General features: G+C 41.6%; 4 protein-coding genes across 4 annotated transcripts; 2 read left to right on the forward strand and 2 right to left on the reverse strand.

The window, feature by feature from the left end:
- Nucleotides 1-10,390: 10,390 nt before the first annotated feature.
- On the reverse strand, nt 10,391-11,397 carry LOC308305977 (GTPase IMAP family member 9-like; the record flags this gene model as incomplete). Its single annotated transcript, XM_080750876.1, has 2 exons — nt 10,391-11,070; nt 11,376-11,397. The coding sequence occupies 2 exons, from the start codon at nt 11,395-11,397 to the stop codon at nt 10,391-10,393; spliced, it is 702 nt and encodes a 233-aa protein (XP_080607002.1).
- A 16,120-nt stretch (nt 11,398-27,517) lies between these two features.
- LOC308305978 (leucine-rich repeat-containing protein 74A-like) lies at nt 27,518-36,546 on the reverse strand (the record flags this gene model as incomplete). Its single annotated transcript, XM_080750877.1, has 12 exons — nt 36,391-36,546; nt 35,840-35,947; nt 35,175-35,268; nt 35,014-35,063; nt 34,775-34,856; nt 34,339-34,424; nt 33,508-33,702; nt 30,884-30,979; nt 29,869-30,012; nt 29,619-29,723; nt 29,342-29,427; nt 27,518-28,031 (listed from the first exon to the last, which is right to left on the reverse strand). The coding sequence occupies exons 1-12, from the start codon at nt 36,541-36,543 to the stop codon at nt 27,518-27,520; spliced, it is 1,713 nt and encodes a 570-aa protein (XP_080607003.1). The 5' UTR covers nt 36,544-36,546.
- Nucleotides 32,269-33,201, forward strand: LOC308306395 (ketosamine-3-kinase-like; the record flags this gene model as incomplete). The annotated part of the gene is made up of 1 exon (XM_080751371.1): nt 32,269-33,201. One exon carries the CDS (start codon nt 32,269-32,271, stop codon nt 33,199-33,201), a length of 933 nt encoding a protein of 310 aa, XP_080607497.1.
- An 11,755-nt stretch (nt 36,547-48,301) lies between the features above and the next one.
- exd1 (exonuclease 3'-5' domain containing 1) lies at nt 48,302-57,084 on the forward strand (the record flags this gene model as incomplete). Its single annotated transcript, XM_080750878.1, has 11 exons — nt 48,302-48,437; nt 50,737-50,805; nt 51,929-51,956; nt 52,044-52,120; nt 52,238-52,314; nt 52,463-52,543; nt 53,185-53,289; nt 54,724-54,804; nt 55,373-55,516; nt 56,147-56,314; nt 57,031-57,084. 11 exons carry the CDS (start codon nt 48,302-48,304, stop codon nt 57,082-57,084), a joined length of 1,020 nt encoding a protein of 339 aa, XP_080607004.1.
- Nucleotides 57,085-72,089: the final 15,005 nt, after the last annotated feature.

Below are 72,089 nucleotides of genomic sequence, written 5' to 3' on the forward strand. Positions count from 1 at the left end.
ACTCTATTGGCTGAGTGGGGCAGCAGTTGCAGTGGCATCAGTTCAGAACAAGCTAATACTGGTGTCTTAAGACACCAGTCATGTTGCCATACCTTAGCAACAGGCACGATGACAAGTACATTTTTATTATTTCCCCCTGTAGCCAAGGTATGGCAGCTGCATACCCCTGCCATACCCAATTGACGCCCCTGAGCAGTTGCCTGCTCTCATCACCGCACCAGTCTGACACAGGGGGAGAAGGAACGCTAGGCTAGGCTAACTGCTAACCAAACGCCGTGGTCTGTGGAATGTCAGAGTGAATGCGAGGCTAGTGGAGTGTGGATTGATGCATGCACGCACACGCACAGTGTGTGTGCGTGCGTGTGTGTGTGTGTGTGTGTGTGTAAAATGACAGGGAACAGCAACAGTGTGATTGTGAACGTTAGCGTTAGCGTTTAGCTACCGGCGCTAACTAACATGAAGGGAAGAGGAGATGCCTAGTAGTAACAGACCTTTGATAGGCTATCAAGTAGCCTATCAAAAGTAATTAATTAATAGTATTACCGTGATGCGCACGACGGTAAAGCATTTCAAACTAGAAAAGAAAATTTCTAAGAAATTTTAAGTGTGCCTGCAGCTCGCTAAGTGTGTGCAACCTTGTATGTGTTAACATTAGCATATTTGTTAGCATTAGCATTTGTTAGCATTAGCATGTGTTAGCATTAGCATTTGTTAGCATTAGCATTTGTTAGCATTAGCATTAGCGGTTATGTTTTGCGCGTTTGTGGTGCCCCCTATGGGTCGAAGTGGAAATGATTTTGGGTATATGTTCAGTATAGCGCCCCCCACTTGTGGTTAAAATGTTGTGTTGACTGGATGTTTCGTTTGTGATTTATGGCTACTTCTTACAAAACGGGCTCCTCCCGCTAACTTTGGAACCCTGTTACGGAAGAACGGTATGGACTATCAAAATATCGTTTAAATATGTTTATCGCATGAGTCCATAGATCGTGTGTATCGATTTTTGTGACATTTGGAGAAAATATGTAGGAAAAGGAGCAAAAAGTGTTTTGAAGAAAATTCTAAATGGCGGAAAATCGTGGCCTATATGAGGAGATGCGTCATGACCCAAGGAATCCAGGGAAAAAGGAATTTTAATTTTACGACCCACGGTTCAAGAGTTACAGGCCGAAAGGTAAAGTGGACTGTTATAGCGCCTCCATGAGGCCAACTGAATTATTTTTTATTTAATCCTTGATATCATTATAAATCTCCTCTCCAAGTTTTGAAACTGTAGCCCCTATGGTTTGCGAGAAAAAAAATATTGAATGTGAGTTTTTGCGATTCCCATTATAAGTCAATGGGTAAAATTAATTCACTAATAAATTAATATCAATTAAACGATACAACTTTTCTCTTAGAAAAGTAATAGCACCCCATTCCCGGCCAAGCCGCACGTTTTGATGTATATATTGCGGCGGTGGCGTAAATGGTGCGGCAGTTATTACGTGCCGAAATTCTGTCGGAACATATATATATATATACTAGAAAAGAACATTTCTAAGAAATTTTAAGTGTGCCTGCAGCTCGCCAAGTGTGTGCAACCTTGTGTAGCGGTTGGTGTTAGCATTAGCATTTTTAGCATTAAAATTAACATCAGCATTAGCTTTAGAATTTTTAACATTAGCATTGTTAGCCTTAGCTTTAACATTAGCATTTTTACCATTAGCATTTTTAGCATTAGCATTATTTACATTAGCATTAGCATTTTAACTTTTAGCCGTTGGGACTGTGGAATCACCCACCGAGTTTGAGACCAGTAAAGTGTTGGGAAATGGAGTTATGGCTGTTTAAAGCCCAGCCAATAGGAAGGCAGAGGGGGCGGGGCTTAAGAAATTACAGATCATTCCTATTGGCCGTGTAAGTCCAGACACCAAGTTTCAAGACGGTACCATGCTGTGAACTGGAGTTATGTCTGTTTACAGCCCAGCCAATAGGAATACAGAGGGGGCGGGGCTTAATCAATTACAGCTCTTCCCTATTGGCCGGAAAAAGTCCAAAGACTTGTGAGCGTTTTAAAGTTTAAATCACGTTGCTAGGCAAAAGTATGCCAGATTAATGTGACGCCAAAGTTTCTGGTTTTCTTTTTCGGGGGCCCCCATTCAAAGTCAATGGGGTTTTTGGGCGTCGTTTTTTGCGAATAACATCGCCATGGTAATGCGGATCGGCAAGAAAAGTAATAGCACCCCATTCCCGGCCGAGCCGCACGTTTTGATGTATATATTGCGGCGGTGGCGGAAATCGTGCGGCAGTTATTACGTGCCGAAATTTTTTGAAGTGATTATTATTATTATTATATATAAGTATGGCGGATTACAATAAGTGTTTTGCCATTGCATGGCAGGCACACTTAATAATGATTGCCCAGGCATGATTCAAAAACGTCTTATTCCACAATGCTTTAATATAAAGTTCCAATTTTTTTCCCAGGGATTCATAAATTAATATTCTACATGTAGAATGTGTCTATAAAGAAATAGCTTAATTCCCTGAACTGGGTCTTTAAGTAAGTAAGTAAGTAAGTAAGTCATTAATGTTCTTGCAAATTTCGGCACGTAATAACTGTCGCACGATTTACGGCACCCCCGCAATATATACATCAAAACGTGCGGCTCGGCCGGGAATGGGGTGCTATTACTTTTCTTTCCGATCCGCGCTACCATTGCGACGTAATTCGCAAAAAACGACGCTCAAAACCCCCATTGACTTAGAATGGGGGAACTTTCGGCACGTAATAACTGCCACACGATTTACGCCACCCCTACAATATATACATCAAAATGTGCGGCTCGGCCGGGAATGGTGTGCTATTACTTTTCTTTCCGATCCACGTTACCATGGCGACGTAATTCGTAAAAACTACGCTCAAAAACCCCCATTGACTTTGAATGGGGGACTCTGAAAAAAAACCAGAAACTTTGGCCCCACATTACTCTGACATACTTTTGCCTAGCAACGTCACTTAAACTTTAAAATGCACACACAACTTTGGTCTTTTTCCGGGCCAATAGGGATGAGCTGTAATTGATTAAGCCCCGCCCCCTCTGTAACAGGAAGTGCCCTTCGCCAAACAGGAAGTGCCTCTATATCTCATGAACCGTTTGTCGTACAGACGCGTGGGTGGCGTCATATGACTTGATTAAGAGTCCTTAAGCTTAATTGGCATTTCCTTCGCCAAACAGGAAGTTCCCTTCGCCAAACAGGAAGTGCCTCTTTATCTCATGAACCGTTTGTCGTACAGATGCGTGGGTGGTATCATATGACTTGTTTAAGAGTCCTTAACCTTAATTGGGGCCTATTTTGTCAAACAGGAAGTGCCCCTCACCAAACAGGAAGTGACCCTTTATCTCGTGAACCGTTTGTCGTACAGACTTGTGGGTGGCGTCAAATGACTTGATTAAGAGTCCTTAAAGCTATACTGTGTAAGTTGCTCAACTAGTGGTCAGTAGCGTTATAGCAAACCGCGGTCGCGTCTGCTTTTTTCGGCCATTTTTCGGCCGTTTTTCGCCGCGGACCGGGCCTTCAGACCACCGCGTCCGCCTCGCCTCGCCGAGACCTATCCATAGAGGTCTTTCGTGTCCCTCTACGAGCCTCGGTTGGGGAGATACATGCTAGACTCCTAGCCCATTGTAAACACTGCAGTGTATTTCCTGAAGAGCTCGGCAGTGTATGATCTGGGCTTTGATTGGCCGGTAGGGAGACGTGTACAGAATGATGCATATGACGTAATTTTGCCGGGAAAAACAGCCCCGGTCACGGCCACCAGGGCTCAGTAGAACACATATAAAGAAAAGGCTTTGGGAGCTGAAATGAACAGAGTGGGTGTTCTAAAACTTTAGAGATTTAATAATTAGGACAATTTTAAGATTTGTTTTATTAAAAAAGTTACATAGTATAGCTTTAACCTTAATTGGGGCCTATTTCGCCAAACAGGAAGTGCCCCTCACCAAACAGGAAGTGATCCTATATCTCGTGAACCGTTTGTCGTACAGACTTGTGGGTGGCGTCAAATGACTTGATTAAGAGTCCTTAACCTTAATTGGGGCCTATTTGGCCAAACAGGAAGTGCCCCTCACCAAACAGGAAGTGACCCTATATCTCATGAACCGTTTGTCATACAGACGCGTGGGTGGGCGTCATATGACTTGATTAAGAGTCCTTAACCTTAATTGGTGATTCCTTCGCTAGACAGGAAGTGCCCTTCGCCAAACAGGAAGTGCCTTTATATCTCATGAACCATTTGTCGTACAGACATGTGGTGGTGTCATATGACTTGATTAAGAGTCCTTAACCTTATTTGGTTTAACTTAGCCCCGCCCCCTCTTCTGATTGGCCTAAACTTTATTTGGCTTTGGCTCATCAACTGTTTGTCGTACAAACTTATTTGTGGTGTCATTTGACTTGATTAAGAGTCGTTCACCCTAATTGGTTTAACTTAGCCCCGCCCCCTCCTCTGATTGGCTGAAACTTTATTTGGCTTTACTCATCAACCGGTTTTATCGTACAATACTTGTATAACAATACTTTTATGAAAATACCTTTACGACAATACTTTTACGACAATATTTTATGACAATACTTTTACTCTTTTGTATTTTGAGTACTTTTACTCTTTTGTTCTTTGAGTACTTTTACTCAAATATGATTTTACTTCATAATGAGTACTTTTCAATTCTTAACAAGTACTTTTACTTTCGATACTTTAACAATACTTTTACTCTTTGGTATTTTGAGTACTTTCACTCAAATATTTTTTCTTCATAATGAGTACTTCTCAATACAAAATGAATACTTTTACTCTTTATACTTAATTTTACTCTTTGGTATTTTGAGTACTTTAACTTTTTGGTATTTTGAGTTACTTTTACTAAAATATTGTTATACTTCATAATGAGTCATTTTCAATTCTTAATGATTACTTTTACTTCGATACATTAATGATAATGTTTTACTCTTTGGTATTGAGTACTTTTACTCAAATATGTTTTGCTTCATAATGAGTACTTTTCAATTATTAACGAGTACTTTTACTTTTGATACTTTATTGATACTTTGTGCCCTTTGGTATTTTGAGTACTTTTACTCAAATATAATTTTACTTAATTTAGCTTTTTGGGATTTTTAGTGTTTTTACTCTTTTGTATTTTGAGTTATTTTACTCATGCTTTTACTTAATAATGAGTACTTTTCAATTTTCAACGAGTACTTTTACTTTTGATACTTTAAAAATACTTTTACTCTTTTGTATTTTTAGTACTTTTACTCAAATATGATTTTACTTCATAATGAGTACTTTACAATTCTTAACAAGTACTTTTACTTTCGATACTTTAACATTACTTTTACTCTTTGGTATTTTGAGTACTTATACTCAAATACCTTCATAATGAGTACTTTTCCATTTTTAACGTGTACTTTTAACTTTGATACTTTAATTATATGTTTTACTCTTTGGTATTTTGAGTACTTTTACTCAAATTCACAATGAGTACTTTTATGAGTACTTTTTTACATCATAAAATTTGCGGCAGCTTTGAGCGAGCCCACGCAGTTTCTGCAGGAACTGCTTTTCTAGTTGTGGGCTCGCCTGGAAGGCGAGCACACGTATGTTATCTTCATTATTTATAGTCAGTCAGTCAGTCAGTCAGTATCTCCTCAAAACTTTGGCGCGATTCAACTCCTACACACTTACACCTTTCAACACCATTCAAACAGTTATGTGTTCAGCTTACTGAGGACACGTGTGCTTGTATTTTTTGTTTTGAAATGTTTTGTAGTATAAATATAAAAAATAAAAAGATTTAACTTTCAGCACCCAATGCATTTCCAATGGGTTTAGTGAGTCTGGACAGAGTGGAGACAGAGGATAAGAGACCCATGTTTATGTTAAGGCGCTGTGGCTGCAATGTTCACACTTCAGATATGCTATTTATATCATTGAGTTCACACAGGTCTGCTCTCTGATTTGATCCAAATATTTAAGCTGTGTGATGTATATATTCTGAGTTAAAACTATAAATATTTATAAATGTCCCTCTCCACTCTACTGATTGACACAGCAGCGATTAAAGGCCTGTCTGTCATTGGCTGTTCTGTGGTGCTGCAAAGTAACCAAGTACATTTACTCAAATATATACAAGTACTTGTACCTACAGTACAATTTTGAGGTACTTTTACTCTACTTTCCATTTTTGTTACTTATACTCTACTATAAATACAGCATTTGACAGCTTCAGTTACTTGTTACTTTGCAGATTTTATTATTAATAAAAAACATAGATGGACTGGACCACTTAATACTGTAATCCTATGAAGTTGATCTACAATGTGCAGTGTTGTGAGCTTGTAGATGAAAAAGTTATGTTTATGAAAAAGCTTTTCATTGGCTATTTATCTGGTTCTCAAAGTGTGGTTCAGGGAAACCCGCAGGGGGGTTCTCAAAGTGTATTCACTCACGCACTCACTCACGCACACACACACACACACACACACACACACACACACACACACACACACACACACACACACACACACACACACACACACACAAAAGGCTCCCTCCTCTGGTTTTAGAAACCCGGCCTATGGGATTTACAGTATATCCTGGGACACTCAGCCGTATTAGTGGTTGTTGTCAGGGAGATACCACAACCAATGCATTTCCAAATCAGACGATCAGCAGCACCTGCCGTACCACACCCCAAACACAATAAAAGCCATGCATTGCAGCCTGCCTGGATATATACTGTATTATAGTCACAGTAGAGGACAGATGTGCTCTGGGATTGTTAGCCTATGCATTTGGATCTGCATGTCCCATACTGTATATGCCTACTAGCTCTGGTCCATAGCGTTAGTGGAGTTCTCCCTAACGCTATGTTCCGTTTCGCCCCTCATCAAACCAAAGGTATCAGTGGACAGTTGAAAGCTTACTCTACTTAGTGGACGCGGGCTGAGCCCCCCACCACACGATTAAAATACATTTCTAGGGCAATATGAAAAATATTCTACCGGATGGAGACTCCATTTCTTCTCGTTTTTCACTATTTGTCGTCGCCATCAAGGTGCCAACTCACTACTGCCGCGCAGGTCAGAGGACCGAATTACACTGAGCATTAGTTTCACTGGGTGTTATTCAACTCTGCGACGTTGGAAGCGCTGTTTCGTAAAAACCTGGAAGAGCGTCTCCGGTGGAATATTTTTCATTTTGCCCTAGAAATGTATTTTAATCGTGTAGTGGGGGGCTCAGACCTCGTCCACTAAGTAGAGTAAGCTTTCAACTGTCCACCGATACCTTTGGTTTGATGAGGGGCGAAACAGTTTTTGTTATTTTTGGACCAGACGGCGGGGTGTTCCGGTTTTGCCAAGGAATACGGAGGTAGAGGAACATAGCGTTAGGGAGAACTCCACTAACGCTATGGACCAGAGCTAACTGTATACCAACTTTTACTTTACACTTTTGTTACTTATACTCCACTGCAATTGCATTTGGCAGCTTTAGTTACTTGTTACTTTGCAGATTTTATTATTAATACAACATACGGTAGATGAATCACTTACTACTTTGGCTAAGAAGCTGATCTACAATGTGACGTTGCGACATGTTGTGAGCTTGTAGATCTGCTGTTTTTAAGAAGCTTGTCATCTGAGTACTGTTACTTTGAGGGGGTCCATTGCTGGTTTGCAAAGTGTGGTTCAGGGAACCCCGGGGGTCCTTGAGGGGTTTCCAGTGGATCCATTGCTGGTTCCCAAAGTGTGGTTCGAGGACTCCTTAGGGACCGTGATGTGTTTCCAGGGGGTCCATTGTTGGTTCTCAAAGTGCACACACACACACACACACACACACACACACACACACACACACACACACACACACACACACACACACACACACACACAAGGGTCCCCCCTCTGTCTTCCAATTGGCCAGGCTTTAAACAGCCATAACTTCAGTTCCCAACATGCTACTGGTCTCGAACTTGTGTTGTTTGTTTACCCGTCCACATTATGTTTTAATTTAATTTTGATTTAATTGTCCATACCGTTAAGTTCATGTAATAACACTGCTTCTCTACATTGTATTTCCATCACCATTTTACGTCAGTAAAATGAAAGAGAGCATTTGCCTGGGACCTTGACACCTTTAACTATTATTTTTTTGGGTGGAAGCGAGCCCACACTGTTTCGAAGGAACAGTATTTCTAGTTGTAGTGAGGAGTTTTCCATCCACTTGTGTTAGAATGATTTAACTCAGGGGTGCATGGGCAACTTTGATGATGAGGGCCACTATATTTCCACATTTACTACCAGGGCCCCACATTGTATATTGCCGGGCAGAAACCTCCGTATTTCCTTATTTTAACTTCTTTTCCGACACGTTTTGAGCTTGTAGATCAGCTAATTTTGCAATTTAAAAAATGTGAATCCTTTATTATTTTTTTGCAATTTTTGTATTGGAATTCTGAAAAGTAAAATTTCTATTTAATTTCAAATGCATTTAGTTATATTTATGTTAACATTATGAACTTTAAATACAAATACATTGGACAAAAAAAGACAATTTAGTCATTAAGAAGCTACAAATAAGAAAAGTGGGTCATGTGCGTATGCTTGGAATTGAAACAGCTGATATCAGTAATATATAAGTATTCCGGTATGCAGGATGCATGAAGTGAACCCGGGGGCTGCATTTGGCTAATGACATAAAACTACAATAAAGAAGCAGATAAAGAGGCAGGTCAAAGTGCTGCAGAAACAATACGAGCTTATCTAAACATCAAGATCTGTTTGTGGAGGACAAAAACACTATAACCTTCTTTTATCATCTGTCAGACAGCAAGACAGTTGACTAAAAAGATGGTCTTCTTTCCCCACTTCAGGTCATAAAGGTAACAGCTTCTACCGTAAATGTAAGCATTTTCAATATTTCAAATTTGACTAGATCTAGTTATATTATTTGTGTCATCATGAGTACATCCATTCAACACATGTGAATATTACGCGACAATAAAGCGGAACAAGGTAGATCTTTTCCCAGCAAAAAAGTATCAAACTGTATGAATGAGGCATCAACTATATTAATATCTGTGAAAATATATGTGAAATATTGGTTGGGCACATCTTTGTATGATTTATTTGCCACACCCCTGTTGTGTTGCAACCTGTGTAAGGACATTAAGTCAAATGTATTTATTTATTATTTACTTAATCAAAAGAGTTAAAATGTTATTGGCCACTTTCTCCACTTGGGGCTCTTCACGCCCTTACAGCTTCTCCCTCGTGCAGTGTGGGGATACCATTGTCTTTTAACATTACAATCCCACTCACCTCAAACCTCAGACCTTCTGAAGCTGCTTCTATGAAATGAAGCATGGATTGGCACACACATTCACAGTGAAGACAGTTGAGGATTTCAAGGAAACACAATTTTACCACTCAAAAGATTGATGATTATTTATGATTTTTCTTTTTTCCTTTTATTTTATTTGTTACTGTACATTGACTTTCATTCCTGTCTGGGGTAGACCGATGCAAAGTTGGGGTTTTCCCCTTTCATAACGTTTCACAAATCACATATTGGGACATTATTTTTAATCTTGGGATTTTTTTAGGCTTGAATTTGAATTATATTCAACGTGAGTAACTTTATTTTATTTTGAACACAAAAGCACATCCTGCTTTTTTCCTCAAACACATTGTCATTTCATCGCATACATCCATGATTCAAACAGAAATGTCTTCTATTTATAGACCACATCAGTTTAAAAGAAAAGGACAACTCATGTTCTGCATGTGTTTGTCCTCATAAAACCATGGTGGTGTCTTCATCATCCTCTCCCTCTATAAAATAGCACATCTACACAATACATTGATATGATGGTGATTCATGATGACGTATAAAATAGTTTAAGTTGTAAAACAATGAAAGCATCCTTGAATATTTGGAACCTTTTATTAAGTCATAGGATTTTAAGAACAACTTGTCAAAAACAACTTCCAAACAAGAGCTTCATAAGAGTTCCTGTTAAACTGTCTCTTGTGAAGAGTATGTTGATAGAGATTTCCGTTGTCACTGTCAGTGAATTCCAACATGAGAAATACAGTACAAATTCATGTTTTATAAATGAATCAATAAAAATAATTTGTTTTTCAGTTATGAATTTTTGTAGGCACATTTTAGCACAAACACATAAAACTGTCACATACTGTACTTGCTTGAGTAAATGCGTACACATTCCATGATCTTAAGGAGGGAGCATGATGCACTATACTGTATATAGATGAACAGTTTAATACATTTTGTGTTTTAGTGATAGCCCTTCAGGTTGATTATCATTATTGGCCCTGGTGCTTAATCTTCTTTCAGTCTTTTTATAAAAGCTTTGACAAGTTGCAACAAATCCTGAAAGAAGGGCAATTTTTTTTCTGCCTTTTTGTACATCTCATTTGTGTAGTGTGACCCTCCATTTCCTGCAACCATATCATCAATTGTCTTGATCAGCACGGCTACTTGATCTCTGTCCTTGCTCCTGTTGTTGAAGACAAGGAACCTGCCTCCACAGCGCTGGATTACTTGTTTAAGATCTGCATCGCCATCATGCACATAATCTTCAATGGTGGAATCGGCATCTTCAAGATTATCCCCACCGGTGAACAGGACCACCATGAACGTGTTAGCCTCTTCTCCAAACAGCACCTGCAAAGCAGCGACAGAATTCTTCTCTTCATTGGTGAAACGACCAACTTGCATGACAAGCACGAACGCATGAGGACCAGGGCCGGAGTACTGGATACATTGAGCAATTTCTTTAGCGATGTCTTCTGGACGCTTTAGTGTGTCAAGGACTCCTGGTGTGTCCACGACAGTAATCAATCTGTCACCACAGAGCATTTGTTTCTTCTTACACTCCGTAGTCACTGACGTGGGGGAGGGTTTGGAATCAAATAGTTTCTTCTGTCCAAGGATGGTGTTTCCGACAGCACTCTTCCCCACACCAGTTTTTCCAATCAAAACGATTCTCAGTTCCTTTCCTAAAAAGAAATTAATGCCATTTATAATTAAAATAAATAATAAGGGTAATAATAATAATACATAATAATTTATACAGTAGTTACAATTTTAAAATGTGGCATTTAGCAGACACTCTGTCATAATCCAGAGCAATTTACAATAAGCAAGGTCATCAATCATCAATCGCCTACATCAAATGACATTGTAATCTAAGAAAAAACGTAGGTAGACCAAGAACCACTTCAGTAAAACAAATCTAAAAACATAAAAAATATTATCTAAATTACACTAAACATATATATTTTTGTGTGTATTTTTGACTTACCTATAAGTGTTCCAGAAGCCATCTCAACTTAAATCAGTAGTCAAGGCACAGTAAGAAGTGCATGTGCAAAATAATTGTGTTCAGTTTATATATAAAGATGACTTTGGACACTCCTCATAATTAACATATCATTTACATAACAGGCACATATAAAACCGATACAGATCAGTTTCCTGCCCATTTCTCTGGAGGAATACGCTTGCCACAAAGCAGGAAGAAATGACTGAAAGTAAGTACTTTAATCATAACATAAATCAAAATCTATTTTCAAATTGTATGCTGAGAGTAATGATATTGACATGTTGTGCCATTTTAGAAAAGAATATAACTCCAGACAATTTAACCTTTATAAAACATGATATATCAGCAATTTAATACAAAATTACATTTTTAACTGTTTTCACAGAAAAGAGGATTGCTCTTTTGGGAAGTAAAGATGCTCCAAGAAAAACCATTCAAAGACTCATCTTGTGGAACGACCAACCTTCTCAAACAAAATCTGAGAATGACAATTTTGAGATTCAGATAATAGACACATCTGACTCTGATGTTAAAAAGTTTAAAAACTTTAATCCTCACATGTCCTTGATTGTGCCAGAAAATGAAGAGTCAGATGTGGAGATCTCAAAACAAATTGCACATCTAGAAAAGATAACTGGTAAACCTAAAGATGAATTCCTTGTTGTGCTGTCATTGCTCAAATATGATCCCAGTGCTAAATATGAATTCAACTGTTGCTCCCCAAATGAGCTGTCCAGTAAACTGAGAGAGCTGGCTGGTCTGCCCACCACCAAGAGGTAAAGGGGGAAAGGGGATCATATTGATTTTGGATAGTGTTATTGTCTTTGTATGATTATGCAAATCTATGAATGTATTTATAATGCTTTATTATCCATACTGATACACACACGCGCGTATATATTACATTGATTATATGCTTTATTCTTTAGGGAGAAACAAGGCGATGAATACCTGATGGAGTTGGACTCACCACTGCTCTCACGGAGGTCTGTTTGTGTTTATTATTATTATTTGCACACACAATGGTAATATACAGACAAAAAAGAAATTACAAATGTTTTTTAAATGCTATGTGAAGATCAGAAGATATTCTTGTAGAATAGTTGTGTACATGATCATCTGGCAAAAGCAGATCACAGATACATTTAGGGATTAGATTCATTTTGTCAGAAAAACAATTTAACAGTTATGGATCGAATGCATTGATGTCATAAATATTTCAAGATCTAACTATCCTGTTACACTCCTCTGGAAAAAAAATCTCCAGTATTGACTTGATTATGCGTATAGTTCAGTGTGGTATCAGCACCGAAAATAGCCGACTTCCAAGCTCACAAACAAAGGTTATAATGGTTTTGGATTTTTCCATTAGTTTTTATTTTTATTCGTTTTGAGGTTTTGTTTTCAATTACAGTTTAGTTTTAATTAGTTTTTAAAGTGGGGTTGCTAGTTTTGTTTATTTTTTATTTTTTGAAAATGCTTAGTTTTAGTTTAGTTTTTATTAGTTTTAGTGTTAGTTTTAGTCTTTTACGTAATATTGGGTATTTGTCAGGGGTGAGATTAAAAAAGCTCCGGAAAAAGTATTGTCTAATAAAGAAAATCAACAAAACATCATATTGTTGAGTGGCAGGAATGTTGAGGCATACAACTTCTCTCTTTGACCTCACCAACTGGTGCTTTTTATTTTTTATTTCCACAAAAGACAAAAGACGAAAACTAAGGAGATTTTCTCTATAATTTTAGTTTATTTTAGTTAGTTTTGTAAACACACAATACCGTTTTCAGTTAGTTAGTTTTCGTTTTTTTTAAAAAGCTTAGTTTTTATTTTTATTTCAGTTAACTAAAATGTTTTTCCATTCTAGTTTTCGTTTTTTAGTTAGTTTTCGTTTACTATAATAACCTTGCTCACAACGCGTCGCAGCGTGACGTGTTGTGAGTTTGGAGGTCTGCTATTTTCGATATTTTCACCAAAAGCCCATTTTAGAAATTTCAGCCCCTGCCTCTCTAACATTCTGCAGTCCCTCAGTCCCTGGGCGAGACAGTCTCAGGACGGCCATCTTTGTTCTATTCAGGGAGCGGTAGGTTGTCACTGCCCCCCTGGATTCCTACAGAAATAGAGACAGAAGAAGGAAGAGCAAAGGAGGGGGGAGTTTGAGGGGGAGGAGGACGAACTTAAAAGCAATGATTGGCAGAAAGAGCCGATCTACATGTGCAGTAATCACAATCCATGTTTGGTCTGTAGGGGAGCAGAACAAACAAATTGGTAGAGAGAACGCAGGTGTATTTATACTATAGTGATTGCAAAAGGGATTGGCTGTGGTGAGTGGAGGCAGCTCTAGTCGGGTGATTGTGAATGGGGAATGGCCGTGATAAGCAGAGGGTGGTCTCCACTCCTGACTGTACCTTGTATACAACACCCTTATTTTAGTTGAGCTGATATGCATGGGTGGGCTTGGGTGGGCCTATGTAGAAAGCTGGCCCACCCATCGATTTTGTCTCAAAAAATATATACTAGTAAACGGAATATAATAACTGATAATGATGATTGCGAACATTTCATTACTTGATTGTATTTCATTTTATTTTGGTAAAATGATTTACTAGTAAAAATCGAAAATGTAATGATAACTGATAATGATGATGCATCTTTTACAATAGCAGCAGTTGGCTGCTGTGTGTTTGGAAATGTGTTGTGGGGTGAAGTGCATTGTATTAGCCTATTTATTATTATTATTATACTAGATTTCGCACGCGAGCCCTTTGGGCGCGCACAAGAGTCCCCCCTGTGCCCACCCTGAAGTTGCCAGGCCCAGCATATTTCTCTGTTCTGGCTGTATAGTGACTGTAATGAAATAATAATAATAAATGGCTGAGCCACAGTTACACCAAATTACAAAATGTTTTACATATTTTGCTTTTGTATTATAGGTATGAAGAGACGGCAAATCAGTCTGACCCGAAAATGACAGGTATGAGTTATAGTCAGTTTCTTTCTAGCGTGCTATTTCTACAGTATAGGCTACAGTATGTCATTATAAATTATCGCCCACATCATATCAGCGGTGGATTAGCTTAACCACTTAAAGGTTCTAGACTTAGTAAAATGGATCTAAGTTGCCTCGATACTTTTTCCGCTTTTTTCTGTGTACACCTTGTAGATCTGCTATATTGGATTGTTACCCCCACAACATTTATGCTGGGGTTCAAGTGGTTAAGCTATTACAAGAGTTTATCAAATAACCATAACCTTATTTATTAACAAAGACAATAAGAAATGTGCATTTAATCAAGACTTTATTTAGATAGATTAACATTTACTGTCAATGAGCTGGGATTTCCAGATTTTTCCCATCCCATTATTATGGCTGATATGCCAATCCTTGGGCAACAATGAATGGCAGATTGATAATCTATATTTCTTAATTTTGACAGTAAAAGGTCTACGTGACATCAAGATCGTTCTGCTCGGACATCAGGGCACTGGAAAGAGTGCAAGTGGAAATACAATCCTGGGAGAGAAACATTTTGCATCAAAACCCAGCGCTACACCGGTTACTACAAAATGTGATACTGGGGTAGTTGAATTTCATGGTACACATTTTACTGTAATTGATACACCAGACTTCTTAAATGATGATGTGCAAAGCAAACATGAGAGGGATTGCAGAGAGCTCTGTCAGTCAGGATCTAGTGTGTATTTACTGGTAATACAGATGGGCAGAATTGCAGATCGTGAGAGGAACATACTGAGCCAGTTGGAACAAGCTTCATTGATTAGAAAAGAGAAGACAATTGTTCTTTTCACTCATGGGGAAAACCTAAAAAATGATGAAATGACCCTTGCAGAATTTGTGAATGCCGCTGATCCTGCACTGACGAACATAATCAAGCAGTGTGGTGGCAGGTTCCATGTGTTTGAGAACAAAAACAGGTCAGATAGACAGCAGGTGGAAACTCTGATTCAAACGGTGCAAACTCTAATCTGGCCATAGGTTCAGAAGTTAGAGCATTCCTGGAAGAAAAAAAAAATTCTAGCGAATATTAATTGCTTCTTTTCGGATAATGATTTAGCCTACAATGAGATTGAGCTAACAGTTGTGTTTCTCTATGTGTGCAGTTTAGTAAAGGTTGTGAGTGATATACAGTACATTCTCACTGCCTTGCTCCTGACTGCGTCACTGTTTTGCCTGTAATCGCAATATGCACACCCTCTACTATCTTAAGTAACATTCATTGATTGACAAAGCCAGCCATTTATGTTATACGCTGTTGTCTGAAAATGTACTGTTCACTGATTGTGTTTTATTATGCTTGATAAGAGTGAAGCTTCTCCCAATTTACAGAAAACATTTGATTTACTGTTAAATGATCATCTTCAGGAGGTTATCATAGGGTGTGTGTGAAGATTATTGTATTGATAACTGTTTAATTCTTTCTATGTTTTTATTCTGGAATGACAACTAAAGTGAATTCAATCAAATACAAAATAAAATAAAACTATTGGAGTTTCAGTGTTTGACCATTGACCAATGATATAGCCTATATTATACACACCATAAAACTCTCACTGTGCTTCTGGGAAAACAGACTTAAGATATTCACACTGCAGGCTAATTGTGAAATTATAATAAACATTGAAATGATAATTTTCCAAAATAACTATAAGGCCCACTGGCACTGATCAAACAGAAAATAAATAAATACGATGATAAAGAAATCACATACAGGTTGTGTATGGTAGGACTACCATAAAATACACTGGTTGTGGTTAGCGTTGTTTCAGCATTAAGAATCTGATATAATTACAGGCTTTCCCAGGATGACAATGTTGTAATAACTGCCCAGCTCACTTCTACTTTCACATGTCATGATAAGCAGTTGATTTTAATCACAGCTTTGATAACTCAAGTTAAATATTAAAAAGAGTAAATTAGTTGATTAAATAGACTAAGCCCCCATGCCCCCCCCCCCCCCTTTTCTTTCAATGTTATATGAGATACATAAAGTGTGGTTCCTGTGGGAATAAGCCGTAGAGCTTTCTAGGATCTCCTTTTAGTTGACCTTGTACCAGTGATTTGTGCTGTAATGAAACTGTAAAATCTTCTATTGCAAAAAGTTCAGAGGCTTTTTCAGGTGTATATTTTTAACATTAAACATTTTATTTCCAACATTAAAAATATGATTTCATAGTATGGCTTACATAGAAGTCAGTCAATTGTCTTTCACATATTCAAATATATTTTATGTATTTTATTCCTTAAATATTTTCATCAAAATTGGGTTTGTGTGGAGGGGGAGCTTAGGGGTGGGGGGGGGCGCTAATCCTTCACCAGGGGGGGCTAAAGCCCCCTCTAGCCCCCCCTGGAGCCATCCCTGGCTGCTACATGTTAAGAATGAGTAGTGAATGGTTCTTCTGCTTTCCTTGACCATGTCTTTTGATATGCAGAATGTATTGTAAATGTAACATAATAGCTAATAACAGTCCAGGTTCTATATTTTTACATTTAAATATATTAGATTTATTAAGTTGCATGCAACGTAAGTTCAGTATAGTGGAGACCACCCTTCGCTCACCTTAGCCACTCACCTTATCACACCGTCTTGGTGCGGTAATAAAAGGTTGCAAATGTCCCCGACCGATAAATGAACAAAAAATAAATGGTCAAACAAAAGAGAATGGAACTCAAAGGAACTGACTTCGGGATGAAAGACCACTAGACCAGTTCCCCCATGAGATCATGGATAGGCGTAAAATACAGTTCCCAAAAACAATTCCTCGTGGAGAAAAAGAAACTGTTGACGGGCAACTACCTCTGTGAAGTTGGCACCCCATATGATGGAAACATAAATGGTGTGATTCTTTAGTGCTGGATTTGTGCTGAATTGTGCCATACATTTTAGAATTTGTGCTGGTATCTTTTTGTGCTCCTAGGTTCTACAATGAAATACTGCTGCTCTATACCGCCCTCTGTAGGGCAATCACTATAGGCTACTGCTGCTAAATCTGCTTCATAACCACATAATAATATAAATATACAGTATATAAAAACAAAATTGATGATTTCAATGGCACAAATTAGAGCACATCCAGCACTAAATATAAATGAGACTTTTTTAGGCTACAGGGACAGTGAGAAGACACCTTGGCTATACTGAAAACATGTACTCTATCTATCTATGTATCTCTCTCTCTCTCTCTCTCTCTATCTAATCTATCTATCTTTCCGCTCTCTCTCTCTCTCACACGCACACACACACACACACACACACACACACACACACACACACACACACACACACACACACACACACACACACACACACACACACACACACACACACACACACACACACACACACACACACAGCTTAAAGACTCAGGGCCTACAGTGATGTAAGCTTTATATCCCACTAGTTGTTTTGATTGATCAGAGTTAAATTACTGTATGTTTCATTGGCTCACAACAATGTACAGTTTTACAAGCATCAGGAGTTTAGCATATAGGCTTCAATAGGCTATGTGCTAATATTGTCTGGGATGAGTGGGATAATTGTATGGAGTGAATTAAATAATTGAAACAAATTAATCAAGGTTTACTCTTTGTATGTTTTTATATTACAATTAAAAGGTGAATTCAATAATACTACTTACTTGGGATTACACATTTCAGTGTTTGGGCAATGATAATTTAGACACCACTAAGCATTCACCGCCCTCTAGGGGAGGCTGAAGTTATAACAAAAATACTGATGTGTTGTTTTAGAGCACTGGTTTTTGGTTCTCAACTGGGGCCCAGGGACCCTTAGGGGGTTCCAGCCTAGGGGGCCAGGGGTGCCCTCTGCCCAACCTAACATTATTGAATCAGCTATAAAGGGAAATTGCTGATCTATAATCTCACAATGCTCACGATGCCATGCCTTGTGAGCTTGTAGATCTGCCATTTTTGAAAATAACTTTGACTTTATACTTTTTGAATAGTTTTGGACATTTTAACACTTTGATCTTCTGTTATGGAGTTCGCTGGCACACACTATATTCAGATGGGGGTCCAAGGCCAAATAGCCTAGATATCATTTTGGGGTATTTGACGTGATGATGATAAAAAATGAGTTTGACAAAAATCTGCCTCATGGTGGTGCTATAAAAGGCCCATGTGAAAAATGTGGGGCAGAGGTTCTGAATTGGCATCGAGGGAGTGTGTGTGCTCAGTTTGGCAGAGAACAAGCCAACGGCGCCGGAGATTAGCTGGTAACAGACGGACGGATGGACGTACGGACGGATGGACAGGGGCGAAAACATAGTCTCTCACATTGGCTGGTGGAGACAAAAATGAAATGGTGAAAGTAGTAGTCAAGGTTTTGTCATTGCCCATAACAGTAAAATACTCCCATATTCCCATTTTCTCCTGTGCCCCCTGCAGCACCCCCGCGTACCCCTAAGGGAACACGTATACCCCCGTTTGAGAAACACTGCACTGATGGATGAATTGCTACTGTCAGATGCGCAAATCGGTGTTATTAGGAATGATGTCAACAGTTTGTGTTGTGTGACATCAGACCAGAGCTCTGGTCAACCTGAATAATATGTGATGCCGTTTTCAAACATCAAATTTAGTCTGAATACGACCGAGAGAAATTATTTATGGACAGAGAGTACTGTTAGGGAGGCGGGTATATAGAGACAGACTATAGAGTGGGAGAAAGATATTGACAGAGAATCTATTAAAACCAAATATTTCCTGCCTGGAAGAGACAAAGAAACGCAGCAGCCTCAAAGAGAAGCAGCAGGTGTTGTCCATGAACCAATCTTCCAAGACACAGGTGTCTGTTCGGAGTGTCCGTGCGCCTTCATGTCCCGGGTCACCCTCCGTGAAAACATGAAGAGGATCCACAACAACCTCTACCGCCCAATGATGAGCGATGGACAGCTACCCTCATATTCCTGTCAGAAGAACAACATCTGTGTAACCAGCCAGCAACAAGGAGACACAGACCAACCAAGATCTTGCAAGGACTTCAACTCAGCCAGGAGACGTAAAGAAACATTTGATGGCTTACACAAGAAGGAAAACCTCATATGTGATAAGAGTTTCATTGAGGTATCGAAACAACATGTCCAGTGTATCCACACTGGAGAAAAACCCTTTGTGTGTAAACAGTGTGAGAAGGGTTTCAGTAGGTTAGGTAACCTGAACGCACACCAGCGTGTCCATACCGGGGAAAAACCCTTTGTGTGTAAACTGTGTGACAAGGGTTTCAGTCAGTTATATAACCTGAAGACACACCAGCTTGTCCACACTGGAGAAAAACCCTTTGTGTGTAATCAGTGTGAGAAGGGTTTCAGTGGGTTAGGTAAACTGAACGCACACCAGCGTGTCCATACCGGGGAAAAACCCTTTGTGTGTAAACAGTGTGAAAAAGGTTTCAGTACGTTAGGTCAACTGAATGCACACCAGCCTGTCCATACTGGGGAAAAACCCTTTGTGTGTAAACAGTGTGACAAGGGTTTCAGTCAGTTAAGTAACCTGAAGAAACACCAGCATGTCCACACTGGAGAAAAACCCTTTGTGTGTAAACAGTGTGACAAAAGTTTCAGTATGCTAGATAACCTGAAGACACACCAGCGTGTCCACACTGGAGAAAAGCCCTTTGTGTGTAAACAGTGTGACAAAAGTTTCAGTATGCTAGATAGCCTGAAGACACACCAGCGTATCCACACTGGAGAAAAACCCTTTGTGTGTAAACTGTGCAACAAGGGTTTCAGTCAGTTAGGTAACCTTATCAAACACCAGCGTGTCCATACTGGGGAAAAACCCTTTGTGTGTAAACAGTGTGAAAAAGGTTTCAGTAGGTTAGGTCAACTGAACGCACACCAGCGTGTCCATACCGGGGAAAAACCCTTTGTGTGTAAACTGTGCGACAAGGGTTTCAGTCAGTTAGGTGACCTTATCAAACACCAGCGTGTCCATACTGTGGAAAAACCCTTTGTGTGTAAACAGTGTGACAAAAGTTTCAGTCTGCTAAATAGCCTGAAGACACACCAGCGTATCCACACTGGAGAAAAACCCTTTGTGTGTAAACTGTGCGACAAGGGTTTCAGTCAGTTAGGTAACCTTATCAAACACCAGCGTGTCCATACTGGGGAAAAACCCTTTGTTTGTAAACAGTGTGAAAAGGGTTTCAGTCAGTTAGGTAACCTGAAGATTCACCAACGTGTCCACACTGGAGAAACGCGCTTCCAGTGTAAAAACAGTGTGGCAAAGGGTTCAGTGAGTTTCGGTCTCTGAAGAGGCACCACTGTGCCCACACCCCATATACCCAGGGGGCAAACCAGCCTTTTTTTTTAGGAAACCTGCATTTGCCCCGACATACAAAGTTGTCTACCAGAAATATTATCTATGACCCAGTAGGATCACAACCTATATGGACAACCCGGTCAATTTGTACAACAAAGTCTAATATGGCCGCCTCAATATTAGCCCCTATTAGTTTTTTTATTGAGGGGTGAATAGGGCAACATTTTAAACTGAGGGATATTTCCACGAAACTTCACAGGTTGATCAATGGTATAAATACGCAACAACATGGCCGCCATAATATAAGCGCCCAGAAAATAGGTTTGGCTCTAACTTCTGAACCAGATGAGCTAGAAATGCAAAGTTGGTGTCTATTGCATGGTTTCTGACCACAATAGACTTAAAGGTGATATAGCCTATATTTTAAATATAACTATATAAGATTTTAGCCCTCATTTCCCTCTATACATCCAGGACGTATAGAGGGAAGAGCTCATCGACACACAGCATAATTGGAGTGAGCAGGACAAACTTAGGTGGTCAGGATAAAAGTAAAAACTGTCAGCAATGACAGAGACCAATCAGTACAGCTGGTATTTATAAAGGTCAGTGTGACCTGGCAATACACACAATTAAGTCAGAGCAGTGTGGCCTTTCTAACATTTGAGCTTGCAAATGGACAGTGAACTGAGTGTCAAACTTGTTCTGTGCTGGTTAGTGATCACTCTAATCAATTAAAGCATCAAAGAAGAATTACCTGGTCAAGAAACATGCTAGGTCACCTGCTACTAAATAGACACTTTTAATCAATATAAGCCAACGTTGGTTTTAGTTTACTTTTTTCATCATCCTTAAAGAGACCACTGATCACAACTTGAACACCAAGAGGAGTTATTGGTAAGTTGCTAACGTCTTAAAGCCTCTGTTGAATTTGGGGACTGGGGTTCACTGGTGTGAAACACCCCTTAAGGATAAGAAGCTTGTCTGTGTAGCCTTCTGGAAGAATGTTGCCTCTGCAGATTTCCCTGGCCTTTTGGAGGACCCCTTCTGTGTGACAGTCCCGGGGGAGGGGGGAGTTGGGTCGTGGGTCGTGTGTCCTCTGGTACAATCGGGCATCCCAATATGGGCAGTAGAGCCTCTACCCTCCTAATGACCCCCGGACTGAGTCCATCCTCCAAGGAATGGTCCGCTTGAGAGCAAGCCCCTCTCCAGGTGGTGGAGGGGATGTTCTGTTGGAGCTCCCCTAGGGCTCGTGAGGTCTCCTGTACCCGTTGGTCAAGGTGTTCTGCGAGGAGGGCGTGGCACCACTGGAGTCATCCTACCGCGCCCTCTGTAAGCCTCTGTTGAATGAGTGGGCGTTGAGGTGGGTCATGAAGTGGGCAAAGTCCTCCCGGGAGTGGGGCCAGATACCCCATATGTCATCCAAATAGCGGAAGTAGGCCAGGGGCTTCAAGGGGAACCCCGCCAGGGCACCCGCCTCCCACTCGGCCATGAAAAGGTCCGCCAGGGCTGGCGCAAATTTCTTGCCCATGGCGACCCCCTTCACTTGCAAATACGTTTGGCCATTGAATGTGAACTCGTTGGTGCGCAAGGCTATGCTGAGTTCCAGAATGAGATTATCATGGCGATCAGGTTGGGGGTTTGAATTGAAAGCCTTGCGCACTGCAGCCAATCCTTGTGTCGAATCAATATGTGTGTACAGGGAGGCCACGTCAATAGAGAACAAGAGGTCCGTGGGGCCGAAGGACAGGGCCCGGACTTTGGCCAAGAAGTCATGTGTCCTTAAGGTAGCTGGAGTGGAGAGTAGATAGGGGGTTGAGAAAGCCGTCTATGTATTCGGAAATTCTATCCGTTTCACTCCCGCAGTCAGACACTATTGGTCTTCCTGCGGGAATGGACCGGGGGACTGGCCAGGAAGAGGGATCTTTATGAATTTTGGGGAGGAAATAGATTGTGCGGGGTTGTGGTGGTGCATCACCCGAAAGGTAATTAAATTGTTTTCAGGTAATGAAGTTTTGGTTGGAGAGGGTTTTCAAAATGGAATTTAATTTTGTGGCTGCTAGGGGGAAATTTGGCTCCGGGATTTTCTGATAGTATCGTGTGTCGTTGAGTTGTCTCTCTCCCTCCGCCACATATTGCACCCTGTCCATAACAACTACCACGGACCCCTTGTCCGCTGGCTTAATGACCAATTGTTGGTCTCTTTTGAGGGAGTTTAGGGCTCCCACCTCCTCCCGGGTAAGGTTGTGTGGTGCTGGGGTGGGGGGTGGGAGGGTCCTAATAGAGTGGAGGTCCTTACGGATAAGTCTCCGTATGGGCGCAGGGATTTGCTCCGGCTCCCAGGTGGACTTGGCCGTATAGGGGGTGTACGCGGACTGGGGGTCCGCGGAGTCATCCACGAAGAAAGCCGCCAGCCTAAGGGATCTATGATAGGACCGGGTTTCTTCGAGGATGACCCCGCGGTCTGGCCTAGGGGTGGTGTTCAAGGTGGGAATGAATGATAGGCCCTTGCTAAGTAGGGTAATTTGTGCCGGGGAAAGGACACAGTGCTCCGAAAGGTTTAAGACCTCGCCCCTCCCTTTCCCTGGAGCAGAGCGGGGCCCTGGCAGTTTAAAGCCACCCTCCAGGTGTTGAGTGTTCTGTGTCCAATGTATTAGGTCTCCCCGGGTTGCGAACCTCGTGGCCGGTAGGGCCGGGATGTGTGGACCGTCCCCGATTATGTTGTTAAGCAGGTCCAGTCGAGCTCTATCTCCCTCAGGGAGACTGGGGGAGTAGGGGATTTTGGGGAGGAAAATGGACGCATTGGGGAACGTTTTGGCGGCCTGTATCCGGAGGATACATGCCCTATTTACCCCCCATTAAAACTAATAGGGGCTAATATTGAGGCGGCCATATTGGACTTTGTTGTACAAATTGACCGGGTTGTCCATATAGGTTGTGATCTTACTGGGTCATAGATAATATTTCTGGTGGACAACTTTGTATGTCGGGGGAAATGCAGCACACCTTCCTTTGCCCCCTGGGTAATAGGAGCTTCAGTCAGTTAAATATTTTTTTTCCACACATAATATTTTATTCTATTTTTGTAACCCATTTTTTTCACCTGATGTCAATTGTCTAATAATAATGTAATAATAATGCTCGCTGAAAGGTGAGACCAGTATGTTATACCAAAACTTTATAGGTCAAGTAAGTTTATTCTCCTAAAAAAATGACCGACAGTACAAAGGCAGGGCCCTTAGCCAATGAGGAGCAACATTCTTGGTGACGTTGCAACACAACACGTACCCTGGTCAGAATAGCCGATGAAAACGGCATGTACCTACAGACACCGGAAGTGGCTGAGGTGCTGCGGTTAACGGAAGTTACGTCATGCGTTGCAGTCCGTTTACATAAAGATTGTAGCTCTTAACTCGCTCTTAATAGGTGTCCTTTGTCAGAATCCATGTTTTTGTTTGGATATTGTTTATTACGAGCGCAACCGATGGGTCGGGAGAAGTAGAACAGTTTTTTTTCGCCAGCGGGGAATATGAAAAAAACGATAACATCCGGTGAAATTCTCCCGGCGGAAGTAGCACCGTTTCAGCCTATGGTCTTGACCAGGCTTTTCTCTTCGCAGATGAGTAAGCCTGGCAACACGTGGGCTCGAGACCAGTATGTTATATCAGTATGTTATATCAGTATGTTATACCAAAACTTAATAGACCAAGGTTATTCTAAAAAAAAAAAAAAAAAAAAAGAGAAATAACGAGCACAGGTCTCCACCAGGCCGTGCGTCCTGGTGGTGCTACTGTATAATAGGCCAATGTAAAAAGGGTGGCATATGTTCTTCACCTTAGATCTTTCATGGCAATCGGACCTGCATGCATGATTTCAAGCATTGTGTTCCAAAAATGTGTTTTGCTAAAGTCTACCTGCTGGTGGCGCTATAACAGGACAATGTTAAAAAGGTAGCATTTGTTCCTTGACCTAGTGGGAATATGTGTGGCAAATGTCACGGTAATCGCAAGCTGCGTTGATGATTTGAGGCATTTTGTTCAAAAACGGAGCAATCCTGCAAACTTTGGAAGCTAATATTAGCCAATCAGGATGGAATGTGAAATATCAGACGGATCGGACTTGATCACATGACTATAGAGATACTGTGTACCGATTTGCATGATTTTTGGATAAAATCTCAAGGAGTAATATCCAAAAATGTGTTTTACATAAGTCGGCCCAAAGGTGGCGCTATAAAAGGCTGATGTGAAAAATGCAGGGCAAAGGTTTATCCTTAGCCTCTAGGGAGTGCGCTTACAAAGTTTGAAACTGATTGGTGGAGTTATAGGTAAAACCACAAATCGGGCTGTTATAGCGCCACCATGAGGCTGATTAAAAAAAATTAAGTGGCATTTCTTCCTCGGCCTAGTGGGAACGTGTGTGCGCGATTTCATGATAATTGCACTTTGCGTTTGTGATTTGAGGCATTTTGTTCAAAACGACTCAATCCCACAAACTTTGGAAGCCAATCTTAGCCAATCAGGATGGAATATGCAAAATCGGACAGATCCGTGTCGATCACATGACTGTCGAGATATTGCCTACCGATTTGTAGGATTCTTGGACAAAATCTGTAAGAGTAGTGCACAGAAATGTGTTTAGCAAACATCGGCCACTAGTTGGCGCTAGAAAAGGCCCATTTGAAAAATTATAGGGCAGAGGTTCTAGATTGGCATCCAGGGAATGTGTGTGCTCACTTTGGCAGCGACCGGGCCAACGGCGACTGAGATTTGGCGCTCACAAACTGCGAGGACGCACGGACGCACGGACGGACACACGGACGGAGGGGAAAACATACTCTCCCTCAGCCTTCGGCTGGTGGAGACAATAAATACCGACAGTACAAAGGCAGGGCCCTTAGCCAATGAGGAGCAGCCAAAGGGTAGATCTTTGTGCCCATACATGGTGCTCCATGCGAGCCCACACTGTTTCATAGGAACAGTATTTCTAGTTATTATTATTTTCCTGGATGCACAATCCAGACTATAAAAAGTCCTGCACTGAAATCAATGGGGGAGTGGTGCAAGCTTGAGGACTGGTCGAGCTACACATGACGTTCTGGCTATCTAGGCAATACATAGGCAACCACACTTGCAATTTCCAATTGCACCTTTTCTAGTTAGGCAACACATTATAGTCCTAGGGAAACTTTATAGACTTCTAGGGTAACTGTTCTGCTGCTATTGGAAATGGCAGGGATAGGGAATCAATAGGGAATCAATCGGAGTGGGAATCAATAGGTAATCAATTGGTCGAGCTTCACATGACAGTTACAGTAGCTTACTGTAGAATATAGTCAGCAAATCTTTCTAGTTGAGTTATTGTTCTGTCGCCCCAACATTTAGTTAATGTCCTACTTGACTCTTTGTCTCTGTTATTGACACTTTACACTGTAGTTTCTATGCATTGACTGCATAGCTTGTGTAGCACATGAATAAGAGAGTAAATCCATTGCATCAATCACTATCGAAAAGATGGGGACGGTCAGTTAAACCTCAAGATGTAAGAAAAATAGTAGCCGTTATTGTACTCGATGCATGTAGAGCTTCTGATCTGTAGGATTGTAGGTGCAGGTTGACAAACGTTCTCCTGGAATGGGAATGTTGATGTGCTTCTCTCCTGTGTTTGTGTCATAAGAGCAGAAGATCTCTTCTGTTGTGATGTCTCCTGGCCTTGTGACATGCAGTCGGTGGTTCTCAACCTTTTCAGGTTTTTGAGGCATTACATTTAGTACATTCAGTTCCACAGATAAATATTGTGAAAATAGTCGATCTACACAATCACAACACCTCTCTATTCGAGGAGTTGCGTTGTCAACTAAGAATATTTGCCTCTTTCTGGTGTTTCTTACCCGCTTGGGGTCCCGACCCTCAGACTGACATACATGGCTCCACACAGCACCCACAATGAAAGCGTGTCCTACCAGTGACTTGTCTTGATGCACCAGTTGTCCATTCAACCTCAATGCCAAATGACTACTGCTTTATCTTAGCAAGGACCATTTTACCCTTCGCTTCCTCTGTGGCATACATTACCCACAATCCTTTCTCCTCAGCTGAAAAGTACATGTATTGCCCAGGGGAGTCGACATAAGTGAATCTTTCGCTAGCCTCGTGTGACTAAACGGACGTGGTCAGATTCAGTTTGGACATCTTAAATGGCTTGTCAGTGTGGTAATATATGGTATTATCATGAACAATGTCATTTAGTCAGGAACACTCACGTCAAAGTAGATTTAACCATTTATTGCAACAAATGGAATACAGTTAAACTTGGCGTTGAAGGGCTCCGCGTTCAAAGATGTTCCCTGACTTTTGTTCACGCTTGCTTGCTATGCAAAATCAGGTGCAACTGCAAAACCCCCATAGCGATACAATAGTAAAAGCATATTAGCTTGAATCAGTAGACATAAAATCACAAGTATTTGGGCATATGCCAGACTCTGATCAAAAGGTGGAGGCTAGGGTGGAGGAGGCAGCTAAGCAGCAGCAGATCTGAGGCTTAGGATCAAAGACAAGCAGACCTAAAGTGAATTCAAGTTATGTGAATTATAAAAGAGTTTTTAAAAAAAGAAAGTTATGTGAGTTATGAACTAAAACTAAAAAAACTGTTCCAGTGATTAAATGAGTACACTGATTTAGAAAAATAAAAACTAAATCACACTTAAACATGACTTGTCTCTGTAATATTTATTAAGTATTAGTGTATTTCAATGGTTCTGAATAAAAAAAGCAATGAAAGAGAATCGTAAAGCAATGTTGTTTGACTTTGCATAATCGTTCGCCTTCAGGTTTCCGTAGGATTCTGTGAGCTTTTATCGGCACGTTTCTTGCCTTTCTTTTTCTTCTTCTTGCCTTTGGTCTTGTTGAGTGCAGGTCTGGACCTGGTCAGGTGGTTGGCGGTGCGACTCAGCTTGCCGTGGTCCATATCGGCGTCGGAGTCGTCCAGCAGGTAGGAGCGGGAGCTGGGTGGTCGGTGGTGTCCTCCTCCCAGCATGGGCAGGTGGACGTGCTCGCCGCTGAGGTTGGTGACGGAGTAGCGGCTGCTGTTGGTCATGACGATGTGGTGCCACGAGCTGAGCGGGGTGGCGGAGAAATGCTGCGGGCCGCCCGAGTCGTCCTTGCCGCCTCCTCCCGGCGACATGACCAGGGAGCCGCGCGGCGTGACCGCCTCCACGGCCGTCTGGAAGGTCTTGAGGATGCGGTCGCTCTTCTGCTTCTCCTTCTTCTCGCGCGACTCGGCCTTTCGCAGCTGCCGGCGGTGGAGCCTTATCATCTGCTTCCTGGTGTCCGCCAGACCCCTGCACAGAAACACAAGACCACTCAAGGTTCAAGGGTGTTTTTACTATCACATACTAGGGCATTCACCAAATATTCTAATGTTCGAATATCAAAGTCACTATTCGACGTCGAATATTCGCTTTTTTTTCTCTTAAAAATATATATAGTTTATAAAGCTTGGATAAATAGGAAGTCATAAGAATGAGTTGTCAATGCCCCAGGTGGATGAATTTGTTAATGCTCTATACCAGGGGTTCTCAACCCTTTTTAGGCAATGACCTCCAAAATAAACATATTGGAACTGGGGACCCCCCACCCTGACAAGCACTTGGAATTATAGGTATTACATTTAATGTGACTCGGTTTCGCAGATAAATATTGTGAAAATAGCAGATCTACATGCTCTGTTGCGAGGCGTTGTGAGCATGTACCGTAGATCGGCTATTTTCACAATGTTCGCCTCTTGCTTACTTAATATTTGACAGTTTGGACAGTCCTGTCGAATATTCGACTATTCGAATACTTTGAGGTAGAATAATTCGAATACTAAAAATCACTATTCGTGAATGCCTTATCACATACAGCTGGTAGCGTCAAAGGCAGCGATGTTCTTCATAACAGGACAGGCAGATACCAGGTTAGGCCTGCATAACATAGCAAAGACAACACTTAATGTCTGTCTCAAACAACCGGTCTTGGGGAGAGAAAGGTGCAATTCTGGGGAAATTGCAAGTGTGGTTGCACTGACGCGAAACAACCTGATTGGACATTAGATTGTCCAATCAGAAAAGGGACAGAAAACGTCCACTGAACTCAATGGACTTTTTGGGTCACAGAAAACGTTACAGAAAGCTTTAATGAAAACAGGTTTACTTTAGGTGACATAAAAGTTCTCAGACCTAGAACAATAGTCTGGTTAGACTAGTCTGTTGTCATTTTAACATTTTACATGCATGCTATATACAGTAGGTGTTGTAGGTAGGTGTTCAAGCTTCATAATTGCTTTAGTCACTTAATCCTGATGAAGGTACGTTGCCAAAAAATGTACACGAGGCGTTAAGAGTATGTAGATCGGCTATTTTCACAATTTCTGCCTCTAATATTTGACAATTTGGCCAATGTTTAATTTGTCATTTTAGATGTATTACAAAGTCCTTAAATTATCACGTTATACAATTAAACTTTATGCTGGTTCGTTTACTGTTGAGTGAGAAAACAATGTTGCACATTAAGTTAATAATCTGGGGACCCCCCCCAAAATAATTTGGGGATCTCCCTGGGGGTCCCGACCCACAGGTTGAGAACCACTGCTCTATGGGGACAAGCTCACCTGTAATCCACTATTCCTGTCTCATCACGGTCCAGCCTCAGTATCAAGCGATCAATCTGGAAGCGATCCAACGGAATTGAGGATTGCTGTTGTAGTTACAAATAACAAGAGAGAGGAGGAAAACAATAAGCTTTCACTTGATAACACAGTGACTTGTAGAGCTATTAATGGACCATCATTCATACAGGCTTTCATGTCATCATAGTTGTCATAAGCCCCCCGGTGTGCAAAGAGTCTTTACAGTAGGCTATACACTATATCAACAGAATTTAGAAACCTCCACAGCCTTTCTGAAGTCAGCAACCGGGACTTGCATGGTACCATCTTTGTCAATATTTCGAAAGAAATCCCACAGGCGGAGCTTGCGTTTGTCCAGATAATCCTTGAAAAGAGAGAGAGAGAGCATTTACTTTGCCCTTGTAGTTGTCATAAGTGGTTAATATTTCTTATACTAAATACTAGGACATAGTTTTTTATAACTTTAACTTTATGAAGGCAGCACACATCCATGGTGCGAAGCAGCAGACCTGGATGACTTTCATCGGGTCGGGACGCTTGGGTGCTTTCTTGGCGATGAAACCTCCAACCCCGCCGTACTGCACCTCCAGGCTGGGGTGCTCCTGACACGTGAGCTCCAAAAGCTGCACAAAGTTCTCATTCACCAGAACATTCTGCACAGAGAAACACGTAGGTTAGAGAGGTTCTCATCTTTGTGTGATAGAAGCTTTTTTTTTCTCCTTTTTTATATTAACCACTTAAACCCTAGCATCCGTATTCTGAGAACTTTAGCCAAAAATAGCAGAACTACAAGCTCACAACGAGCTTGTAGATCGGCTATTTTCGGCAAAGTGTGTGTTTGGTGTAGAAGAGAAAAAGAGCAGACTTAGTATACCGGTAGTTATTAAGACGGTTCAAGTGGTTAAATATCTGAAAACACAAATTGACATAAATCCAAAATACACTGATGATTGTGCCGTCAAACGATGAAACTATATGGTATCTATGGGTTGTGGGGGTCCCTGCTTCATCTCTCTCTCTCTGCTAAGGGGTCCTTGGCCTGAAAAGGCTGAAGACCCCTTGGTTGGAGAAGAGCATCACACACAGTGAACACACTGCACCTCACAGTAATAGAAAAGATAACCTTTTGAAAACCCTCTCTAGAGTTTTATATGGTATTAGGAAATCAAGCGGTGCAGGGCTGTCTACACCAAGAACAGCAATGATAAATAATTATGAATGTGTAGTTTTAGAAACGGACGACGGAGTCCACACACCACAAATAACGATGACAGTAGCACTGGTGAATTTCACTCACATTCAACATGTTCTTCTTCAGTGTGTGGATGTTAAAGTAATCTTTAAAGTTATCTTTCTTAGAGTATAGATGACCCTTATTATAATTGTTTCCCCCCCTTTGATGTTCCTATCTATTTGGTCACATTTCACTGTTACACTGCACACTGATATGATCTGGTGAAAACATCACTTCACAATCTGAGCTGACCAGGTCACATGATGCAAGAGGCATGGCAATCAACTTACACTTATGTTGATCTCCTCCAGGGCAGATTTGGGCGTGTTCTTCACCACATTAACCAGGGCCAGTGCTCCCTCTACTGTTATAGAGTTGTATTCCAGCTAAAACAAACACAGGACAAACAACATCAAAGCTTTATTTTAGGCCTAGAATTATTGAATGCTTTAACCAGTGAAAAATAGCAGATATACAAGCTCACAGCGAGCTTGTAGATCTGCTATTTTTGGAAAAAGTTGTGAAAATGTGTGCAAATCTTTAATATGTATTTTCAAAGCGAACATTTGTAATTCAAATTTTGCTTCTGGGGGTCCCTGGAACTAAATATTTTGAGATGGGGGTCCGTGGCCAAATAAAATAAAAAATAATAATAAAATAAATAATTTTGGGGGTCCTTCACATGAAAAGGTTTGAGAACCACTGACATAGTAGTCTCTCAAGAACAGACTAACTGAGCTCCATTTAAGTGAAAAGGACCTTTTCTTTGACGATGGCTGGCCAGATTGCCGACATAGAAACGTAGGTTTTTCAAAAAGTCTTAGAAGGATTCAAAAGACACTTATAGAATCGGGTCAAAATTCTAATTTTCACGATTTTTCAAAAATAGCAGATCTACAAGCTCGCAGCACGGCACTCGGTGCCGCGCTGTGAGCTTGTATATCTGCTATTTTTCAATAGTTAAAGCATAAAATAATGATACACAATAATGTGTACCCCGTTCTAAATGTCCTTTTTCGTTCTAAACACTATAGTACTAGTGCTACTTTATTTATTCTTTCTAGATAAACAATCCAGACTATAAATTTACTAAATAGGTCAAGCCTCACATGATTTCTAGTTTAATTAAAATTCAGTAGCTGTCTGGCTGTGGATCCCATCTGACAATATAGTGTTCCAGGAACTCCCATACAGGGTTTGTGTTGTTAATGTTTCAAAAATATTCAAACATCAGATAAGACGTTTCGAGCGTACTTGACAAAGACCGAAAGGGTTGAGACGTATCTGCCGCTTTTTTCCACAAATAAAAGCTTGAGTTGCGAGCCTACACTTTGCTTTTCATGATTCTGTTCTTGCAGTTTGGCTCACCACACTTGCAATTTCCAATTGCATCTTTTCTAGTTTATTTATTTCTAGATAAACAATCCAGACTATGAATAGGAATTGAAAAAAGTGGTGCAAGCTTGAGGATTGGTTGAGCTTAACATGACATTTTGGCTATCCAGCCTTTAAATAGACAACCACACTCACAATTTCCCAGATATGACATATAAATGACGCCATAGACTGGCCTCTAAGTACCTTGACAACCGCTACAACAGGTTATGTATGACCTACAGTAAGGGGCACGTATTCCCTACGGCGTTGTGCCTTAGTCACATATATGGTATGAACCATGGAAGCTAAGATCAAGAAGGAGTTGGGGACGTCCATGCTGTCTTCCACAGGGTATTCTGGAAGTGGATGTATCAGCGAGGGACACAGTTATAAGACTGACAACGGGACAGTGTTTGTGAAGATAAACCACAAGAGTCAGGCCAAACTGATGTTTGATGGAGAGATGGCCAGCTTGGAAGCCATCATAAAGACACAAACCATAAAGGTTCCTAAGCCTGTGAAGATCATTGAGCTCGACATGGGAGGATCTGTGTTTGTGATGGAACACGTGGACATGAAAGGCCTCACCAAGAAGTATTCAAAGGTGCTTGGAGAGCAGGTAGCAAATCTTCATCTTCACAACCAGAGACAGCTGCTCAAACAAAATAAAGAGCAAAGGACGGTAGGAAAAGGAGACGAGCAGTCTGAAGAGGCCGCCGTTGAAGAGTTTGGCTTCCACGTACCTACATGCTGTGGATCGATACCGCAAGAAAACGAGTGGCAGGACGACTGGCTGGCGTTTTACTCCACACATAGACTCCAGTACCAGCTGAACCTAGTGGAGGCGTCTCATGGGGACAGAGAAGCCCGGGAGTTGTGGACTCTGCTGCAGCGCAAGATTCCTCCGATGTTCGCCAACGTGGAGGTGGTTCCTGCCCTGCTTCACGGAGACCTGTGGGGAGGCAACGTGGCGGAGTGCTCCGAGGGCCCCGTCGCCTTTGACCCCGCTTCCTTCTATGGCCATTCAGAGTACGAGCTGGCCATCGCAGGGATGTTCGGTGGTTTCGACAGCTCCTTCTACTCGGCCTACCACGACAGGATTCCCAAGGCAAAGGGATTCGCAAAGAGAAATCAGCTTTACCAGCTCTTCCACCACCTGAATCACTGGAACCACTTTGGTGGAAGCTACAGAGGCTCCTCCATACGGATTATGAAGGACCTTGTGAAATGAATGATTATTGATTCAATTCTGATATCCAAATGCTTTAGTATTTTTTGAGTGGTGCTCCTGGAAGGATCTACTGTATGGCTTTGTTCCATATGTACGCCCAGGGTCACATTGGCCAAGCTTAATGAAATTAACTTATAAATAGCACCGCTCACTTCACACTGGGTATTTCTTATCTAATCAAATGATAACAATTTAGCAACCGATATAGAAACACACACACACACACACACACACACACACAGAGTTATAGATGGAGAGCATCTTGCAGATCCACACCGTAGAAAACAGAGGAAGTCTTCCACTCACCAGCAGGACTCTGAGTGTGTCGTTACACTCCAGGCCTCGACACAGCATGCCCACGCCCTCGTTGGTGATGCGGTTGTTGTTGAGGTCCAGGTGCACCAGAGTGTTGTTGAACTTCAGGGCCTCCCCCAGAGACAGAGCCCCCTCGTTCCCGAAGCCATTCCAAGACAGGTTCAGGTGTTTCAGCGTGACGTTCGCCTGCAGGTGGAGAGGATGGACTTGTTTAAGACCCATTAAAACCGGGAATTTTAGATTCATTTTAGATTTTAGCTGTGTGTGTGTGTCACAATCTTTCAAAAAGAACAGCTATACAAGCTCCCACTTTATGCCGCACTATGAGCTTGTAGATCTGCTATGTTTTTCAAATCATTTAATATATTTATTTTGTCAATACATTTTAACAAATGTTTGTGTGTTTCATACGAATGTGAAACAATACTTTCTGATGAGGGTTGTCAGTCATACATTTGGCGGTTCTTGACCCCCAAAATGTATATGAATTTAGGGGAACTCTGATAATGACTTCAAAGAAAAGGACCTGCACACTGTCATTTACTTTATTTGCTTCATTCACTTCATTTCAGTCGTTAGATAGTTCTTGACATGAAAACGTTTCAGGAGCACTGATATAGCAACATAGGATTTTCAGAAAACTCAATTCAGAAGACATCTGTAGAATCGGCCTCAGGTTAATGGATTAACCACTTCCATTTCGCACGTTTTTGTTATTCATTGCATGGGTGAAGAACACAGTGCTTAGGTTAATCATGTGCTCCAGTATGTTGTACACTAGGTCCAAGATCAAGAGGACTGCTGGTGCTTATATATCCATACCTTGAGACCAGCACAAAAAGCCACGGCTCCTTTCATTCTAAGATGATTCCAACTTAGATCCAGCACCTCCAGGCCTTCGTTGTTTGCTGTTGGAATGGAAGGCAAATAAAGCAGAAAGATACAAATGAAACAGATTTCTTTTTCCATTACGGTGACTCCTACTATCTTGGAATACCGTAAGGCTGCTCAGATCCGATAATTAGAAAAGACTTTATGGTCAGTGAAGCTAAAGTTCACACAGCATGTGCACACAGAGTACAAGACAATGGCCACAGGCTCAAACATTTGTACTACAACCGCTCATTAAAACTATTTAAACACATCTTTTTGGGCTTTCATCAAAGTGTTTGGAACACGAGCATCCTGGTGACTCGCACTGTACCCGTTGAGCAGGCAATGTTTTAGCTTTTCATGCGACCAGTGAAGTTCACCTTACCCAGCATCTGTCCTAAATGCTCCCCTCCACCAGCGCTGAATTGGTTATGACTCAAGTCCAGTTCTTTCACTCTGTAATTGCTCTAAAAAGGGGAAAACTTTATAAAAGAACCCTGCCAGCCATTATCTTAGCCTTGGATCAAGGCTTGTCGATTTTGACATTTGCATATCATCATAGATACGAAAGTTAAAGTCAGACTCGATAAAATACATCTATGATAGTATAAGCTAACTGCTTACTGATAAGGCGTCTGCAAAGAATTTTGCGTCGTCCTCAGTAAATCCATTTCCTATTCAAAAATAAAACCGAAAAAACAGAACAAGACATTACTATAGGTCTAAATGTGCAACATTAGTAAGTCAGTGTAAAATGTAGCAAGATAATGAATGCTCTACTGTACCTGAAAGTTTGATAGATTTGATGGAAATGTTTTCCAGCAACATCCTTCCAATACACTCAGCGCCTCCAGTCTGCAGATGGTTGTTGGACAAATCCTGTAAGGAAACATCAGTGGTGGGAAGTAAAGTAAGTAGCCTACCTTTACTCAAGTAGTGTACACACTACACACTTAAGTACTATTTTGAAGTACTTTTACTATGTGTATGTCCCTTTGTTTCATTCATTACACTTCTACTCCACTACCCTTCAGAGGAATATATTTACATCTACAGTTGTTTATTCAAAAATAGCCAATGTACATCACAGCGCATTAAATTGTGTGTTTGTAGATGGGCTATTTTCGAAAGATTTTGACCAATTCCGAAACCTTTTGGTTTTGAAGAAAACAAACCCGGTAAAATATGGGACGTTCTACATAATGACTACATTTACTTTTGATACTTTACGTATATTTCGATGCCAATACGTTGGTACTTTTACTCAAGTAAAACTTTGAATACAGGACCTAACAGAGCATTTTTACATTGTGATTTTGCAACATTTACTAAAGTAAAAACAACTTCCACCAAGGCAAGTATGCTGTTGTCATGAGAAATGTCCAAAGATGACCTGCAAAACACTTATGCCCTCTAGTGGAATGTCAGGGGAACTGCTGTTAACACCTACCAGACTCTGAATGGTGAGGTTGGCCCTCAACATCTCTATAAGATATTTGGCTCCCTCGGCTAGGAGGTGGTTGCCTACCAGTTCCAACTTGTTGATGTGCATCTCAGTCTAGATAACAACAACAACAACAACAACAACATATTCACTTAAATAGTTTGTATCTTTAAGACATTAACCCATTCATTTAACCACTTTAATCATTATTTTATACTTTGGATATTAAAAAATAGCAGATATACAAGCGCATAGTGTGTCACTTCATGCTGCAAGTGAGCCATGAGCTTGTAGATCTGCTACTTTTGAAAAATGTTAAACATTTGTGCAAATCTTAAAGCGAACATGTTTTACTCAAAAATATGTTGAGATGAGTGGGGGTCCGCGGCCAAATATATCTCATTGTAGGGGTCCTTTACATGAAAACGTTTGAGAACCACATACAGTATGTTGCTCAGAAAAGGATAGGTTAGGATTTGGAAGACATTTTGTAGAATCTGATCACCGGTCTAAATGTGTTATTTAACCAGCCAGGCAGCCACTCATTCCAGACTCACCACCAAAGCGATAGCCAGTGCCTTGGCGCCCAGCGGTCCCAGTCCATGGTGGTTGAGGTTCATGGTAGAGTCGCCCAGGTTCCGTAGAAAATAAGAGACAGGAACCACGCCCACCAGCTCACACGCCTGCAGGTATACGTCCGCCGTGGACATGTCCTTGTTGCTACTGTTCTCCACCTCTGCTAGGGAACAAGAATGGCACAACATACAACTGAGCAAAAACACAATTTACACATTGTTCCAAACTCAAGTAAAAACAGCTGCAGACATCGGTTTTTAACATCTGTAAGTAAACTTTTTAAATCAACCAAAGTGCTCCAGTTTAATGTCTTTCTGGAGCTGATTCCAGGACCATAGAGCATACAAACCAGAAAAGTCATCCTCGATTTAGATTTTTGACTCCTGTTTTAAGATATATATATATATAATATGGATTTTAGAAGTGTGGGTCCTCTAAATTCATGACGTCATGCGCGCACGCTGGTTTTATTGTTAATTAGTGTGTGCATATGAGGCGCGCGTGCGTGCAGCAAAATAAGTGTGGGCTCGCCGAGCCCACGGCATCTCACCCCTGATCTTCGCCTAAAATAGTTGATCAACAAACTCACAGTACATCTCATTGCATTGTAAGCTGGGGGCGGCAGTTGCTCAGGAGGTACAACGGCCACTGCGATCGCAGTGTCCTTGAGCAAGACATCCATGATCCATAACTGCACTGAACTTAAAGGAGTAGTTCACCCCCAAAATGACTTTTTTTCTATTGATTACTCATGCCATGGAGACTAGAGTTCAATAATATTTTTTTGGTTTTTGTCGCATTCCTAAGACAAAAATGTGATAACATTAAATTTACCCCCATTCGTTCCAGATGGGGACCCGTTTCGAAACGGGTCCCCATCCGGAATCAATGGGGGTAAATTTACTCGAATAGAATTTTTGTCTTAGGAATGCGACAAAAACCAAAAGATATTATTGAACTCTAGTCTCCATGGCATGAGTAATCAATAGGAAAAAAAAAGTCATTTTGGGGGTGAACTACTCCTTTAAGAGCAGGTTGGTGCCTTGCATGGTTTCCCCTGCCATTGGTGAGTGAATGTGTGTATGAATGGGTGAATGTAAAGCTCATTGTCAAGCACTTTGGATAAGGGTGCTATATAAATGCACCATTACCATTTGTAGATCTGCTATTTTTGCCTAACATTAGCCCCAGAATCGGGATGCTAGTAGCCAGTAGGTTGATCATTGATGGCTTTCTAAATAAAAATGTGCCATTGAAGCCATGTACGATTAAATAATGTAGTCAGACCCATCATACAGGTGACGTGTAGTGGATATGGGATTTCAAATAAAATGTAAGGCTCCATGATAGTGTCTATAGCCTGGAGAGTGGTAGTAGAGGCATGCTTATAGCATGCAACAAGCAAGGCTCCTAGGTATTTATCAGATGGGACATGTTCAATACTCTTCCCCTCAGTGGTGTAGTTATATATAGTGTTAGATGCAGTGGTTAAGTAAATTAATTCTGATCACTAGGGCTGTCACAATTATTACATAATTGTCTAATCGTGATTATTTGACATAATTGTGATTCTTTTTCATAATCGTCATAATCGTTTCCATGTTGAAAAATGTTCATATATTTTTTTTTGTCAAATAAGTTTTATTGCCAACAGATTATCAACAACAGGATGTATCAGTTATCAAATTAACAATTTTCTGTTTTAGCATATATAAGAAAGAAAAGAAAGAGGAAAGAGCTGAAAACAAACAAGAAATAAAATACAATATGGCATCAAAACAATCCCTTCATACCCTCCCACCCCTACTGCTCAGTGACGAAACGCATAATAGAGAATCAGAATGAATTGTTCAATGGACATGCATTAGAATAAACAGTCTGTTTACAATAACATCATCCTTCTACTCAGGTAACGGACAAGGGGCAGCCAGATCTTATCAAATTGTGCCTGTCTGTCTTTAAGTGAATATCGTATTCTCTCAAGGTGAAGTGTACTAGTCATTTCATTAAGCCAGTGTTTAAATGCAGGTGCTTCCTCTTTTTTCCAATGAGTTAAAATCAGCTTCTTTGCTGTAATCAGACCATATGAAAGGAGATGTCGTTGTGAACTTGTCAAGTTGGAAATGGGGTCTGATGTGCCTAAGATAATTAGTATTGGGTCAGGGTCAATTTGGGTGTCCAGAATATCAGAGAGCGCCTCAAAAATCTTAATCCAATATCTCTGTATTTGAGGACATAGTGCGAAGCTGTGTAATAAGTTTGCTTCCGGTGCCTTGCATTTGTCACAGTTTGGGGAGATATCTGGGAATATCTTGTGCAATTTGGATTTGGAATAATGAAGCCTATGTATAGTTCGAAATTGAATAAGGCAGTGTCTAGAGTTAATCGAGCAATAGTTAACTTCTTCTAAGCCATCATCCCAGAGCGTCTCCGATATCGGGGTCCCCAACTCATTTTCCCATGCTAATTTAATAGCTGAGGTAGTAGGAAGGCCGATAGCCTGTAAAGACTCATAGAAGTATGATATGTTCATATCTTGTCCTATATTCCGAAAAAGGAACTTGTCTAATTGTGGAAAAATGTTCATATATTTTTAAGAAAGTCAAAAATAGTGGAAATAGCAGATCTACAAGCTCACAACGCGTTGTGAGCTTGTAGATCGTCTATTTCCACTATCAATGTTCTTTTTTAAAGCTATACTGTGTAAGATGCTCAACTAGTGGTCAGTAGCCCTATAGCAAACCGCGGTCGCGTTCGCGTCTTTCGCCCGTTTTTCGTACCTTCACACCCCCGCGTCTGCCTCCACAAGGCCGAGAGCTATCTTTAGAGGGGTCCCTGGTTCCTGTGCGTTCAGGCATTCCGGAGAAACGGACTACTTCACCCTGCCTGGTAGGTGAGATTACCTTTTGAGTAAAGAGACACACGGGCGACTACAAATATGGCGACCCCACTTCAAGATGCGCTGTGATTGGCCGGTAGTGTACCATGTGTGCATGATCGGCGATGTGATTGGGCAACGTATACACAACGTATACAGATGATGCAGATTACGTCATTTTGGCGCGAAATCCGGTCCACGGCCAGGATCATAGAAAACATATAAAGAGAAGGCTTCAGAAGCTGAAAATAACGGAGTGGGTGTTCTAAAACTTTAGCGATTTAACAGTTAGGACAATTTTAAGATTTGTTTTATAAAAAAAGTTACATGGTACAACTTTAAGTATAAAGTTGTCAAATATGTCAGTAATTTAATTGTATATTTTAGGTTATGTGTCATATCTGCCATGTGCAACTTCAAAGCCTACAAGCCAAACAGATAATAATTGTCAACGACAAAAACACAATTAAATCGTTAATCGCAATTATTTAAGAGAAAATTAATCGTCATGTAAAATGTCATAATCGTGACAGCCCTACTGATCACAACACCACCAGGAAAACAGAGTTTGCAAGAACTTTAACAGTAGCGTGTACTTAACTCACCACCATCAGCTTCCAAGTCTGTATCTTCATCCTCCCATTCTGGGATTTCTGTCGGAGATGGACATTCGTCATTCCTTAAGGAGAGCGACTCAAGAGACAGCACAGACGTTGCTTCTGATTTACTCAAAACATAATCTTTAAAATATAGGTCTACCTCCTGTTGTAAAAATGTACCCATGGCTATGGTTAGTTCTTCGTATGGTTAGGTCTTCCCATATAACTGTAAGTCAGGGACCGTGAAATAAAATACCCCCGTGCTGTCCAGCAGGTAATTCTACCTTTGTGGTTGCATGTCCTAAGTAGGGTCATACATAATTAATTCATCAGTCACCATGGTTAATATAAGTGTGTTGGCAGGCAAGGCTGTTTTGAATGGCAACATACAGTATGTATGTATGGTTGAGAACACGTGGTTCTCAAACTTTTTTTTCATTCAAGGACCCCCAGTTTGGTACGCATTAGGCCTTATTAGACCACAGTCCACGGACCCCCATAACTCTGTAACGCTTTAGACTTACAGACCTGCAAGTCTCCATTTAGTTCCTTAACTATCAATAATTTAGCTGGGACCCCCTGGAACCCCCTCAAGGATGCGACTTTGAGAACCACTGCTGTACTACCATCTTTCTCAAGCCTAGTAATGTTGTCTTTTTTGTTTTTCAGGGAACACCTCAAACCTTACCTCATTGGTCCACATGCCTGATGTCCCACTGTTTGGTTGAAGGTAGCCTCGGGAACCCAGGGTGTTTCATTAGGTTGAAGGTGAAGCCTGATCCCTCTGTCTGGTGCACTCCCAGTCCCTGCTGGCTGAGACACAAACAACAACCCTCAGCTCCCCTCAAAAGTGATGCATGTGTCTCCTTGCCTTGTCTTCAAGATACTCAGGGGAGTACAGGAGTGAGAGACGACCACAGGCACAACTCCCTTTGCTGTCTTTGTTTGTAAATCACTCTAGAGTGTACAAATGGAACTAAATTAACCCTTTTACACCCCATGGGGTGTTACGGGCATATTTCAGTAAAATTAACACCAACATCTTACTGTGTTGTCGTTATGTGCATGTGGAACCGTGGCATAATTGCTTTCAGTTTAAATTCACATTCATATAACAACTCAGTGAGTTGACTCAACACACAGAGGAGGTGACACAGCTAGGGCTGTCACGGTTATGACATTTTACATTAATTGTCACTACTTGAAGGGAAGGCTTACGCACACCCAGTTCCTCTCTTAGCAGGTGCGTGGGTAACAAGAACATTAGGAGGAGGAGATCTGACTCAAAGACAGACTGACCCGCAGACTGACAGACTGACCCGCACACCAGACCTTTCTCAAGCTTGAGAAAGGTCTGGTGACCGAAACGTTGCTACATTAATAAATTCTCTGAAACGGACAAGCGGCAGTGTGCGGGTCAGTCTGTCTTTGAGTCAGATCTCCTCCACATTAATTGTCACTCAAATAATTGCGATTAACGATTTAATTGTGTTTTTGTCATTGAAAATTACATTTCTGTTTGGCTTTTTGCCTTTGAAGTTGAACATGGTAGATATGGCACATAACCTAAATATACAAAGAAGTTATTGACATATTCGACAACTTTGTACTTAAAAAAGAACATTGATAGTGGAAATAGCCGATCTACAAGCTCACAACGCGTCGCGATGCGACACGTTGTGAGCTTGTAGATCTGCTATTTCCACTATTTTTTACTTAAAAAAAAAAGATATATGAACATTTTTCAACATGGACACGATTATGAAAAATAATCGCAATAATGTCAAATAATTGCGATTAGACGATTATGTAATAATTGTGACAGCCCTAGACACAGCAGATAGTGTCCTCACACATGTTGCTGTTGAGTTCAACATTCTACACTACAGCAGGGGTCTTCAGCATTTTTCAGGCCAAGGACCCCCTATCCGAGATAGAGACGAAGCAGGGACCTCCACTACATAATCGTATAAAATTGTGTTGCTGTTTGACAACACTGTCATTGTGTAGTGTTGTGTTGGATTCATGTTGAGGTGTATTTTCAGACAGTTAACCACTTAAACCCCACCAAAAGACAACAACACACATACTACTCTTTAATAGAGTGTTGAGAACTTGTGGATCTGCGTTTTCAGCTAATATTCCCCTCCGAATAGGGATGCTATAGGGTTCAAGTGGTTAATGTAAAAAAATAACCCTATCCCTGTTCTACAGTACAGTATGTATTTATATGAGAGTATAGGTAACAGGTTTGGAATAATCATGTAGATCTCATGGAAAAAAGCTAAATAACATCTCATGAATGTAATGGTGATCTTTAAGTATGATCATTCTTCTAAACCTTATGTTGCTGTTCTACATACAGCCGACCAGTTGGAAGAAATCACAGATCTTTGCTTTCATGACATTTTTGAGACCGATGGAAGATGTATTCTATTGTTAGTTTGACAACTTCCCTCGTTAATCTTGAAATAACTAATAGCCGAAAATAGCTGTTCTACAAGCTCACGACACATTGCGCTGTGACGTGTTGTGACTCTGAGCTTGTAGATCTGCTATTTTCAGTGTCGAAAGTCGAGACATTGCTTTCATAGAAGACACACTGGCTTCTGTGGAATCCAAATGACTGAAATCAGTTGTGGCGACTGAGATCTTTAATGTCTTAATCTTTAGCAGACCTTGTATTGTATTGAACTGTACTCTCCTGTGCTCCTTTTTGTTGTTGCAAACTGCTAATAAAGTATACAATAATGTGCAGACATTTTTCTCAGTTCCCCTCACGTGTTGAACAGACAATCAGACAAGATTTATAACAATCCACCACATTACTTTATTTACATATTAAAATATAGGTAGCATGGTAGCATTAGAGACATATATAATATATACATTTTGCATATTGCAAAAAAAATAACATTGGCATTATGTTTAAGGGCAGCAAGGTAAAAGTGCAACATTAATAAAACATTTAAAGGCAGCAATGTATCATTGTGTATTAGTATAGTAGGTTGCAACATTTAATCAATAAAATAGAAAATATTCAAAAAGTGCAACAGAGCACTGAGCATGAGAATGCAATTCTTAATTTACGAAATAGTAAACATTGGCTTTGTAAACATTGGTAGAGGATGACCACCAACCACTACATTACTTTATTTAAATATTAAAATAGAGGTAGCATTAGATGTACCGTCCTACATTTTGCATATTGCACAAAACATAATGGCAACTAGTAGTGCAACAACCTCATATGTTAGTACAGTCAGTGCAACATCTAACATATAATTTAGCGAATGTCTGTCTGAGTGTCTGAGTGTCTGAGTGTCTGTCTGTCTGTCTGTCACAGCGTTTCTCCTCAGTGGCTGGAGCAATTGATCTGAAATCGCATCACCATTAGCATATGAACACACCTGACACAACTGTGAAGCCCTTTTTTCACTTTCACAAATCGTTTAATTGATATTAATTTATTAGTGAATTATTTTTTCCCATTGACTTATAATGGGAATCGCAAAAACTCACATTCAATATTTTTTTTCTCGCAAACCATAGGGGCTACAGTTACAAAACTCTGAGAGGAGATTTATAATGATATCAAGGATTAAATAAAAAATAACTTTGTCAGTTGGCCTCATGGTGGCGCTATAACAGTCCACTTTACGTTTCGGCCTGTAACTCTTGAACCGTAGGTCGGAAAATTAAAATTATTTTTTCCCTGGATTCCGTGGGTCGAGACGCATCTCCCGATATAGGCCACGCCCATTTGCGCCAGGCTAGATTTTCCGCCATCTTGAATTTTCTCCAAAACACACTTTTTGCTCCTTTTCCTACATATTTTCTTCAAATGTCGCAAAAAGCGGTATACATGATCTATGAACCCATGCAATGAATATACTCAAGGGATATGTCGATAGTCTGTACCGTTCGTTCGTAACGGGCTTCCAAAGTTATTAGCTGGATGGGACCGCAAACAATAGCCGTAAAGCACAAACAAATTGTCGAGTCAACACTGAATTTTAACCAAGGGTCGCGGGTGGCATACTCAACGAATCCCCAAAAGCATTTCCACTCTGCCTCATGGTGGCGCTATAACGGCCTACTTGCCTTGTAACTCTTGAACCGTAGGTCGAAAAATTAAAATTCTTTTTTCCCTGGATTCCTTGGGTCAATACGCATCTCCCCATATAGGCCCCGCCCATTTGCGTCAGGATAGATTTTCCGCCATTTTGAATTTTCTCCAAAACACACTTTTTGCTCCTTTTCCTACATATTTTCTTCAAATGTCACGAAAATGGGTACACATGATCTCTGAACCCATGCAATGAACATAGTCAAGGGATATTTTGATAGTCCATACCGTTCGTTCGTAACGGGCTTCCAAAGTTAGCGGGAGGGGCCCGTTTTGCAAACAATAGCCATAAATCACAAACAAAACGTCGAGTCAACACTGAATTTCTGCCACAGGTTGCGGGTGGCTTACTCAACGAATCCCCAGAAGCATTTCCAATTCCACCCGTAGAGGGCGTCACAAACGCGCAAAACGTAACCGTTTCGTTCCAAAACGCGTTTTTCAGGCAGACCGACCCTCTCAAAAAGAAACACAGACTACTCTGCGGATGGTCTCACGGTCCAAACCGCTGCACACACACACACACACACACACACACACACACACACACACACACACACACACACACACACACACACACATAACCATTAAACGAAACGGGTATTTCTTACATTGATGCTCCTACATATTATCATGCAAGAACCAGTTAAAGTTACTTTCCATCCCTCATATACCGTGTGCACAGTGCACATCCCATAACCCACACACTGCACATCATTTCGGAGCTCATATCTTTGAACGGGTAAGGACTAGTTTAATCAATAACATAGAAAATATACAATAAGTGCAACAACACAAATTTGCATCGTAGCCTATTATCGTCTTTGTCGACCAGCTCATGTGTCCAAAACCGTTGATGCATTTGTGTGCAGTAATTTAGGCAAACAAACAAACAAACAAACAAACAAACAAACACAAAAGTAATGAGTTAGTAACTCACTTCATCATCCATGTCGGACCCAGCACCTACGTCGTGGCGGGCCCAAAACCGTTGATGCATTTGTGTGCAGTAATTTAGGCAAACAAACAAACAAACAAACAAACAAACACAAAAGTAATGAGTTAGTAACTCACTTCATCATCCATGTCGGACCCAGCACCTACGTCGTGGCGGGCTGTCAACCGGACAGACAGACGTTGTGTTGTGGTGATACTTGAGGTCCCTCAATCTCCTCTGAAGTCTGGATAAGAATCGAGCAATCGACGAAAGCTTCTTAGAGAATCTTCTATAGATTCTTCCAGAGCCGTTGCTGTTGTGGCGTTCCACCTCGCCGGTGGTTTCCCCAGAGATCTCCTCCTGCAGGGTGAGGTGGGAAACCCACTGGTCCTGGCTGCGACTCTCTTCACAGTACCTGCCGATGGACTGAAGAGCCTCTTGTTGCTGGCTGTCAACCACAGTCTGGCCCTGGGCCTGGGAGCTCGTCACCAGGATGCAGTGAAGGTCTCTCCTCCAAGGAGCTGCTCCAGAGGCCTCATGCCGGACACCCTTAGAACGTTGACCTGGTTTTCATAGCAGAAAGCCTGGATGAGATGGAAGTGGATCTGGAGGGCGATGGCGTCGACGTCTTGATCGTCCTCATCATCTGTAGCAAGGATGCACAGGCGCACACAATCTGGATCCACGTTCAAGTGCTGGGCAGACTCGTACACGCCCACCGTCAGGCAGTTGTGAGTCCGAGCACAGGTCAGCAGTTGGAGGAGTTTGGTGGTGGTGCAGCATCCGTCGTCCACTTGAGACCTGTTGCCCTCTGTTGAGACATGTTGTTGAACTTGAGACATGTTGACTTCTTTGTAATCAACGATAATGTCTCTTCAGTTAGTTGTGTTTAGTGTTGTTGTTGTTGGGAAAGGTGAGTTGAGTAGTGTGTTCAGTTCGTAGTGTTCAGTTGTCGGTAGGTAAGGTGAGTGATGCCGACGGTTGAACTCACTGCGTATTTATCGCGTTCGCGTTCAAAGTTGTGTGGGCGTGGCCGCGGCGCACGCTGCCATTGGCCAAAGCCTGCCACGTCACTGAGCGAGACTCGCTCGCGCGCTTCTAAACACAACAGTTTACTTTTAGAAGCACGCATGCGTAGCCTAGCAACCCACGGAGATGTGGGCGTGGCCTTGCACAAATCGGTCCGGAAATACAAGAAAACAGAAAACGATCGGATACAAATGCTGTTTTTATTAAACAATACGGAGCGGCATGTAATTCTGGTTGAACGGCATCAATTTTGACGCATATTCCACTTGGGTAAGCACTTTATTTTTGAAATATAGCGTTTGTTTAGTCTGCCGTTGCACTTTGTCTACCTCGCTAGAAGCAGGTTAAGGTGAAAACATGACGGTCATGTATCAGGGCTGCGTGATTATGGATCCCACTGGGAAAGATGGATGGAAACGGCATAGAGCGCTCGTTTTCACAGTTATTGTCCACGACACTGCAAGCGGCGCGAAGGCCAGCGGCCCTTGGTCCTGCTCTTCGCCCCCGAGCGCCGCAGGCGCGCCGGCCGCGTGAGTTACGAAGCCGTGGTGAATGCAATCGTTCTTGGGCAAGCGCACGATAAACGCAATGATAATTGGGGTTTGGTGCACCTCGCGCGGTCCAAGAGACTACAACGGAGCGCTCCCTACGTCCGGTTCAGCCAATCACAAGCTTCAAAATGAGTCCGGGGCGTGGTTATCCATCTTTCCCAGTGGGATCCATAATCACGCATCAGGGTTATTCTGTTACTGAAATATGCTCATAATCTCATATTGTAAATCAGGGTTGTCAACATTGGACTGTCAGAATCCAGGAGATTTATTTTTGGGGGATGCGCGGAACTCCCCAACCGGGGTCTGGGGGGTCCTCTCCCCCCAAAAAAATAATAATAGATATATTTTCCTGTGTTCTGTTTAATTTTGCACCCACCCCTAAAGCGGGTCCTCCCCCAGAACATTTTTTTTAGTAGATTTAATCTCCTGTGTTCTGGTGAATTTTTTGCATGTTTGATACTTTTATCAGGCTTACTTTACTAGCAGGGGTACAAATTTTCAGCCTTAAAATGCCAAATGTTGGTGTACAGATTTGATGACTGAAGCAAAAGGACATTTTTAATAATGATTTCTCATCTTTAAGTCATTACTTAAGTGAATATCTGTATACCCCCCTAAAGCGGGGGGTCTGGGGGTCCTCCCCCAGATTTTTTTTTTAACATAGTAGATGTCATTTCCTGTGTTCTGGTGAATTTTGGGAGTTTGATACAAAATCCAGGAGAAATCCAGGAGATTTGCCAATCCAGGAGACTCCCAGGAGAGGGGTTCACAATCCAGGAGACTCCTGGGAAATACAGGAGAGTTGACAAGCCTGATTGTAAATGGTCTGCACGTCAACTCATGAAATCCCATTGCCAGTCAAATTGCACTGACTGGCAAGATAAGTTAACTGGTCCACATATGGATTCAGTGCATTGAGGATATTCAAATAATGATTGTATCAACTGCATTTTTATGTGACTTCTACCTTGCTCAAAGTTTTATTTTGTTTTATTATTACTATTAGGTCTACTATTAGTATTATTATTCCTTGGTATTTACATAGGCTATATAGCTGTCTGGGTTGTAATCTCGCACAGGCATGTTGATGTTTCATGTATGTGTTTGTTTTTGTCTGACAAAGAAAAAGGCAAAAGCTCAACTTGATATTGTTTATACCATATTCACTAATTATTCCAATCTCACCAACATAAAATAAAAGGCCTACTTGGTGACGTCTGATGATTGCACCTTGTGTGACCTTACCTTAATCAATATGAGTATTGGTAACAGCTGTGAAGGCACAGGGTAATACAGTTTATTTATGTTATGCCAATGAAGGTCTATCAAATTATGTACAGCAGTGTTTCTCAAACTTGTAAATGTCAAGGTCTCCCTTAACACCTGACAGTGTTCAAATGGACCCGTTAGGGTCTATTTGGTTCTATTTGTATGCTGTTAAGAGGTACAAACTTGTATGAAAGGAGCCCACACAGGGTACCTGGAATCTACTTTGAGAACCACTATCACGCGCCACCACCAGAGGGCATGCTGGGAGCACCCTCCAAAAATAGCAGACCAACAAGCTCTCAACCCCTTAGGCGTGCGGGGCGTTGTGAGCTTGTAGATCTGCTGTTTTCCATAGGCCTTTGGTTGACCACTCCCAGTCAGGAAGAGACGCATGTTTTTGCACCTGCATACGACGGTTCAACACGCCGGCTGGACAAGAAGTTGTTGAAGAAGATTTAATAAAGCGTTTATTTGGCAGAAGACGACAGACAAACATGATGTCCTCATCTGACTTCAACTTCAACTTCGTGGACATCTTGAAGAGAAAGCGCATTAAGCTGACCCTCAGGACGGCTGCGTACATCGGCACCGTGCAGCGCATCAACCTCAACAAGACCATCATACTGGAGGAAGGTCAGAGCAACACTGACTGACTGTGTTACTTTGGCTATTATTATTCATACGTGCATGCTCTCAAGTAATGGTTAAATAGGCCCACCCTTTTCATGCCCACTTGACTTTATAGTCTTAGCTCATGTCCATAATTTAAGTTAACTAAGTTTAGCTTCAATGTGCGAATGCATCGTCAAACTCCTCCCAGTGAGCATGAATTTGGTTGATTGATTGATTGAATAAATACCGGTAAATGTAAACAGGTACTGTCAGACACAGTTTAGGACCAGTTTGGTCCTAAACACAGCAGCTTCATCCTAATATGTCGTGTTTTTTTTGTTGTTTTTTTCTCAAGAAACGTAGGCTAAGATATTTATCACCACATGGTGAAGTAATAGTTCGCTAAATTATTACAGTTATACAATATAGCCTACTAGAACAGTACATTCATGCTAGAAGTTGGTGAAGTCCAGGGAAAACATATTTGGGAAGCCTACCCTAAAGATGGCCTCCTAAAGATGGAAAACAGCCCTCTACACCAAAGGGTAGATGGAGACCATAAACTGAGTGAACTCTGGTGCTAATTGTCTGAGAGGTTTTTGTATGACATCACGCCACATCATCGGCTGAGGACTGTGTGATGTCATCATATCTCCATATATGGAGACATAAGTTGCTCATGCCCAAATATGGGCTGGTGAGGTCAGACTTAGTGTGATGCGTAGGTTATCTCCATATATGGAGATTCAACTTCAATGAGTAACCATGGCAAACTGTCAACTGCCCGTATGTCTTGATAATTGGTAAAACAAACTTTTGGCCTATTTGTGGAGATAAGCGACCAACGGTCGCTTATCTCCCGATTAGGGAGTCTTACTGGTGTTATTGTGAAACAACACTTGACTAGAATGTATTTGGTCAAGTTAATTTACTTGAACATGCCATTTCTTCTGTTATGTCACTCAGTCTTGATCAACTCTTGAAAGTTGATGCCCTTGCCCTTTGAGTCTCAATCTTGGCATGCATCTACACTGCAGTATGTTGAGATTGAGTAGCATCACTATAACATATTTGAGAATATTGTTGTTGATTGTCCAGCTTTCTTTAGGGCCTTGTTAGAACTCTAGCAGCTGCATTCTGAATTATAGTTTTTTGGGGAGACTTGAAAGAACTTACTTTCTTTCCTAAATCATATTCAATAATAGTCCAAGCAAACTAGCTCATTTTGGAACCAAAACACAAAGTAATTGTAACATAATTTTTTTCTTCACAGACCTTTTCTATAAGGTCTCCAGAACAACATACTAAAAGTCCTAAGAAATCCTAGTTGCGGAAATATGTTTAATTGGCACCAATCCAAGAAATCCACCATGGAGGAAAATACCCAGAAAAATACTTTTTTTTTTCTGGGTATTTAAGGAGGATCTGAGGGGTCTAACTAGGGGTTTGTCATGATGCCGAATCCATTGCAGGCATTTTTTTTGCACAAAAAACCTTCCGTGGGCTAGAAATGGCCTCAGAATACAATACACGTATGGGTGAGAATTCATGTTAGTCGGAGGCCTTAGGGTTTTTTTTACTCGTGCTAATCAGTCTAAAAGTGCAAAATTTTGCACAGATGTAGCTCAGGGCCTGCTCTAATGATTTAGCTAGGGCGCCCGAGTCTGCGACATTCGGGGTCGCGCCACAGCGGCCAAATCAAGTTGGGCTCCCATCGACTTTAGTGATGAAAAGTGATGAGTCAGAGTTTTGTGGGTGCTGTGGTGACCCCGAAGGTCGCCGACTCGGGCACCCTAGCTAAACCATTAGAGCATGCCCTGAGCTACATCTGTGCAAAATTTTGCACTTTTAGACTGATTAGCACGAGAAAAAAAACCCTAAGGCCTCCGACTAACATGAATACTCACCCATACGTGTATTGTTTTCTGAGGCCATTTCTAGCCCACGGAATGTTTTTTGTGCAAAACAAATGCCTGCAATGGATTCAGCATCATGACAAACCCCTAGTTAGACCCCTCACATCCTCCTTAAATACCCAGAAAAAAAATATTTTTCTGGGTATTTTCCTCCTGGGTGGATTTCTTGGATTGGTGCCAATTAAACATATTTCCGCAACTAGGATTTCTTAGGACTTTTAGTATGTTGTTCTGGAGACCTTATAGAAAAGGTCTGTGAAGAAAAAAATTATGTTACAATTACTTTGTCGTAAAACGCTAGATTACCTGGACTATAAGACATTCCTTGTATTGTTGCCTTACAAAAACACAAGCAATTGTGTGACTGTGTAAAACTGTAAATAATGTGATGTTTATTGTTACAGTTGTTGATGTCAAGAATGGAAGAAAGATTCCTGGAGTGAAAATGTTCTTTGGGCATGAAGTTCTGAATGGTGAGTACATAGGCTGACTGGTCTCAGTATGTCGCTGTTTACCTCTAGAATTACCACAAACCTTGTGTATGTTTATGTGTGTGTGTGTGTATGTCTGTCCTTTGCATATATCAAACACCCAATTTGCCTTTACGTTTGCCATGTGTATTGCTGATGCCCCAAAGGAAGTACAGTGTCTGTCAAGTCTTAGTATGAAGTCTGATCAGCAGTTCTCCAGATGCGGTGTGCGTCATGATAAGCCTAGAAAGATTGAATGCTTTAACCAGAGAAAAATAGCAGATATACAGTGCTACGCTGCGAACTTGTAGATCTGCATCATCTACTATTTTTGAAAAATCATGAAAATTTGAATTTTGACCCGATTCTATAAGTGTCTTTTGAATCCTTCTAAGGTTTTTTGAAAAACCTTATGTTTCTATGTCGGCAATCTGGCTAGCCATCGTCAAAGAAAAGGTCCTTTTCACTTAGCTGGAGCTCAGTTAGTCTGTTCTTGAGAGACTACTATGTCAGTGGTTCTCAAACCTTTTCATGTGAAGGACCCCCAAGATTATATTTATTTGGCCACGGACCCGCATCTCAAAATATTTAGTTCCAGGGACCACCCAGAAGCAAAATTTGAGTTACAAACGTTCGCTTTGAAAATACTTATATTCAAAGATTTGCACACATTTTCACAACTTTTTCAAAAATAGCAGATCTACAAGCTCGCAGCGCGGCACTCGGTGCCGCGCTGTGAGCTTGTATATCTGCTATTTTTCACTGGTTAAAGCATTCAATAATTCTAGGCCTAAATGGGTTAAAGGCAAAGTCAATGCAAATAGGCACAAATGATGTATGGCATAGCACATGATTGACGGCAGAGAGAGACGTAAATGAAAGATTGTACAAATGGGCGATTTGGTTCCATTTGTACACTCAGATTCATGGGGGTCCTTGAAATTAAAAAGTTTGAGAATCTACCAATCTATACATTCCAGGAATCTATTTCACTTGGAGGGTGCTTTGCAGGAAGTGCAGTGTCTAGTGTGAATTCTATCAGATGAGCGGTTTTCCAGAATTGGCCAGCATTTTAGTTTTGCCTTGTTATCTGATAATAACTTTTCTGGTTTAACTTAATTTTCAGTGGAAATGCCTGAATCGACACACAGCGGGTAAGCAATGAAAGATGGCTCCAGTAATGCATTTCCTCTCTTGTTGTTTCTTTGCTGCTTGTTAAATCTTGTCTCGAATCCACACAGAAAACTCCCAGACCAGATACTCGAAGGCCATCTCATAGTGGACGAATTCCAGCCCTACAGGAAGAGTATCACATTGGGTGATGTTTTTTCTTTTCAATATTTGCTTTGCACTTCGATATTTACATAGTGTTCATGAATAATTCCATATAATAAATGATTCATTATTTTTTACCTCGATTGTCCTGTTTTTTTAGATCATGATGAAGATGACGAAGAAGACTATATCAACTTTGTTGTCATTGATGAGTTTCACGAGAAGTTCGGACCAGCTGTAGGTTGAACTTCTTATTTCACACATAATGTTTCATTCTTTTGAAAAGCCTTCATATTCAGAAGTGTGAATATTGCCACGTACATGTTATGTTATGGCAGAGTGGGTGTTGAGTTTTGACCTGTTGGTTGTCCTCTGGTCCAATCAGGTGATGCAGATCAAGAAGCAGCAGGTGATTGGTGTAGGTGCTGATGGAGTGGAGGCGATGCAGAGACTCTGCTGGTTGCAGGTGAGGATGGGTGCATTGCAGAATAAAGTTCTCAGTCGCCACGACTTGATTTCAGTCATTTGAATTCCATAGAAGCCAGCATGTCTTGTATGGACGGAAGGAAGCATGTTGCACAGTGAAAATAGCCATATCTACTGAGAGCTTGAGAGCTTGTAGATAGGCTATTTTAAAATTAGAGCATTTGAAGGGGTCTCTGATATTTCATACAAAGTCAAAGGTTAAAGCCTCAATCTGTGATTTATTCACCTGGTTGGCTTGGTTGTTATATATGTAGAACAGTAGGAACTGTTACTAAGGCAGTTTGATGTCGTTTTGATATATCATTGATGCTGATCAAGGAACATAGACGCTGCATAATAAAATAAGATGCAAAAACAAGTGTCACATGCAACAACCAACAATACTATAATTCTACATGTTCGAAAAGGAGTAGGATGTAGTATAAAACTTACCTAATCCTACCCCATCATTCCGCGTACCTCAGCCTCATCACTTGACGTCCATATTTACACATACCAAGCTGGTATAATATTAACCAAATCTTTCACCATAGAGACATTAAACAGACAATGAAATAATGTAATTAATATATATGATTTATATAGTATGTTCTGACTATTGTCTGTCTAATTGTTCTGAAGATCGCAACAAAGAACACGGTCTATCTCTTCGATGTCCTCCAGCTTGGAGGCCGTGCCTTCAAGAATGGCCTATCCATGATCCTGGAAAGCAAACGCATACTAAAGGTGAGCAAAGAAACCATTTTGAGAATCTTGAGACTGTTTAAAAAAATGTTTTTTTGTCATTACCCATTAACTCATTGAATGCCATTTCAAGATGGCCGCCAAGTACCAGGATGCCACTATCCTAGATTTCTAGTGCACAGATCAATTTTTAGTGCACGGATCGTGCACGCCCATGCACCATATATGCATCATATGTGTAGTACTTTTTAACAGCTTTCAAACAAAACAATCCGCTTGGAAATCCGTTCAGGCATTCATGAGATAGAAGCCTTCAAAGTCAGACAAAACAAACATGCCACCTTCCTAAATTTCTAGTGCACGGATCAATCTTTTGTGCACGGATTGTGCACGCCCATGCCTAGATCATGCACCATATGTGTAGTACTTTTTAACAGCTTTCAAACAAAAAAATCCGCTTGGAAATCCGTTCAGGCATTCATGAGATACAAGCCTTCAAAGTCAGACAAAACAGCCATTTTTGACATTTTGAAAGATGTGTTTGTTATGGGGCTAAACATGCAATTTCGCAATTGCGATCTTGACTAATACATTTGAGGCATTTTTAGAAATTTTTTTATAAAAAAATTTTTTGAAAAAAAAAATTTTTTTTTTTTTTTTTTTTTTTCAAAATGGCTTCCAACTCGGGAAACTCGGGCTGTGGCAGCCTGGGACTACTGTAATAACTCGTGAAACTCGTGCCTTGGCAGTCAATGAGTTAAGACCTCAGGCCGATTGTACAAAATACGCCTTCTAAATCAGTAGTTCTCAAATTTCTTCGTGCCAAGGACCCCTACCAGAAGAGATGTTTTTTTTCCCTCAAAAGTATTCAAAATGTTTCAAACACTTAAAGATTTTTCAAAAATGTACATTAAATTGTAATGTACAAGCTCGCAGCAAGGTACGAAGTTACACGCTGATACAGATACGCGGCATACTGTATATATACATGTAACAGTATATCTGCTGTTTTTGAGAACCACTGTTCTACATCCTAGTTTTCTGATGTTGCTACAGTATACAGTATATATATATAGCCATCAAAATTGAATGTTGTGTAAAGCTTCATTTTCTTCTGTAATATAATTACATTTTTTTTAAACTTTAATATTCTAGATACATTGTGAATGCAGTGAACTATTCAAACCTTTTGTTTTAATTTGTTAACTTTTATCAAATCCATTTCTCAAAATATTACAAAATTACACAAGACCACTCAAAACAAGGATTTATAATACATAAATGTCAACCTTCTGAGGTCATAGTTGCTTGAAGTCCAGTGTTTCCATATAGTCAGTGATGACTCGGGGTGCTGTGGCGTCTACATGCTTTTTTACATGGCTCTGTATATACTGTGTACAGCTCAAATCTAACATTACACAGATGCTTTCCTAGTTTTAATGTTTAACATGTTTGTTATTGTTCCTTCACTATTAGGTCGTTCATGACTGCAAAGGCCTCGCTGCTTGTCTGACTGCTTCGTTTGGAGTAAAGCTAACCAATGTGTTTGACACACAGGTATTTCACACTTTTCAAATTCTTAACCACACAAGGATATTGAAAAAGATAATAGCTGATCCTCACCACACACTGCGATGTGACAATCATTGGCACTCGGGTGGCGCAGTGGGAAAGTCCCTGCCCACCACCACCACCACGTAGGTTGTGGGTTTGAATCCACTGTAGTGCATCCGGCTTTGTCGGGCGTCTACACGAGCACAATTGGCCCGAGTTCGGGGGAGGGAAGCCGGTGCAGGTAGGGCGATAATTGTCACTGTATGTACTCTTATGGGCTGGGGTGGCACCTGTCAGCAGGGTGGGTTGGGCGGGAGGAGTAGGACAAGGCTCTGGGTCTTCCTGGTGGGGGCTCCTGACTATTATGACACTTGCGTTGGCACCATGTTTTCTCATGCCAATAATGCTCCTTTGAATTGAAATCAAATTGAGTCAGTAGTATACAATAGCAGTGGTAAAACAGAAATGTGTGTGGGGAGGAATTAATTGGGTAGGAAAAGGTGGTAAAAAAAAGGAATTGGCTACTCTAAATAAAACATTTTATTTTAATACATTTTCTGCATCTGTTCAGGTGGCCGATGTGTTGTGGTTCTACAAGGAGACCGGGGGGATTCTCCCAGATAAAGTCAGTACTCTAGAGCAGGTTGTGGGCTTTCACCTGGACATGCCATCCTCCAGACTCTCCTCCCTGCTCATGAAGTGCCAGCTCACTAAGGTACAGTAATGGTGGCTTCACATCGGTACATATTGTTGTATGTATGTTAGGGGTGGGCGATATGGTGATAAATATCGTTGACGATACAGTGTCTCCACAATATGCCTTTTCAGACATATCGTATATATTGTGATACAATGAGGGAGCCTTATAAAAAATCCTGTTGAATTGTTAATACAGAGATTCATTGCAGAATCCATTTAAACCTGCATTTTGGTCTAACTTTAAAAAGTCAAGGTCTCCCCTTAACTCTGACAGTATACAAATGAAACCAAATGGACCCTTATAAGGGTCCATTTGGTTTCATTTGTATACTGTCAGAGTTACATACTTGTAAGGGTCAAATTTAGACCTCCCAAAAGGAACTCAGACAGTCCCTGGACCACACTTTGTGGACCACTGGGTCTAAATGCTCTGTTACTCCTTTGTCTTTTAGTTTTTGTTACCTTGTATGTGGTTGTGCTGTTAAGTACCTCGAAAAACAACCATAAAAATCAACATGAAAATGAATCGCGATACAGCTTGGAAAAATATTGTGATATTGTATTTTTCCATAATCACCCACCACTAATGTATGTGCGTGCATACATACGGCTTGCTCATGCATGCATTTTATGCGTGGTTCGACAGGAAGACGGGGAGATGTGGTACAAGCGCCCCTGCCCCGTGCCCCTCCTCAAGGTGATGGCTCTGTCAGTGATCCACCTGCAGCCCCTCAGGCTGGTGCTGCTGGACGCTCTCATGAAGGACTACATGGCCCTGGTGGACGCCTACCTCACCAGTGACCCCGGATACCCGGTCAGTCCTACGCCAACAATAACATGCATGTTCTTTTTTGTCAGTTGATCCACAGATTGATTTAAATTTGGAACCGTGTGAATGTGAAGTTATACAAAAATGATGTTTAGGTCTTATATTAACCCACACACACGCGGAAGAGAAGGTTGTTCTTTTTTTGTGCTGGCTTGGCTGTGGAATGAATGAATGAATGATGCATCAACTGAGCCACTGGCCATTTTCTGTATGAAATATGGGTGATGGATGGAGTAACCTCAAAAGACTGCGATGCAATGATGCCATGCCAGAGGTCAGACTGGCCAACCCTAACCTGGGACACGGAGGGGCCTTTTCCACCGGCAAAGAACCGGTTCCAGTTCTTTCTCCCGCCTATGGGATGAACCAGAGGTGAGCTTTTCCACCGAGAACCAGAGTTGGTTCTGAACCGTAAAAGTTGGTTCTGAACCGGAACCACAAAATCCTTGGTTTTTCCATTGAACCACCATCTGAACTGGGGGACAATGGCTCTGGTTCAATCTGGTGGAAACGCAAGCTGGTTCAAGTTGAACCGGCACTGGTTCTGGAACCAAGGTTCTTTTGGTGGAAAAGGCCCCGGAGTGTACTGCTTTCCACACTCTCTTTATCAGGGTTTTCTTTTGAGCTATGCGTTGTTGTTAGCTCTGCAGTCGTGCCGCAGTGTGCCTACGTAGGTGGTGTTTCTCTTTCTCCTCCTATAGCTGTGCCTTGAGTTGGCTCCCACAGTGTCATTTGAGAAGTGTGGCACTTTATAAAGCACTCAGGTTGCTGTTCTACAAGGCCATGGTCATGTGCTTATTGCTTAATGCCTGATGCACAGAAACGGGCCGTTTCCATTGTCTGTTTTATATCTTTGTGTGTGATTCTACTCTTGAGTCCTCTGCCTAGAATAGGTGGCAAAAGGACTTAACACTTTTTATTTGTACTGCTGCCTATTGTGACAAGATCTCTCTTGAAAGGGGGATTTTTAATCTCACTGGGACATTACTGGTTTAATAAATGTTATACTTAAATAAGTATTTAATATAGTTCTTTGGCTATTGGTAGAGATCAAATAGGTTAAAGATACATTTATATAATGGTAAATAGTGCATTTACTGTCTATTTTTATCCAAAGCGCTTTACAATGTGCATTACTTTCACCCATTCACACACCAACCACAGAGGAAACCATGCAAAGCACCACGAACCTGCTCATCAGGAGCAATTAGGCTTTCAGTGTCTTGCTCAAGGACACTTGTACACTGACCCAGGGGGAATCAGGGATCCAAACTGACAACCTTCTCGTTACTAAGCGGCCCTTGTACCTCCTGAGCCACCGCCATACGCACAACACTGGAGTGAATTACTGAACTGCTAAAAAAACTGTTTTGTCTGTTAAAATGGAAAGACCGAACGCCTTACGTTTACTCACATCTGCCTACAGAGCAATGCGTTGGATCTGCCCCAGGAACTGAGGGACCTGGAGCGCATCCGAGAAGAGCGTTATGAGATGGCTATCCAGATGTATCCTATTACAGACCAGGGCCTTCTAAAGCGCTACAACCCCCGACCTATGCCCGAGATGTCTTCACCAGCAAATGGGTACCAGAACCAAGACCAAGATGCGGTACCCCAGATGGAGCTAGCAGATTCCATACCCCAGATGGATCTAGCAGATTCCTCTCGCCCTGCAATGGTTAAACCCATATCCCCAATGCAAGTGGACTCTCCCTGTCCCCAACCAAATGTGGCCCAGGTTCCAGCCACAGCCCCTGCGTCAGACCTAAAGAAACCCCCCAGCAGCTCTGTACCACCAGTGCACCACTGTGTACCACCACCCGACGAAGACCCTGGCCTCATGGAGATGATGATGGAAACAATGGGTCGAGGAAGACCTGTGAAGAAAGACCCAGAGTCATCTGTCCCCGTCTTCCCCTCCTTTGGAAGAGGCTTCCCATTCCACACACCACAACCCCAGGTGCCCAAGGAGAGCCTGGTGGCCATGAAGACACCTGGGGCGATGGAGGTCGCTCCTTCAACTCCCAAATCCAGCCTTGCCCAAGGAGCCAAATCCAGCCCTGCCCAAGGAGCCAAATCCAGCCTTGCCCTAGGAGCCAAACCCAGCCCTGCCCTAGGAGCCAAATCCAGCCTTGCCCTAGGAGTCAAATCCAGCCCTGCCCAAGGAGCAATACCCAAGGCTGCCCTGCCTGGCAGTGATGTTGGCCTGGGGGGAGGAGACAATATCCAGACCCCCCAACACCTCTTCTCCCAGCTCACTCCACTCAGTCGATCCTTCCACTCTTTCAGAAGCACTTAGAGAAGTGATGTGAAACTGAGTAAGTGGCTTGAGAAGAGATCTTTTTGTTACTCCACATCGACCACTAGATGGCAGTAAATGTTCTGTTTTGGCTAAAGGTGCGTTCATGTTTCACCAATTGTTTGTTACTTCAAGTAATTATTGTCTTTGCCAGGCCGAAGGCGTGGCTGAGCCCTTTTTGTTTTGAACCCTGTCCGTCCGTGTGTAAATGGGTAATGGTGCATTTCTATAGCGCCTTTTATCCAACATAGATTGTGCATTAGGCCTACGTACATTCACCCATTCACACACACACATTCACACACACACACACACACACACACACACACCGATGACGGAGGAAACCATGCAAGGCACCAACCTGCTCACCGGGAGCAACTAAGGGTTCAGAGTCTTGCCCAAGGACTCTTCGACACTAACTCTGGGGAGCCCCGCATTCGAACTGGGAACCCTCCGTGTTCTAATGACGGTTTCTCTACCCCCGAGCCAATGCCGCCCGTGTGTGCGCCCGCCCTGCCCACCCCCAAATATTTCACATCAGCCAGTAAGAGGCAGATTATTTTTGTATTTTATTTTGAGGAGCCAATTATTTTTGATGCCCCTTTTCTAACCAATTTAGACTATTAAATCCTCCCCACACACGTTTCTGTGTTGTCACTGCTGTTGTATCCGGGCACGTCCTGTTTTGGCGACATATCGTTAAGGCGACGTAGCGATTTGGCGAAATACAAGTCTTTTTCTTTGAGGAAGCCACTGATTTACACTCATTAGCAAACGTGTTCTAATAATGTGCAGTGCATGCAGCGTGCCTGCTTCTTACCCTTAATGTGAATATTAAGCCACACTGTGGCTTGTGAAAGTGTTTCAATTGTAGGCTACGTTGAATTTTAAATAATAAAAATAACGTGCGCTGCGCTGGACGTCTGACACAGTGACTCGCTCATTTATTCTGCAAGTTTCTGCACCAGGAAAATAGCAGATCTACAAGCTCACAGCGTGTCGCGGATGCGAGGCGTTGTGAGCTTGTAGATCAGCCACTTTTGTCACGGAACACGCCACGATGAAGAAGTATAAAAGCCAGGATTTACTTGAGTGATGTGATGTGTGTTGAACGGAAATGAATGGAAATGTGCATGTCGCCTTATCGTCACGGCAGAAAAGCGTGAATGGAAATTTGCATGTCGCCCTATCAGTAAGGTAGGAGACCCCGTTCGTACATTTGCCCATGTTAGTACACTTCGCCTTAACGCTACGTCGCCAAAACGGGATTTACCCGTTGTATCCTACTGACTCACCTGCCAGCCCACCAGGAGCACGTAGAGCCTTCGTCCTACTCCTCCCGATTGTTTGCATAAAACACAGCTGGATGCACCACGGTGGATTTGAACCCACAACCTCTGTGGTGGGCAGGGCCAGGGACTTTACCACTCTGCACTACGGCCGTCTGATTTTTCATGTTCCATCCTGATTGGCTAACATCTGCATCTAAAGTTTGCAGGAGTGGCTCTTTTTGAACAAAATGCTTCTAATCATCAAGACAGATCTGTCTGATTTTTTTTCATATTCCATCCTGATTGGCCAATTCCGAACATTGCTGGCCCACAATAACCTACCTGACCTGGCGCACTTCTTCTGGTGGAAGTGATTTTTGTTACAAGTTTTTGAGCGGTGGTAAACCGCTCCATAGAGTGGCTGTGCGTGTATCTGTAGCCTTTTTCCTCAGCGTTTTGCCATAGCAAAACGTGTGTGTGTAGCATAGCCTGTACATCCTAGACTCAAATCCTAGTCTGAAGACGTTATGCAAGCACGACCACCGCTCACTTCACATTGGGTGTGATTTTTTTGTTACAAGTGATAATTGTTAAAGCAGGAAATTAATTTCATTTATTTTGTATTAAATGTGAAAAATATCTCCCATGTTTGGTTTGTTTTTGCTATAATAAAAGGTCAGTGTTCTTCCAGTAAATTCTTTGGCTTGTGTTTTAGTAATGACTCACTCGGTGCACATTTGAAAGTATGTGGTCATTGTTTAATACAAATGATGAGAAAGGAAGTTAGTTGAAAGGAAATGTATCTAAGGAATCCTTTTAAATTCTTGATTAAATTCTTGATTACCAGGGCATTTCTTGAATGTGCTGACAGTGCTGTAACTGGGTAGGCTGGGTGTATATGAATTCATAGTGCACCAACCATATGGTTGCAATATCTCTGGTTCGATTCTAGGGATGGGACGATATGAAAATTTCATATCACGATTATTGTGACCAAAGAAATTGCGATTTACGATATCTTGATAATCAAAATCCATTATCCTGGGGTGGAACATTTGCCAAAAAATAGCAGATCTACAAGCTCTCAACGCTTCGATGCGATGCGTTGTGAGCTTGTAGATCGGCTATTTTTTGGCAACTTCGGCAACTTTTGGCAACTTAGACATTAAGATGAAAAAAGACTGTATCAAGTACGTATATTATAAGTACCTTTTACCAATTATAGAGGGTTTATGTGGTACCGGATATGCAGCTTGGCAAATAAAAGGTGAATTGATCCCAGTGCATGACGGAGGACGATATCACGATAAATCAAATCTCCACGATAACGATTATCTTGAGTGTTTTTTATCACGATAAACGATAATATCACGTATCGTCCCATCCCTATTCGATTCCAGCCAAAGCCATGTGTTGCACGTCTTTCCCTCCTTCCTCAGCTTCCCGTCGCTCCACACTTTGGCATCGAGAACGTTTCACTTTAATTTGTTTGAAAAGGAATCGAAGGCTTTCTTCTCTTAACCCAAAACACCAGTGAATAATCACAAGTGCATAATGCAAATGGACGTGGAACCAAATGGCTAACTCTGTTAGGCTCGGCATGATTGATTGGTTGTGTGGCCTGGCTTCCCTGTTGCAGTTAATTGAGGGTGAAAAGAAAAGACAAGCATTGATGGATCTGCTATTAATTGAGCAAAAACATTGTTCCCCGATGGTTCTTTTGATTACAGATGAAAAACCATTAGACTTGGCACAGGCGGAGCATTGATACTGTCCATCTGAAGCCTCCGTCGCCCCCGTAGTTCAGCTGACAATGATCAAGTGGCTGACACCTGCCATGTTCCACACGAGGATATTAAACAGATCTTATCCATCTAACATGGTGGATGAGGTGCCACGCACAATTTATGGACGGGCACCACTGCAGCCATTTCTGTCTGGGTCGTAAGAGGGGGAGGGGCTTGGGAGCAAAACAGGATATGAAGACAAAACAAGACGTTCAAACAACAGCAGGGCCTTGCTTGCTTGCAGCCTGTAACCAGGGGCGTCACAAGGGGTAGGAAAGTGGGACTGAGTTACTGGGGCCCAAGGTGGAGGGGCCCTAGTAACTTTATCTATTGAAAAGCTTGTAGATCTGCTATTTTTGAAAAGTTGTGAAAATCTTTGAATATATGTATTTTTTAAGCGAACATTTCTAACTCAAATTTTGCTTCTGGGGGGTCCCTGGAACTAAATATTTTGAGATCGGGGTCTGTGGCCAAATACATATCATCTTGGGGGTCCTTGCACACAATTTCACGATTTTTCAAAAATAGCAGATATACAAGCTCGCAGCGCGGCACCCGCGCTGTGAGCTTGTATATCTGCTATTTTTCAATAGTTAACATTCATGGGGGGCCCGCAGTGAATCCTTGTACCCAGGGCCCAGAATTTGGTGTGACGCCCCTGCTGTAACACAAATCCCCCCCCCCCCCCCCTCCTCCCAGCATCAATCACATCTTATTGCCATGGTTATCTACACATAGAGGCTTGGGCCCTTGCCAGGGCATTCTAATTGAAAGCATGAAACAGATAAAGTAGGATTTTAATTAACTGGGAGGGAGCCCTCTGCACAAAGCCTTAGCATCTCTCTTAGCAACCAACCGGCTCCTCCTCGGATTCTGCAAAAGATGGAGCCGGGTGGATCCACCCATATGCCTTCCTTAACCCTTTGAAGCACTGCTTTTGCTGATCTCAAATTGCACAGAAATAGGTTTATTTAGGAAAGTGTGTTTTATGGTTGAGAAACATGGTGCATTTTATGTTGTCTGAAGAGTAGGACCTATCTTGAAGAGACTTGTACTAAACAAACTTTTTCTTTTTCTTCTTTTTTTGTGCTCTTTAATAAAAAAGAAAATACATTTTCAGGTTAACTTGCCAATATCAGGAGACGGTAGCTGTTTTATCAGTTTAAAATTTATAATATATTTTCCACTCGCACTTTTGTCATCAGTTCCAATTTCAGTTGTTTATCGTGTATGAGTTATCTCCTAATTGGATAGAATTGGTATACTGAGCTGAAAATGCGTTTACATTTTATTTTAGAGCTGGACAGCCCAGACTCTTGCGGAACAAACACTCTACAATGATCACTGATGATCACATCAATATAGAGCTTATTAAAGCCCCAAAACAACTAAAAAAAACACTTAGCTGCAATTCAGAACTTATTTCAATTTTTCAATCAATTACAGTTGCTAAGCCTATTACATCTCTGTCAGAAAATAGAATGTATAGATGAAATGTATCTGCAATGCATACTCTTAGGCCTGTCACAATTACCTAATTGCCTAATCACAATTATTTGAGATAAATGCAATTATTTCGCATAATCGCCATGATAGTTTCCATGTTGAAAAATGTTAATACATTTCCCCAAAAATAGCAGAAATAGCTTATCTTCAAGCTTACAATGCATCACAAAGTGAACATTTTATTTATTTTTTAAGTATAAAATGATGTGAAGTGATGACACTGAACAGTGTGCTTTACTTTTAGAGTACATGAACCTTAATCGGTCCAACTCTCAAAAAACTACAGTCATAGGTGCCAGTGATTGGAGCAGTTCTGCAAGCGTGTACACCCAGTGACTGCTTTGTTTCTCCTTTAATGGGTTCGCCTCTGTGTGCCACTCTTAAAATTAGAGGGGGGGTGTGTGTGCAGAATACGGGTCTCTGTGGGACCGCGGAGGTCGGACAGACTCCTGTCACTGACAGCAAGAGTAGGTGATCTTAATTTAGAGGACCTTTGCATTTCCTGTCCGTCACAATAATGCCTTATGAGCTCCACTTCCTGTTTCTCAGGCTCTGGGAGGAAGGAACAGGGCGCTTGTCACACGGTAGTCACAGCTTCCTCCTCACATCCTCTCCTGGCCCCCAAACTTCAGACAGTGTTGTGTCCTTCAGTGGGCAGGGACATGCTGGCCATTGGGAAAAGCGGGACGACTCCCGAACGGCCGGTTCATTCCCGGCCGGTCCAGGCCGGCCATTAGGGAAACAAAAAAAAAAAAAATGTCGGCCTTCGTTCCATTTTGGGGGCTGGGCGGCCAACAAAGTAAATCGTCACTGTCGGGCAGAAACCTTGTATCTCCAAGTTTCAAATTTGTACATTCTTTTTTTGTACAAGCCCTGCTTCATCATACAAGGCCGTCGCACAAAAGTAGTGAAAACAGCAGATCTACAAGCACACACTTGTAGATCGGCTGTTTTCACTAGTTTATATCATTTTTAAAATGATAAATACAAAACAAACGGTTTTGGACATGCAAGGTTTCCACCCGACAACAACGAAATATAACTCATGTGATTGGCCCACTGGCTTGTCACTTGTCATGATCTGAAATGGCAAATCTTTGAGTAGCAGCAGCGCTATAGAGAGATCTCTCTCCCTCTATTGCGCGCAATGAGGGCCTCTCCAACTCTTTTTCCCGGGCTGAATCAGGGGCCCAGCACATCCCTGTTCAGGGGGAAAGATGACTGCACCTCCAGCATCACAGCAGGATGTTGCAGGGCTATTTTTAGCGTGAAGTCGGAAAGGTAGCAATTCAGACATAAACACAAACTTTAGGATGTCCAGCTGTGTTGATTTTGCTAATCCAAAAGTGGAGGTTCGACGACCACGCTGGGGTCAGTTTGTTGTTTTGTGGCCCTCTTGCGACGATAACCTGGAAACACGGTGTTTGCCCAAGATGTACAGAATATGGGTCAAACATAAACAGTCGTTTTTGGTTACTGCCGTTCTCCTGTTTACGAGCTTCTGTTGCAGTTCAGCCTGGCATCCCTATTTTTGGGGGTGTCATTGTAGGCGAAACTTTTCCACAAATCTTTCCACAACATTCTTTCAATGTTCAAACATATTTTCACTCTAAGCTCACAATGCATCACAACGCAACACACTGTGAGCTTGTAGATACTGTATTTTTGCAGCGTAACAGCATACTGTAGTCTGACAAATGCTGCTACTTTCATGTAGATCTCAGACTTCATGTGGCCAGTCTAGGATGTCAGTTTTTTCTTTTTCATATCAACGAACCCCAAATTGATATATATATATATATTTGACCACAGACCCCCATCTGAAAAGCTTTCGCGCCAAGGACCCCCTGAAGAGAGTATTTGTTTAAAAAAAAAAATGTATCGTGGCATGAAGTGATGAGCTTGTGAGCTTGTACGTATATCTGCTATTTTTATAAGCGGTTAAAATGATCGTGATGCTATGTTAACTACTTTTGCTGGATGGATTACAAAGATTGTGGAATAAAAAATTTGAAACAAACTATAGGACACACTAAAATAAAGGTTGCATTGTGACAGTGTGCACAATATGCTGTTTGGTCCAGTAGTATGCTAAATTATCTGGGGTAGGGACAGATTATCTAAGGACAGACGGCTGTATATAGAAGATACTGCGAGGTTTTTGATGTTAAGTAATGTGGCAGCTGCTGAAAAAATGATGTTGGTGTACAATAATATACCAAGATCATATAAAATACGCTGGCTTATGCTCTTTTTTGCACTCTTTCCTTTTATTATTGTCACTAGTATTAGCTATGCTGCTGCATTGTTTGAAGGAAGCCGAACAAAAATAAGTTTGACTATTATGTACCGTCCTCTACACAAGATGCACAAGCCTCTCATAGGTGTCTTGGTCTTTCAGAGCTACCCTGAAAAAAAAAACACTTCCTCAACTTGTGTTTCAAACAGTTCTGAGTGTCGTTACTTCTGCAACATCTTCTAAGTGCTGCAGGCAGGTCAGAAGAGGAATGCCCCAGTCAGACCACAAAGCAATCCGGACACATGCCAAACTGCATTATTGATCACCAGGGCTTGTATCCCCCTTGTGACAGAACCCAAAACAAATGTTATTGTGTGTCCCGAGCCGGCACGTTATTTACTTTATACCATGTTACCCTCATGTTGTGGGGTGGCTGTGGGATCTGATTACCAACAACACTGAGGGGACATTGCTGTTCAAAACAGGCCAATGCTCCTAGGCAACCATCCTCCCTCTTGATTAGTGTTGGGCTGCAGATTGATTCATAATTAATATGGTTTTATTAATTATTAAGCGTGGAGGAGAGGAGGGATAATTTACTTAAACCACTCCCTTTAAACAGCTCCTTGTCAGAACGGTTGTGTTGTTGTTGTTGTTGTTGTTGTTAGCTGGTTTGCACTCCTAAGCACGTCATTAAAATTCACAGCCAAGTTGGCCGGCCACAAAGCGTGTTCAGCTCACGACACATTTCTTCAGGTTAATGCATTGAAGCAGATGGCGGGACAAGCTGATTACAGGTTAACGCATTGAAGCAAATGCCGGGACTTGCTGATCCCATGTCGGATGTAAAAAAAAAAACAGGTATTATCATTATACTTGGAGAAAGTGTTATGTTTTTGTGTGGCCACACGCACCTCTTCAATAAGTATACGTATCTGGTTTTCAGGTGGGTTGTGACCCAGCTGATGTTAGCCACACCCGCAGCTGTTACGGTAAAAAGGGAAGGGGATGCTTCTAAAGCAATGTATTTTATTTGAGCCTTTTGACTTTAAGGCTTTCAGCTTTCAGGAAGAAACCAAAAATACACAGGGACTTTATAACCACACCTGGGGTCTATTGGAGTAATGTTAACTCCTTAATGCACCTCTTTAATGCATTGGAAACCAAATGGCCATTTGGTTCCATTTGTAGTTTGTACACTCCACTGGCCCAACACCATATACTACTCCATACCACATTGCCCACTTGTGCCAGGTTTTCCACTACAAGGACCTGGATAGAGTGGTGTGAAAGTGGTACTAAACATGGTACTAAAAAGTATCCAATCTAGAGTAGGTCCGAGCTAGGCCAAACAGGGCCAAACAATTCATAATGACCGATCACTCACTGACTTTTCATTTAGACCACCAGTATATAGTTGTAATACACGATAATAGATTCTATTGTGTTATTATAACCACTATTATAATCTATTATAGTGTATTATAATTATCATAGTAATACATTAATACTTTATAGTGTATTATAATCACAGTTATAATCCATTATAGTGTATTATAATTTAGGATAGTTGTAATGCAAATTTATATTGTATTATAATCACAGTTAAAAGGGTCAATTTGTTTTTTTTTACCGATAAGGGTACTTTTGTGTAATGGAAAACGTAGATATTTTTATGCGGTGTGGTGTGGTGTGGTGTAGTGTGGTGTGGTGTGGTGCTGCAGTCGAAAAGGGGCTATAGAGTTAAATGAACACTCAGGACTTTACTTTGCGTGACAGTTATAGGCCTATCACTGTCATTGCTCTTTCACTGCACTAATTGGTGACCCATTTAAGAAGGCTTCATGCCCACGTTCACTCCACGCTGACGCGTGTAACGTTACTACTGCTGCTATCTGCAAAACCTCCTCCGCCCCAACATCCACCTGCATTGGTTCTGCTCTGTATGCAAGAGGGATTGTAAATTAATCCCTCCGGAGGAGGGATGCATGTTTTATCGCGTGCTGTGTATTTCATGTTATGCTCCGTGCTTGCTGCAGATAGGGAGCGTCCCCAAGTGTAGAATCATACCGCCAAGTCAACATGTACTGCCATATCATCCATATCGTCGTTGTCGGGTGGAAAATTTGTATGTCCAAATGCCGTTTGTTTTGTATTTATCATTTTAAAAATGATTTAGACTAGGCTTTACATCGCGAAAAAACATTCACTTTTGAAACTTGGGAGATACCAGGTTTCTGCCCGATATTGACGATATGCAATAAATGGTTAAAGGTAGGCTAAGTATTCTTTTTTGATTATAGGTTATTAGGTTTTTGGTTAAAAGGTTAACATTATATTCTATTGCTATAGAGTGTTTGTTCAGTCACTGCCTCAGGGCTCTCCCTGACTCTCCAGCTATTTATTAAACAGGAAAGAGATGCAAGTACTGTGGGTGACACATTTTCCGCCAATCATACCCAAGAGTTAAGAGTACCCATTTATCAGCTTCATTTTGATAGTTTTCCATTTTCATTTTGGCTGCTCATTTCTTTGTGTCAGGTCGGTTTCACTTGTTTAATCTTTATCCTGGCTGGCTGATGGGATAGAATTGGTAACCCGACATGAAAATGCATTTTCTGTTTAATAAAGAGCTCGAGCGAGATGGAGACTCCTGTTACTGAACCAACACTCTATAGCAATGATTACTATCAGAATATAGATGGCACTGATTTTAACCGTAGAAAATCACTTACCCTACCTTTAACTTCTGGGACCTATTTTATTTGTTTTGACCTATCTGTATGGTAGAGGATGTTAATACAATATAACTAGCACAGCTGCAGTTGTTGGAGGTGGGCTCCCCTCTGTCCCTTTGATACACTTCAACCAGTGGTTGGCAATGTCATCAATAAAGTTATTTGAAGTTGATGGTGCACTGGATTGGATGCAAGACATCTTTATAGTATAGTAGTACAAGTATTGCCATTAGCCCCTACCTCTCCTTTGGGAGCTCAGTGGCCTTGTGGTTAGAGTGTCCGCCCTAAAAGACTGGGAGTTTGGGGTTCAATCTCCGGCTGAGTCATAGACCTACCAAAGAATATAAAAATGCTACGCAATTCCTCCCTGGCACTCGGCGTCAAGGGCTGGATTGGGGGCAAGTCCCTGCGACATACTAGCGTCATATCCAGGGGTTGTACTTGTCTTGTACATCAAGCTGCCTCACGCTAAGGAAACAGGAGATGGGCTCCTGACCTGTGGGGTCACAAGGCTACTTACTTACTCCTTCGAGAGATCAAGACAACAGTCATGAAACTTAGCTTTGACTATTGACATGAGTGATTCCTAACCAGAGGTCATCAACTTGTCCGAACACGGACAAATGTGTCTGTGGCAAAGACTTTGGTCTTGTCCGTGGCAACTTCTAGATTTTCTTTTTTACACACCATTTTAGCATTTTCATCATAAGACCCAGTTACTGAATGTCAAGTCTCCATGTTTTCTTCAGAATATGTATGACATGTACAGTACTACGACTATGGCACATTATGAGTCCACTACTGCAGTGGTTCCCATAACTCCCTCCCATAACACTGAGTGTGTACAAATGGACCTGTAACGGTCCATTTGGTTCCATTTGTACACACACTGTGTTACAGACCTGTTAATGGCCATTCAGGGCCAGCTCTTTTTGGTATTATTATTAGTCTTCTCATTTTGTATGTCTTTGGCAAAAAATGACAAAACTGTCCACCACATTTGATTGATTGATTGAAGACTTTATTAGAAGTTTGCATAGAAAAATGTACAGTTTCATGACGGTACAGTTCACTGGTACAAGGTCAACTAAAAGGAGATCCTAGACTAAGCTTATTTCCATAGGAAACCATTGAAGTATCTCATATAACATTGAATGACAGACGGATAGAACACAGTACTATGCAGTAGATATAGTAAAAAAATAAAAGTAAATAAAAAATCACACTTGTGTGAACTGAGCGGTGGAGGCTGTGTGTGTGTGTGTGTGTGTGTGTGTGTGTGTGTGTGTGTGTGTGTGTGTGTGTGTGTGTGTGTGTGTGTGTGTGTGTGTGTGTGTGTGTGTGTGTGTGTGTGTGTGTGTGTGTGTGTGTGTGTGTGTGCGTGCGTGTGAATGTTAGTCTGAACAACAGCGCCCCTCCCTTAACATGCGTGGTCAGAAAAGGTACTGCAGGCTACATACAGACATGGACAGACACATACATACATACCCACACACACGGCCATGTATAGGAGATGGTGTGACCACCGCTCAAAAAGAAAATAAACAGTAGGTAAATACAGAGAAGGGTCAGGGGAGGCTGGGCTAGGTTTGTTATTGACAGTTGCGAATGGCTGCTGCCTGTAAGTGGTTTTTCAGGGCGATTTTAAAGGATGCTAGGGAACCACACTCCTTTAAGGCCTTCGGTAGGGCGTTCCACATTTTGGTTGTATAGCAGAAGAACGAGTTTGACCCCACAAGCCAGCAGGGCGATGACCCCTGTTCATAACAGAACGTTGATGCTACTTACTGTAGTGGGTTATTATCTCCCAACGCTGGACATGGACAAGTGGGTCCTGCCATGCACACTGATGTGGCTCTAACGATGCTCATTGTGAGCATCATCTCACACTTGTCAGCTGTTTGGCATGCTTGAGCTAAGACAAGTGGTGGAAAAAGTGCTAGCATTTTTCACCGAAGTAAAAGTATCAATACATCATAAACTAGTAAGACGCCTCAGGGCGACATGCGACAATTCTTGGCCATCTAGATCTCTCTGGCACAGCAAATTACAGGCATTGTGTCAACAAAATAATCTGTTTCATTATGTATGTAGCCGTGTGTAATCCCTTTGTCCGACTGAGACAGCAGGTAATGTTATCTATTATCGGGTGCACCTAAGGCACTGTACAAGGTACAGCCTACCTGCCATATATTATGTTAATAAAAAGCTTTTGACAGTGGTGTGAAGTACTCAAAGTAATGTACTTAGTACACTTTTGAGGATTTCTTTACTTTACTGGATTATTTTCAATTGTCTGTACTTTTACCTCTACTCCTCTTCATCTCAGAGGTAGATATTGTACTTTTTACTCCACTACAATTATTAGAAAACTTACCGGTAGTTCCTAGTTACTTTGTATGTTTTGATTATTAACACAATATACATTAATCACTTCAGCCCTATATATAACTAGTCCTGTGCCCGGGGGGTATGCACAGTATTATGAGGGATTCTCAGAAGTAATGTTGGAGAACCCAGACCAGTGCCCGTTGGGCAGAACAGTCACCATTGATGTCCAGTTGTTTTATCAGTCTGCAATGTCTGCAGATTTGTTACCATGGTGGCGACACTGTTTAGTATCAGTGATGTCACCATGCTCATCTCCAAATTTGGGCATTGTTTCAGCATGCGGTTGTCATCATGGTGGCAACACTGTTTAGTATCAGTGATGTCAGCATGCAGACGGATGACAGACATTCGGTAAATTAATAGTTAGATGTACTTTGGCTATTTGAAGATAGCCAAACTACAGTAGCTGTACAAGCTCACAATTTCTCGTGATGTGACGAGGTTGTGAGCTTATAGATCTGCTATATTCAAAAGATTTTTATACATTGGAAAATGTGTGAAATGGGATATTCTGTATAATTGCGACGGATGCGACCATAGGTCGCAGTTAAGTATGAAAACCGGTACATCTTGTCCGTACGTATCTAACGCCTCAATGTCTCAGGTACACACAAAGATGTGATGTCTTGACATCACATCTTTGTGACGTCACATTATTGACATGATGTCACATTGTTGTGACGTCACCTACCTCTTCAAAGACCAGTAAGACTCCCTAATCGGGAGATAAGCGACCGTTGGTCGCTTATCTCCACAAATATCACAACCTCCACCTCTCACGTCATATGGGTAGCCATAGTTACACCTGGAATGTTGAATCTCCATATATGGAGATAACCTACGCATCACACAAAGTCTGACCTCACCAGCCCATACTTGGGCATGGACGACTTATATCTCCATATACGGAGATGGCCATATATGGAGATACGATGACATCACAGAGTCCACAGCTGATGATGTGGCGTGATGTCATACAATACACAAACAAGCCCTATATAAAGGGGCAATTCTCACCAGGGAAGAGAGCATTGCCTGGAATGTTGAATCTCCATATATGGAGATAACCTACGCATCACACAAAGTCTGACCTCACCAGCCCATACTTGGGCATGGACGACTTATATCTCCATATACGGAGATGGCCATATATGGAGATACGATGACATCACAGAGTCCACAGCTGATGATGTGGCGTGATGTCATACAATAAACAAACAAGCCCTATATACTGATGCGATACGATGACATCACAGAGTCCACAGCTGATGATGTGGCGTGATGTCATACAATAAACAAACAAGCCCTATATACTGATGCGGAGATATGAGCAGGGCAAAGGTGTGACGTGTGACGTGTGACCGACCGACGGACGGACGGCCGGTGGAGGTTTTCATAGTAAACTGCTCCCTGACGGTCGCAATCAAACCCTGGATACATGGAGACGACTGGATCATCATCATCATCATCACCTAAATCTCCATATATGGAGCTGGTCACACTTGCAAATTAATTAAGTCCTTTTATGC

This window comes from Nannobrachium achirus (genome assembly GCF_963921795.1).
Source record: "Nannobrachium achirus genome assembly, chromosome: 20".
Classification (NCBI taxonomy): Eukaryota; Metazoa; Chordata; class Actinopteri; order Myctophiformes; family Myctophidae; genus Nannobrachium; species Nannobrachium achirus.